The sequence below is a fragment of the Mixophyes fleayi genome, chromosome 5, assembly GCF_038048845.1.
Source record: "Mixophyes fleayi isolate aMixFle1 chromosome 5, aMixFle1.hap1, whole genome shotgun sequence".
NCBI classification, from domain to species: Eukaryota; Metazoa; Chordata; class Amphibia; order Anura; family Limnodynastidae; genus Mixophyes; species Mixophyes fleayi.
Window position 1 is genome coordinate 77224941 of NC_134406.1, and position 61938 is coordinate 77286878.

The 61938-nt window shown below is 40.6% G+C and overlaps 1 protein-coding gene across 1 annotated transcript; it reads right to left on the reverse strand.

Annotated features, from left to right (window-relative positions):
* Positions 1-35932: 35932 nt before the first annotated feature.
* Positions 35933-57098, reverse strand: MTURN (maturin, neural progenitor differentiation regulator homolog). The gene is made up of 3 exons (XM_075212420.1): positions 56622-57098; positions 41235-41357; positions 35933-38780 (listed from the first exon to the last, which is right to left on the reverse strand). The coding sequence occupies exons 1-3, from the start codon at positions 56781-56783 to the stop codon at positions 38670-38672; spliced, it is 396 nt and encodes a 131-aa protein (XP_075068521.1). The 5' UTR covers positions 56784-57098; the 3' UTR covers positions 35933-38669.
* Between the last annotated feature and the right edge of the window lie 4840 nt (positions 57099-61938).

Here is a 61938-nt window from a genome sequence, read left to right on the forward strand (position 1 = left end):
ACACATATAATGCTTATAGCTCTATTTGCAAAATTGCGTTACTGGAGCCAATTTATAAAACGATATCAGGAAGAAATGGGTTTTTCTTACCCTACATGTCCCTACTGAGATGTTAGAAGGTTCTCCATATGAGAACACCAATGCGTACAGTATGCGTACAGTATTTTCCGCTGGCAGTTGTTCGGATGGTCGTTTCCAATGTTGTATGAACGCAGGAAGAGTTGTTTGCAATGTTGTCGCGTATGAACGTGGGAAGAGTTTGAGCCGCAGTGGACTTTGTCAAGGATGCATACCCACTGATTTGGGACTAATTTATACCTTGTTCCTTATTCCATTTATACCTTATTTATTCCAGTTCTCATTGGTTAAATTTTTTTATTTCAATTAAAGTTTTAAAAACATGTATAAAAGTGTTAAAAGTGTATAGTAGGTGTATAGTAGGATTTATGCATCCTGATTCATAATAAATAAATAAAATAGCACTAAAAAGAAGTAGTAAAAATATATTTTAAAAAAATATATTTAAAAAATTAATTATATGGTATATTCATACCTTCAAGAAAGAACCTAAATCAAAATCACTATTGAGACCATGGGGTATCAATGTTTTCATCTGGTATATCCACTTAAGTTTCAATATGTGATATGTTTCTATAAAATCTCCTCCTCACCAGAATTTCTCTATATGTTGGATCCCCAAAAACTTCAATTTATTTGGATTGCACACTTGGTTGTTAATGAAATGGTTGGAAACACTATGTGTTTTCAAACCTTTTCTAATATTTGTTAGATGTTCAGCGATTATGATTTTTAATGGACGCTTGGTTCTTCCAATATATTGGAGGCCACACATGCACTCCAACATGTATATAACCCCTTCAGTGTTGCAACTGATATTATGTTGAATCTCAAATTGTTTTCCAGTGGTGTTTGATTTAAATGTAGTAACTGGTTTGGTTGTATTTAAATTATTGTTCCTACAACCTTTGCAATTGAGGCAATAGTGGAATCCTTTAGTATAAGTAGTTCTTATTTTTATGGGAGAGATATAGCTGTTTGTGAGGATATTGCATATATTTCTAGCTTTTTTGTAGATTATCTTCATTTTTTTGGGAGGAATTTATTTACCTCATTGTCTAGATGTAGTACATGCCAATGTTTTTGGATAATGTTTTCTAGAGCTTCTGTATTGCTGTTGAATTATATAGTAAATGTATGTTTTTGTTTTGATGTTACTGTCTTCAATGTAGATAGTGAGGTCTAGAAAATTGACTTGACTAGAACTGGTTTCTGCAGTGAGTTCTAGGTTAAAAGTATTTTGGTTTATATAGCTCAAAAATTGTTGTAACTCTTCATCATCGCCATCCCAAATAAACAGAACGTCGTCAATATACCTCCTCCAACAATGTAATTTTTCTTTAAATGGATTACTTGTCCAGATATATTCATCTTCCCACTTTGATATGAAAAGATTTGCATAACTGGGGGCGAAACGTGTCCCCATCGTTGTTCCTGTGATTTGTTTATAGTATTCTTCCCCAAACCAAAAGTAATTGTGTTGTAGGATAAATTCTATCCTGCTCATGATGAAATTTATTTCTTAATTTTCCAAATTTGCATCATTACATAAATAAGGATACGTATGTGCGCATCCATCTGCATGTCTAATACATGTATAAAGTGATTTGACATCGCAGGTTCCTAATATGAACGTATCTTTCCATTCTATTTCTTCCAGGATTTTTAGTACTGATGTCAAAAAACACATAAAACACATCTAATATATAAAAAACAGGTTAGAAGGCTACTGGATTAGATCGCAATAGCAAAGTGAATATATTCATCTCAATTAATGTATAATATTATAAAAAAAAACATGGTACACTGCAACCTACCGTGTATGGTGGCTAAAGGATCAATACACAAAACCATAAATGAAGGGGATACAATACCACTACCTTTGTATCAAAAATGGTAAATAAACTAATACTTATAATAAGTAAATACAATATAAACAACAAAGTCAGGTACCATACCAGACTGAGCCAAACGACCAAGCGTGCAACTAAATCTTGTGCAAATATCATACATCCAAATTTATAAAATTATAAGAAAAAAATCTAATCGAAAAAAGAAAAATATCTACAAAAAGCAGTTAAGAGATAAAGCTTTATTAAGACCCATGGGGGATCCTGGATTAAACCTGTGAATCCAGGAGGCTTCCAATATATTGTATCTATCTCCACCTCCTGATGGCGGAGGCATACGATTAATAATCTTATAATGTAAAGTTAACAAATTATGACTTAGTGTCACGGGCACTAGGAGTCTTTACCCAGGGATCACCAGGTGATAGGCTTACCAGAGCAGTATAGGTGGTAATATGGTACTCTGGTAGCAGGGTGATCACGGAACAGGAAATAGCAGATGATGAGATGCTCAGGAAAGTCTATGACTAGCAGCACTGGCAATATGGAGGTAGTAATACACGAGGAACTGTATGGACAAAGGACACGTGAAGGTAGTCAGTGGTCTGCGGTAGCAAGTTGTACCACTGCTATAGTGAGGAGGAATGTCCAACAGAAACGAGGAGGTGATGAGAGTCAGCGGTCTGCGGATAGCAAGTTGTACCGCTGTCTGAGTGAAGGAATGGAATCCAAGTGGAGGTATCCGGGGAGTCAGTGGTCTGCGTTAGCAAGTTGTACCACTGCTATGTGAGAGGATACTGGAACAGGTGAAACTGTAAACAGGAGTCAGTGGTCTGCCACTAGCAAGTTGTACTACTGAATATATATGTGAGGAGGTGCACGGGGAGAGACTGCAACACAATATATACACGGGCACCTTGACTTTGATCCACAGTAATATGCACAATATAAATGTATAAATGACTGAACAACACTGCCAATATAGAAAGTCTCTTGAAGTAATCCGGCATAAGATAACACAGTCAATGATGGCAATAGACTCAGCGGATAGTACACTCCAGAGGAGAACCAACACAGTCCAGCAAGGTATGCAATACACAGCACAGTCAATGGGAAGTATGCATACCGTGGTTCAGGAGAAGGCAGTCAGACAGGAGTGCAGAGATACCTGAAGGGCAGGAGGCCAGCAGGATACAAGTCCCTGGATGGGTGAAGCAAGGGTCTAGCAGGTGCAGCGCACAGGTAGGTAGACCAGCAGGGAACACAGGAAGGCGTGGAGAGCGGATCAGCAGTAGATGGATGAGTAGCGCTGAGAAGTAACAGCAGCGGGTCTCTGCGGGAACACGGAGGTAACCAATAGCAACCAGCAGGTGCAGTAACGATGGGACACCGGAGCAGAGTTGAACTGGAACAGATGATCACGGAGAGTAGCGGGTAGCAATAGTGGCAGCAGACTCAAGGAAACACGGTAGAGTAGACAAGGACTGAAGACTGAAGTGCACGGAGGCAGCGGATAGGAATCAGCTAGCAGTCACGATGATGAAACACAGACGAGTTGCAGGTTGAAGACTGTAGTGCACGGAAGCAGCGGATAGGAATCAGCCAAACAGTCACGATGATGAAACACAGACGAGTTGCAGGTTGAAGCCTGTAGTGCACGGAGGCAGCGGATAGGAATCAGCTGGCAGTCACAATCATGAACAGGTGAGTGGATGTGGTTGAAGCCTGTAATGCACGGAGGCAGCGGATAGGCATCAGCTAACAGTCCCAATGATACATGGTAGAGTTGAAGTGATTAGAAGACTGTAGTGCACGGAGGCAGCGGATAGGAATCAGCTCACAGTCACGATGATACAGTAGATGGTAGAAGTGGTATGGGAACCACAGTAGCAGAAGTGGTTTGGAAACCACAGAGGTAGAAGTGGTTTGGAAACCACAGGAATCAGCAGGGCTGAATAAACAAGGAAACACAGGAACACCTTCAGAGACTCATGGGGAATGAGACTCCAAGATCAGGCAATGTGGTGATGACCACAGGTGCTTAATATAGGGAGGTTGCCTGATCTGCCAATTAAGTTTAAAGGAACATACACTGGAGGTATAGAAAGGGCTGCGCATGCGCAGTCCCTCATGATGGAGGACGGCCACGGTTCCTAAATGTCCGGGAAGAAGCACTCACAGTCCGGTGAGTGACAGTACCCCCCCTTTTAAAGGTGGGCACAGAACGCCTGGAACCGGGCTTGTCCGGATTTTTGGAATAAAACTTCTTCAGAAGGGCAGGAGCATTAAGATCTTCAGCTTTGATCCATGAACGCTCTTCAGGACCAAAGCCCTTCCAATGAACGAGGAAACGGAGGGCTCCTCGCGAAATTTTTGCATCCAATACCTCAGTAATCTCGAAATCCTCCTCCTGATGAACTTGAACTGGCTGCGGTGCTGAGGAAGGAGTCGAGAAACGGTTGATAATGAGAGGTTTGAGCAAGGACACATGGAAGGCATTGGAGATCCGAAGATTCTTAGGAAGAAGAAGTTTAACACATACTGGATTGATAACTTGAATGATCCTATATGGACCAATAAAACGAGGGGCGAATTTCATAGATGGAACCTTCAAACGAATATTTTTGGTAGATAACCAGACACGATCTCCAATTTTTAGTGGTGGAATAGCCCGCCTCTTCTTATCTGCGAAAGACTTATATTTGTTAGATGTCTTCTTTAAACAGGTTTTGACCTGAGACCAGATATTTTTGAAGGTCTGACAAGCAGTCTCCACAGCAGGAACTTGGGTGGGCGGGAGGGCAGGAAATTCCGGAAAGGACGGATGGTGACCGTAGACCACAAAGAATGGAGTTTTAGATGATGACTCATGGTACATGTTGTTATGGGCGAATTCAGCCCAAGGGAGCAATTCTACCCAGTTGTCTTGGTTGGCTGAAGAGAACATCCTAATAAAAGTCTCAAGATCTTGATTGACTCGTTCCGTTTGTCCGTTAGATTGCGGATGGTAAGACGATGAGAGTGCTAATCGTATGCCCAAGGTTTTACAAAGGGCCCGCCAGAATCTGGAAACGAATTGTACTCCTCTATCTGACACAATCTCAGACGGACATCCATGGATGCGGAAGATTTCTTTAATGAAATGTTCAGCCAGAGTAGACGAGGAAGGTAAACCGGACAGAGGGACGAAATGAGCCATCTTCGAAAATCTGTCTACCACTACCCAAATAGTATTGTGATTCTTACTTGGTGGCAAATCAGTAACGAAATCCATACTAATATGGGTCCAAGGTTTGGACGGAATGGGTAGTGGTCGCAGCAACCCTGCTGGAGTTCTGCGGGAGGATTTGAACTGAGAACATAAATCACAGGAAGCAATAAACTCTTTGACGTCTCTCCTCATTGAAGGCCACCAGTAACTACGAGAGAGAATCTCAAAGGTCTTATGTTCACCGGCGTGTCCAGAAAAACGAGAGGCATGGAACCACGAAAGGATTTTCCTCCTCAGAGTAGGAGGCACGAGGGTCTTCCCAAATGGTAGCATTTTGGTGGATGAAGCAGCCAGAGAAATACATTTGGGGTCTAGAATAGCATGGTTGGGAACCTCTTCTACATCAGAGGACGTCACAAAAGCTCGAGATAGAGCGTCAGCTTTCTTGTTCTTAGCAGCTGGTTTGAAGGTTATAATTAATTCAAAACGGGAAAAGAAAAGAGACCATCTTGCTTGACGAGGGTTCAAGCATTGAGCAGATTGCAAATATGACAAGTTCTTATGATCCGTGAAGATCGTCACCGGATGGCGAGCTCCTTCCAACAAGTATCTCCATTCCTCTAATGCAGCTTTGATGGCCAGCAACTCCTTGTCCCCGATAGTATAGTTTTTCTCTGCGGGCAGAAGACCCCGAGAGTAGAAGGCACAAGGATGTAATTTTTGTTGCTCCGAGCGTTGGGAGAGAATAGCTCCTAAGCCCACATTAGAGGCATCTACTTCTAGGAAGAAGGGGAGTGTCACATCAGGCTGTCGCAGAATGGGAGCAGACGAGAAGGACTCTTTGAGGATTTGAAAGGCTTGGAGAGCCTCAGATGACCATTGCTTAGTATTAGCCCCTTTCCGAGTTAAGGCCACAATGGGAGATGCAATGGATGAGAAGTCTTGAATGAAGCGTCTATAGTAATTGGCAAAACCTAAAAAACGCTGGATGGCACGAAGAGTAGTTGGCTGAGGCCAATGTAGTACAGCATTTACTTTGTCTGGATCCATCTTCAGGCCAACTCCGGAAACTATATACCCCAAGAATGGAATCTGGGGTAACTCGAATGAACATTTTTCCAATTTACAGAACAATGAGTTTTTCCGTAGTCTGGAGAGGACCTCTGCCACATGTTGGTGATGAGAAGGCAGGTCCTGTGAGAAGATCAATATGTCGTCCAGGTAGACAACGACACATACATATAATAAGTCCCGAAAGATCTCATTGATGAAACCCTGGAAAACCGCGGGGGCATTACACAGCCCGAAGGGCATTACTAAATATTCGTAATGCCCGTCTCTGGTGTTAAACGCGGTCTTCCATTCGTCACCGGAACGGATTCTAATTAAATTGTAGGCACCACGAAGATCCAACTTAGTAAATATCCGAGCTCCCTTGATGCGATCAAATAGCTCAGTGATCAGCGGAATGGGATACCGATTCTTGATAGTAATGGCGTTGAGTCCACGAAAATCTATACAAGGGCGTAATGATCCATCCTTCTTTTTGACGAAGAAGAACCCAGCTCCAGCGGGAGAGGTGGAAGGTCGAATGAACCCACGCTGGAGATTCTCCTGTATGTACTCAGATGTGGCTTGAGTTTCAGGTAACGAGAGAGGATAGACCCGACCCCTGGGAGGAGTCTTGCCAGGTAGAAGGTCGATCGGACAATCCCAAGAACGATGAGGAGGAAGACGTTCAGACTGAGCTTTATCAAACACATCGGCAAATGAAGCATACTGAGGAGGGAGTCCCGGGGAGGAAGATGAAATGGAAGATTGCTGTACTTTAAGAGGAATAACTTGAGAGAGACAACGATGGTGACATTCAGGCCCCCAAGACGTAACTTGAGGGGTGCGCCAGTCAATCTGGGGAGAATGACATTGAAGCCATGGAAGGCCTAAGACAATCGGACTTGTCGTAACAGGAAGAATTAAAAACGAAATTTCTTCATGGTGTAGTACACCAATCTGAAGGGTTACTGGAGACGTACTCTGGGTGATGAGACCATTGATGAGACGTGATCCATCTATAGCCGTCACAGTAATGGGTGTTTTTAAAGTGATCACTGGTAGGGACCATTGATTCACTAGTGATTTAGAAATGAAATTTCCTGCTGCTCCGGAATCAATCAATGCCTGTGACTCAAAGGATTTGGTAGCAAAGGAAATCGTAACATCGAAAGCGCAGACTTTAGATTTCATAGACAATGGAGAGGACTCCAGGGACCCTAACTTCACCTCTCCAGAACTAGTTAGGGCCTGGCATTTCCCGATTTCTTAGGGCAAGAACTGAGCATATGTGTGGAATCAGCACAATAGATACAGAGTCTATTCTTTACTCTTCGTTTCCTCTCTTCTAAAGATAATTTGGAACGTCCTATCTCCATGGGAATCACAGAAGGTGAAACTGGACGAAATTGAGGGTTTAAACGAAGAGGTGCTTTAGCAGAAGTTGTTTTCTCAGATTCTCTTTCACGAAATCTCATGTCTACACGATGGCAAAGAGAGATCAAATCTTCTAGTGACGAAGGAAGCTCTTGGGTAGTCAGTGTATCTTTAATTTTATCGGCGAGCCCCTGCCAGAAGGCGGCAACTAATGCTTCAGTGTTCCACTGAAGTTCAGAGGCTAAGATCCTAAATTGAATGACATACTGTCCTACTGTATGGGAGCCTTGTCGCAAACGAAGAATGCTGGAAGCAGCGGAGGTCACACGACCTGGTTCATCGAACACACTTCGGAACGTGGAAATGAATTTGGCACTATCTTGTAGAATTGGATCGTTTCTTTCCCACAGAGGGGAGGCCCAAGCCAGGGCTTGTCCAGAAAACAATGAGATAAGATAGGCCACTCTGGAACGATGGGTAGAAAAATTTTGAGGTTGGAGTTCAAAATGGACTGAACATTGGTTAAGGAAACCTCTACAAGTTTTGGGGTCCCCGTCATATTTTGACGGAGTAGGCAGGTGAAGCGTAGGAGCTGTAGACACCTGGGATGGCACTGGGGAAACGGAGGAAAGCACAGGAGCTTCAATACTAGCTGTAACAGTCTGTCCAGATGTTCCTTGGGAGGTTAACGATTGGTAACATTGAAGTAACAGCTGTTGGCGAGCATCCTGTTGCTCCACACGGCTGACCAGATGCTGCAGCATCTCTTTAGCGGTAGGTTCCGTATCTGGGTCTGTCATGGCCTGATCTTACTGTCACGGGCACTAGGAGTCTTTACCCAGGGATCACCAGGTGATAGGCTTACCAGAGCAGTATAGGTGGTAATATGGTACTCTGGTAGCAGGGTGATCACGGAACAGGAAATAGCAGATGATGAGATGCTCAGGAAAGTCTATGACTAGCAGCACTGGCAATATGGAGGTAGTAATACACGAGGAACTGTATGGACAAAGGACACGTGAAGGTAGTCAGTGGTCTGCGGTAGCAAGTTGTACCACTGCTATAGTGAGGAGGAATGTCCAACAGAAACGAGGAGGTGATGAGAGTCAGCGGTCTGCGGATAGCAAGTTGTACCGCTGTCTGAGTGAAGGAATGGAATCCAAGTGGAGGTATCCGGGGAGTCAGTGGTCTGCGTTAGCAAGTTGTACCACTGCTATGTGAGAGGATACTGGAACAGGTGAAACTGTAAACAGGAGTCAGTGGTCTGCCACTAGCAAGTTGTACTACTGAATATATATGTGAGGAGGTGCACGGGGAGAGACTGCAACACAATATATACACGGGCACCTTGACTTTGATCCACAGTAATATGCACAATATAAATGTATAAATGACTGAACAACACTGCCAATATAGAAAGTCTCTTGAAGTAATCCGGCATAAGATAACACAGTCAATGATGGCAATAGACTCAGCGGATAGTACACTCCAGAGGAGAACCAACACAGTCCAGCAAGGTATGCAATACACAGCACAGTCAATGGGAAGTATGCATACCGTGGTTCAGGAGAAGGCAGTCAGACAGGAGTGCAGAGATACCTGAAGGGCAGGAGGCCAGCAGGATACAAGTCCCTGGATGGGTGAAGCAAGGGTCTAGCAGGTGCAGCGCACAGGTAGGTAGACCAGCAGGGAACACAGGAAGGCGTGGAGAGCGGATCAGCAGTAGATGGATGAGTAGCGCTGAGAAGTAACAGCAGCGGGTCTCTGCGGGAACACGGAGGTAACCAATAGCAACCAGCAGGTGCAGTAACGATGGGACACCGGAGCAGAGTTGAACTGGAACAGATGATCACGGAGAGTAGCGGGTAGCAATAGTGGCAGCAGACTCAAGGAAACACGGTAGAGTAGACAAGGACTGAAGACTGAAGTGCACGGAGGCAGCGGATAGGAATCAGCTAGCAGTCACGATGATGAAACACAGACGAGTTGCAGGTTGAAGACTGTAGTGCACGGAAGCAGCGGATAGGAATCAGCCAAACAGTCACGATGATGAAACACAGACGAGTTGCAGGTTGAAGCCTGTAGTGCACGGAGGCAGCGGATAGGAATCAGCTGGCAGTCACAATCATGAACAGGTGAGTGGATGTGGTTGAAGCCTGTAATGCACGGAGGCAGCGGATAGGCATCAGCTAACAGTCCCAATGATACATGGTAGAGTTGAAGTGATTAGAAGACTGTAGTGCACGGAGGCAGCGGATAGGAATCAGCTCACAGTCACGATGATACAGTAGATGGTAGAAGTGGTATGGGAACCACAGTAGCAGAAGTGGTTTGGAAACCACAGAGGTAGAAGTGGTTTGGAAACCACAGGAATCAGCAGGGCTGAATAAACAAGGAAACACAGGAACACCTTCAGAGACTCATGGGGAATGAGACTCCAAGATCAGGCAATGTGGTGATGACCACAGGTGCTTAATATAGGGAGGTTGCCTGATCTGCCAATTAAGTTTAAAGGAACATACACTGGAGGTATAGAAAGGGCTGCGCATGCGCAGTCCCTCATGATGGAGGACGGCCACGGTTCCTAAATGTCCGGGAAGAAGCACTCACAGTCCGGTGAGTGACACTTAGTTTCACAAAATTATGAGACACTGACTGTTCATTGCATTTCCCTTCCAAGGCTTCTCTTATAGCCTATCTTCATAGGCTTCATACGTTTCTTGAATTGTCATATAGGCAAACAATTATATACACTACATACTTGCTGCTGCAAGTTAATGGGAAACGGATACTATACTTCTTCTCAGAGTGTGGGTGGCAAAATGATGTACAAGGCTCCAGATAATGACATGTGACACAATTCGGCATCCAACCTAGCATCCAACCTTAGGTTTACAACCTGATAGGTATTTAAGTTGCTGATTATGTTGAGTCACATCAGTCTTCATGACTATATCTTTAATATTTCTACTCCTTGTATAACTGGGCATGATAATAAGCTTCTGCAAAGAAGGTCATTCATGGGCTGTGAGGGAGAAAGGGGGAGGAGGTGCATGTGGGCAGAGAAGTGAGTTGAAGTTGGCAAATGGGTGACGTGGGTTAGAAGACTGGATATTATAGATTTGAAGTATGTTGGTTTGGCAATTGAAGGGGCAGTGCTGTAAGATTAAAGGTTGAATACCTATGTAGGTAGTGGGTCTGTATGGTGTGCCGTGGATGAGGTGTGGGTTAGAGACTGTATATAGGTAAGTGTCTTGATTTTTTCATTATTTACCTGTCAAAAATATCTCTGTAAACTAAAATGTTGGAACATCAAAGCATCTTCCTCAAGCATGTAATGGTCTACAAAACTCCCTGAGTGCTGCCTCACACCAGGTTTATTATCTACACAAGCCTCCAGGAAGGCAACAGGGTCAGATTATATATATATATATATATATATATATATATATATATATATATATATATATATATATATATATATATATATATATATCTGGAGTATGAAATCTTTTTCAGTCATTATATATATCGATTCTTGAAGTCTCAGTCTGGGGGGAATTCAATTGGCTACGTTACTGTAAAAAGTAACGTGGCCTGCACACTATTACTGTTATTATAGAAATAGTGCACTTAAATACCGTTATTATGGTAGTTTCAACACCGGCTTTTTGCTCGCAGCTCCCTGAGTCAGAGTAGAAAGCTGGGTTCACTTTACCATAATAACGGCAATATATTTATTGCGGCGCTACTTCGGGGGGAATTGAATTCCCTCCTGTCTGTTGTTGGGTCTTTCACATCTGAAGCGTAGCAGAATATGTTTGGCATTTAGTCTATGACTTTATCAGACCTCCCTTTCTCTAGACCTCTTATTTATAGTATGTCACTTACCATTTTGCAAATACTTTCTCTATTAGAGGACTATAACAAAATGGTGGATAAATCTATATATATAAAAAAAGAAGTTTGTTTATCTGTTTGTTTGTTTGTAGTCGAATATCTTCCACACCCCTGCACCGATTTGGATGAAACCAATGCGTGGTGGTCCAGTTGGATCTCGGGCAGATATTAAAGGGTTTAGGGAACCAACCTTCCTTTGGTATACACTGGCCAGAAATTTAATCCGCAGAGCCTGTTCTGAGCCTTCCACTGGATAGATTTGGATGAAAATTTCAAAAGACTTTTAACATTGCATCCCAGAAGACATACTAGAGGGTGTAGGTCTCAGTTGGATCTCCCATTGGTGTATGTTGGCCAGAACTTTGACCTGGGGAGCCTGTTCTGGGCCCTCCACTGAATGGATTTGGTTTCTTTGCATTCGGACACCCCTGCACTGATTCGGATGAAACCAATGCGAGATGGTCTAGTTGGAATCTGGGCAGGTTTAAAGGGGGTTAGGGTCCCGGTCGGACCTCCTGTTGGTGTGCACTGGGCAGAACTTTGACCCAGGAAGCCTGTTCTGAGCCTTCTACTGGATGGATTTGGATATAAATTTCACAGACTGGTAACATTGGATCCCAGAAGACATACTAGGAGGTTAAGGTCCTGGTCAGACCACTCGTTGGTGTACACTGGCCAGAACCTTGACCTGTGGAGCATGTTCTGGACCTTCTACTGGATGGATTTGGTTTGTTTGTCTGTCTGGATATGCATGTGGACTCCCCTGCACCGACTGGGATGAAACAAATGCGAAGTGGTCCAGTTGGAATATGGGCAAGTTTTAAGGGGGCTAGGGTCCCGGTTGGACCTCCCGTTGGTGTATACTGGCCAGAATTTTGACTCGGGAGCCTGTTCTTCACCTTCCACTGAAAGAATTTAGAAAACATCTCTATATATAAAATAAGAAGTTTGTTTATTTCTTTGTTTGTTGGGCAATATATCTGACACCCCTGCACCGTTCTGAGCCTTCCACTGGTTTGATTTGGATGAAACTTTCACAGACTGGTAACATTGGATCCCAGAAGACATACAAGGGTGTTGAAATTCTGTTCAGACCTCCCATTAGTGTACGCAGACCAGAATTTTGACGTGGGGAGCATGTTCTGGGCCTTCCACTGGATGGATTTGGTTTGTTTGTCTGTCCGGTTATACATTCGGAAACTCGTTCACCGATTGAGATGAAACAAATGCAAAGTAGTACAGTTGGATCCTGTCCATGTTTAGGGTGGTTAAGGTCCCGGTAGGACCTCTCGTTGGTGTACGCTGGGAAAAAACTTGACCTTGGGAGCCTTTTCTGAGCCTTCCACTGGATGAATTTGGACCAAAACTTCAAAGACTGGTAACACTGGATTACAGAAGACATACCAGGGAGCTGAGGTCCCGGTTCTACCTCCCGTTGGCCAGAGCTTTGAACTGGGGAGCCTGTTCTGGGCCTTCCACTAGATGGATTTGGTTTGCTTGACTGTCCGGTTATGCATTTGGACACCCTTGTTACGATTGGGATGAAACCAATGCAAAGGTGGTTTATTTGGATTTTATGAGGTTTCGGGTCCATGTCGGACCCCCCATTGGTGTACACTGGGCAGAACTTTAACTCGGGGAGCCTGTTCTAAACATTCCACTATATGGATTTGGATGAAAACTTCACAGATTGGTAACGCTGGACCCCATAAGACCTACTAGGGGGTTGAGGTCCCGGTCGGAACTCCTATTAGTATGCACTGGCCAGAACTTTAACCTGGGGAGCCTGTTCTGGGCCTTCCACTGGATGGATTTGGATAAGCTGCTATCTGGAAAGGTGGTGAGATGAGTAGCTTACGGGTTGCAGGGTTGGATACCTCTGGAAAGGTGGTGAGATGAGTAGCCTGCAGGTTGCAGCGTTAGATACATCTGGAAAGGTGGTGAGATGAGTAGCCTGCAGATTACAGGGTTAGATACCTCTGGAAAGGAGGTGAAATGAGTAGCCTGTGGATTACAGGTTTAGATACCTCTGGAACAGTGGTGAGTTGAGTAGCCTGCGGTTTGCAGGGTTGGATACCCCTGGAACGGTGGTGAGATGAGTAGCCTGCGGGTTGCAGGGTTGAATAACTCTGGAAAGGTGGTGAGATGAGTAGCCTGCGGGTTGCAGGGTTGGATACCTCTTGAAAGGTGGTGAGATGAGTAGCCTGATAATGCTGAAACACTCAAGAGCAGACAACAGGTAAAGGTGGAAGTAAGCTGAACAGGTTACACAAAGAAGCAATGAGCTGCAGAGAACAAAAGCACAGAGATCCACACAGGTGTATAACTCAGGAACTGGATGAATGATGAGTTGTGTCTGCAGCACTGGAATGAAAATCAAAATCACAAGTCGGGTACACAGGTAAGAATAACCAGGAACAGGTGTCAAAGGATTGCTTTCTAGCAGGTAGAGTGACCTGATGATCTGGCCCAGATTGCTTGGCGAGGCTGTCTATTAAGGAGTAGTGGCAGGTGTAAATCATGCTGAGAAACGGACCTTAGCTCAGCAGGAAGGGAAACAGTTCAAGTGCCACAGTGGCCCCTTTGGTGGCATGATGGTACTGCAGGCTATATATATATTCAGAAAGACCAACGTAGCTCCTGGCAAGCAGGAGCTGCATGAGGCAGATCGTGACAGTTAGTAGTTTTTAGTATATATATGATTCAAATCTAATTATACTTATTATTATTAATGTTAATAGAAACAGTGAGAGCTCTCTTTGCACTAAGAGATTTTTAGAGTTTCGGCTTGGAATAGATTCTTAGTTAGAGTTAGTTAGGGTTTGAATTTAAATATAAACATAGTATTCTATTAATAACTTTTGACCACAGATTGTAAGCTTGCGAGCAGGGCCTTCTTACCTCTGTGTTTGTCTGGATTACCCAGTATTATTTTATTACTTGGTTTGTTCCCAATTGTAAAGCGCTATGAAATTTGCTGGTGCTATATAAATAAATGTTGTTGATGAAGATGATGATGATTCAGAAGAATGGAAGGATTCCTAAGGTTGAGTACACACTAAAGAAAATTTCACCCTATACGATATAGTCCCGACCATGCCGATTCATGCGTACATACTAAACACGTTTTACAAGATTTACCTTCAGATCTGTGCTCTTCCTCTGTCATAACCATCGGCTGAAAAGATAGTGACTTTGTACACTCCACAAGATTTATGGACACTGCAGGGCCTGAGTACATAAAGACTGTAGAATTGGAATGACATAAATCCATCCGTGAACGAGACTTTTAGTTCAGTTTAATAATCAAATCAAACGATTCAATGTGCTTTGGAATGATAATTGTTCGTCGTTGGAGCGTACACACTGATACGATGTCAGGCTGAACGGTAATTTATTGTGTGATTTGCCCAATAATCGGCTGAAAAACCTGTAGTGTGTATACAGCCTAAAGCAACAACACGCAGAGAGTCTCTCCTCTCAGAAACAAGGGACATCTTCTCTTCCTTCAACACTTAGTCACTGAGATGGAAGTCCCTTTTATCCTGAATCCAATACTACAGGATAAAAGGGACCCGCTACTAATGTAATGTTTGCTCATTCATTACAATGGCCCTGCCTAGACCATATAAAGGCATTGGTGAAAAACACAGAAGGAAACTAAAAAAATAAAGGAATGCAGTTAGTAAACGGGATATGTACAATGCAAAATTTTATATTGTCCATAGATGGAAACCTTGATTGACAATTAGCTCAATTATTATAATTTCAAAAATCTTGTTTAATTTATCTATGTTGCAGATTTTAGTTGACACCAGGGCCGGACTGGCCATCTGGCACTTCTGGCATTTGCCAGAAGGGCCGATGGCTGTGTGGGCCGGTCCCCTGTGCAGCGATCATCGCATCCAGGACAGTCAGTGTCAGTGCACGCACCAACACTGACAGCCTGTCAGTCAGAGGCTTTCTCGTGGCTGGCTCCTCCCCAGGAACCAGCCACCAGATGACATGTGCCGCGCGCAGCGCTGCACATGTCCTGGCTGGGTCGGGTCCTGCAAGCTGTCAAAAGAGCGGACAGCAGAAGAAAGCAGAAGACAAGCAGAAACAAGTAGAGAAATTAGAAGGTAAGTACACTAAAACAGGGAAGTGGGGGAGAAAGAAAGCCACACAAGGGGGGGAGAAGTGAAAAGATGTCACACAAGGGGGGGCGGCAGAAGTGCAGGATGCCACACAAGGGGGGGGGGGCAGAAGTGAAAGGATGCCACACAAGGGGGGCAGAAGTGAAAGGATGCCACACAGGGGGGTGAGGCAGAAATGAAAGGATGCCACACAGGAGGAGGAGCAGAAGTGGAAGGATGCCACACAGGGGGAGGGGCAGAAGTGGAAGGATGCCACACAGGGGGGGTGGGCAGATTTGAAAGGATGCCACATGGGTGGGGGGGGGCAGAAGTGAAAGGATGCCACACGGGTGGGGGGGCAGAAGTGAAAGGATGCCACATGGGTGGGGGGGGCAGAAGTGAAAGGATGCCGCACGGGTGGGGGGGCAGAAGTGAAAGGATGCTACACTGCTGTATGGCATAATATGATTGGGATACTACTGTATGTCATAATATGATTGGGGGCACTACTGTATGGCATAATATGATTGGGGGCACTACTGTATGGCATAATATGATTGGGGCACTACTGTATGGCATAATATCATTGGGGCACTACTGCATGGCATAATATGATTGGGGGCACTACTGTATGGCATAATATGATTGGGGGCACTACTGTATGGCATAATATGATTGGGGGGAACACTGTATGGCATAATATGATTTTGGGACACTATTGTGGCGTAATATCAACTGGGGGCAGTATTGTGGTATAATATGATTTGTAGGCTCTATGGTGGCTTAATATCAATTGGGGGCACGTACTCGGACATTGGGGAAGGGAGAGAGTGTTAATATAATGTGGGAGATAGGCTATTAATTTAATGGTGGAGTTTAGGAGGGGGCTAATTATTTAATTGGGGCTATTTTATTTGTGGGGTGATGTAGGTCACTTTAATTTAATATTGGGGCTTAGCAATTTAAGAAAGGATGATTGGACCTTTAATTTAATGTTGGGGTGGTTTGGGGGCTATTAATTGAAAGTGGGCTCTGGGGAAAAAAATAAATCTATTTATTAAATGTGAATATGAATTATTTAATGGTAGTGATGGTTGCGGGAAATAGATATATTTCTTAAACGTAAATGCTATTTAATTTATTGCTGGGGTTGTTTTGAAGGAGGGAAATAGATTTATTTATTAAATGTGAATAATAGTATTTTAATGTTGAGGCTGGAGGAGGCCTAATTATAAAACATTGGGTTGTATTGATTAAACACCAGGGCTGGTTGGAGTTTTTTAAATTACATATACCCATTTTTCCCCCAAATAGGGCCTCCAGCATTCCAGGATCCAGACAAGCAGAAACTAAAGACACCAGCAGCCACAGGTGGTGATAGGCACAAGAACAGGTAGGAGAGAGCAGGACTGTCTGCCAACTGTCCTGAATTTTGGTGACTGTCTCCTTTAGTGAGATTTGGTCTGACTACAAGGACAGTTGGGAGGTATGTCCCACTTCACACTGTACTACTTGTGAAGGCAGAGCTGCGTGCAACTAACAGTAGAGTACACAGTATTGCCTCTGTATTTGTCTAACATTTGTCTAAAATGATAACCATGTTACATAATAGGGGATCCCTGTCTTAAATTTCCCAGGCCCTCCGAGCGTTAATCAAGCTCTGGTGACCAGGAGTGAGCTGATAGCTGCTCTCAGTCCCTGGACAGGACACAGCCTGCAGAGCAAGCCGAGGACCTCTAAGTCTCACAAGATTTGGTAATCTCGTGAGACTAAGAGCTTCCCTGCTCACTCTACAGGAAGTTTCCACCCTAATGGATGTCAGCAGCACCAGAAGCATAGATAAATATAGTGGGCTGGGGGTGTCATAATGTGTTTGGGGGCATGGGGTGATATGAATGGGAGGGCGTGATAAAGGTAATGTTTTATTATAATGTATGTAACAATGCCCCATGTTGGCCACACCCACAGCACAGTGTGGCCACGCAATTTTCGGCGCCGCTGCTGCGCGGCGGGACACAGTTTCTTTCCTTCGGGAACTGAGGTGGGCCTGTGTACTTTAAATGCCAGGACTGATTTTTAGTCCCAGTCCGGCCCTGGTTGACACTAACCTGTTTGTCAGACCAATCTTGGGTACGAATCTTGAGATCCTGTAGAATTAACAAACAAGCTTGTTTGGACCCAGATTGTAATAAAGTATAAGAATAGCAAAGCTACAATCATAGTAATGCAAGCAGACAATCTGTGATTGAAGGAAGCAGGCCGTATGAACTGATTCGGATGACACCGACATGCTTTGGATTATGGCTAAAAGGAATAATATACTGAAAATGCTATTGTTGTATAACCAACACCAGAGCACCCATTTGCTGTTATTGTGAGCACATTATGTCACTACATTTAAGAACTACTTTATAATGTAGCTATTTAAGCTTAAAATAAGCTTAAAATAAGCTAGAATATGTTCAAACCAGCTCAATCGTAGAATCTGTTCACCTTGATCAATTGTAGCTTAAATTTTGTAATCAATCCAGGGGCGAATGCAGGATTTAGAAGGGGGGGGTCTGCTTTGTACACGTGAAACTAGAGTGGGGTCTGCTTTGTACTCTTGCCATCAGAATGGGGTTCACAATAAATACTGGTCACCAGAATTTCATTTGAATGGCTCTGTATTTTTCCAATTCTGTTCTACGTATATAATATCAATTCTCTTCTACTGTGTTTTGGGTGTATTTGTCAGTATGTTTTCGTACTGCTTACATGGGAGTGGCTTTCCTTATGTACAGTTCAAACAATAGGGAACACAAGGATAATTCCATTCCTGGGAGGTTCTGGGATCATTTATGTAGAATATGATTACAGAGGGTGCCCCTCACTTGACGTGTCGTTCATACCACCCACCTCCTAGATGTCCTGCTCTTCCATAGAAACAATGTCAAAAAACAATGTCACAAAGTAACATACCATTTTGCGCTTTTAAGATCAATTTTACTAGATCCCATGCTTTCCCAATAATAGTACTTTGGTGATGGACCCTTCTGTATTACTCACACCCTATTCCCCCATCTGCTGTATTTTTCTGTAGGATTTGCTGCAGGGTCCCTGTACTTACAAATAGCAAGGACCATACTTAGATGTAGCAAGAAACTCTGACAACCACCTTTAGTGCCCTGTCCATAGCAGGGGAGAGCCAACACAGTAGATTTAAGGCTTTTAGTTAGTACTGTTGTGTCAGATCTGTCTTGCTACAGAGAGCTAAGCAGTGCTGAAAGGTGATCAGCAGAAGCACGATTATTGTTTAAATGTTAAAGCCCTGCTAATTACACAGACTGGGAACCTATCAAAGTATTTAAAGCGGAGGGAATTAAAAGTGTAATACCCCTCAAACTGCATCTATTAAAGTCATCATACCATTACAGAAGTGCCTGCTTCTCACAGAGATGTTTTAAAGCGTAGTTGGTCATAATGGAAGTATTATTCCATAAATACATGTCAGGAGTGAGATTTACTTGTTTTTTGAATTTATGCCTCTTTTTAAAAATATACTGCAGTTGTTGTTTCTGAGCCATTAGTAAAACTATACTACAGCTATCTCTGTTATATACCTACTAGCAAGGCATACCTTCCTCTTAGACACTGTATATACACCATACTTGCCAACTCTCCCGCATTGTCCGGGAGACTCCCGCATTTTGCGAGAGTCTCCCGGACGAGTGTGGCAATCTCCCTGATAGGAAGGGAGAAAAATTTAGTTTAAACGCCGCGATTCACCCGGAATCGCGGCGTTTAGCCCCGCCCCCACTGTAAAATGACGCGATTTGCGTCATTCCGTCACGGGGGCGGGGCCAAAATGACGTGATTTCGCAGCCCCGCCCCCTGCACGCCCACGTCCCAGCCGGCATCTCCCGGAAAAAAAAAAAAAATGTTGGCAAGTATGATATACACAGTAATAAACTGATTGTGGCAGTGTTGCAATTTTAACCTTGCTTTGTTCTTTGTTAATTGTCATATATCCCCAGTAGTGGCAAATAATCTTGCTGGTTCTGTTCCTGAGACAGCAGATTAATTGTAGGTAACTGGCTTTATGTAGAGACGTGCAGGAAAGCAGCTGTAAGGATATCAAGAGCAGGTAAGCAGTGAAGGTTACTCTGTCTCATCTGACAGTGTTCAGCGCTTTGTTTCTGCAGGAGGTACGCAAACAGTCTGGGATCGGATCCAAGTTGTGAGATTTAGGAATTGGCTTATAGCACAGGAACAGGTGAAGCATAATCAGTTGTCTAGAGAAAAGCTGCACTACAGGGCTTCATGAACCACAAATGTGCATAGAATGTATTTTGATTTTAAGCATAACTGGTAATCTATTGCAATTCTATTGACTGCTTAAAAAATAATTTGTTTTAATGAAAATAAATAAATAATTCAGTATATGAGAATCATGTTCTATAGTACATTTAACACTTTTTCTGCTAGTATGAAAGTTAAACGCCACAAACTAGTGCCATCTAAGGTATGCCTCCCAACATAGATCCAGGCAAAATAAGGACAAAAACTCTTCCCCAAAGCTCACAAACCATGCCCTATATCAGTGATGGACAAACTACGGCCCGCGGGCAAGATCCGGCCCACTTAGAGGTTCTATCCGGCCAGCCAATATTTTAAAAAATTTCATTAAAATATGCATAAAATTATTAGGGCCGACCCTGTGTGTCAGAACCTTCATTTTGATGCCTTCCAACCTATTTCCTCCATTACACTTCATCCTCCTTCCTAAAAGGACACTTCGTATGTCAATCACTCAAACATCTGCCCGTCCCTAATGGCTGAAAGTCATGTGAGAAGAGATGGGCTGGGCCATATACTAAGGCGGATTTCGATTGGCTGCTGTGTTGTCAGTTAGTGGCTCACCAGAAAGACGGATCTGCAACAACCTGCTGAAATAAGTGCTGTGTCTGTACGATCGCTGCACTTATAGAGGTAACACTGCTATATAACACCCTCCCGTCCCATTCAAAAAATCTGTATTATATATTTCGATATTTGAGTTTTTAAATAAATTATATTGACCCGCCTAGTTTTTCTTTTTTATTTGGCCCGCTCCTGAAAAAGTTTGCCCATCACTGCCCTAGATGCTCATGAACCATGTCCCTCAAATAACACAAGCCCCGCCCTATTCTGACTAACATGCTCATTTTCCTACAAACCACTCCCACTTTTTGGCAAAGCCCCAGCCACTTCCCATAAGTCTCCATTCCGTGAATCAGGCAGTTGGGAGGTATGATCTAAAACATGGATCTGACTTTTCATTTAGGTTATCAGAGAATCCCTTGGAGGACCACAAAGACCATTTAAGTAATTTTAGCATGCTTGACACAAGAAATAATGCAAAAAGTTAATTAATTTTCTCCGTAGGCATATGTGTATTTATGTAAGTTATTGTGGGCCTAATTCCTTAAGGTGTGCAAAATGAACATATTGTGCATTTTTATAAAAACTAACGTAATTCGGGCGTATACACATACATAGGCAACTAGAAGCAGAAGTATGTACGCTCTGCATATACCGCACTTGCCGTATTAAGACAGACATATTGCAGGATACATAAAATACATATGTGCAATATAAAGTCCAAGCAGAACACACCGAAAAAAAAGACTTCAATTATTATCACCTCTTAATAATATAGTCATTAATGGGAAAAAAGGGGGGGCTTATTTTATTGCCCCCATGAAATACATTCATCAGATTTTATTAATATCTACTCATGTACATAAAATGCATTTTTACAGTTGCTCTTGATTGCAAGCACATGACCTACCAATAAAGTAGAGATAAAAAGGATGTATATTGGGGCACTCCAATGAGGGGATGTTTAAAAAATATAGCTTTTAATGATATACATTAAAAATGGGGGTAGAGAAGAGAGCGAAATATTTAAAATAACATATAACAAATAGTGATACATACACTTTAAAAATGCAAACTAAGTTGCAAGAGCTCCTACTGTCACGTAAAACAACAGTTATATGTGCACAGACTTCAATAAGTCATAGGGCAGAAATGGTCACAATAAACCTAGATGAGAAGCTGTTGTTAATACTGCCTATTGATATTCCATATATATGCGCGCCAGACCTCAAAAAGTATCATCTATATTAGATGCCAACACTGAGCGTTTACCAGAGTGTCTCTATAGTAATAATAAGAGACTATCTTATGGTATATAAAAAACACCACAAGTGAGGTAAGGTCAGCAGTAATTCCCCCCTGATCGCGGGATTTTGTGATAAGTTCCCTGCCTATAATAACTGGGGAGCGATCAGGAAGATAACAGGTCCAAATTGACACAAGGCAGAAAAAGAAAGCAGGAGCCCTGAAACGCCAACGCGCGTTTCGCTCGGCTGCTTTTTCAAGGCCTTGGAACTTATCACAAAATCCCGCGATCAGGGGGGAATTACTGCTGACCTTACCTCACTTGTGGTGTTTTTTATATACCATAAGATAGTCTCTTATTATTACTATAGAGACACTCTGGTAAACGCTCAGTGTTGGCATCTAATATAGATGATACTTTTTGAGGTCTGGCGCGCATATATATGGAATATCAATAGGCAGTATTAACAACAGCTTCTCATCTAGGTTTATTGTGACCATTTCTGCCCTATGACTTATTGAAGTCTGTGCACATATAACTGTTGTTTTACGTGACAGTAGGAGCTCTTGCAACTTAGTTTGCATTTTTAAAGTGTATGTATCACTGTTTGTTATATGTTATTTTAAATATTTCGCTCTCTTCTCTACCCCCATTTTTAATGTATATCATTAAAAGCTATATTTTTTAAACATCCCCTCATTGGAGTGCCCCAATATACATCCTTTTTATCTCTACTTTATTGGTACAATTTATATCATGTAGGGTGCACCCCCTGGTTGGTATATCGCTTTATGTACCCCAGGTTTGTTATACAACATTTATATATTTTTGAAGGAGACCAATTTATATTACATGCTATCTGGTGCGGTGGTATACCTCCCTTGTTTGCCTACTTTTCAAAGCACATGACCTAGCCTGCATACGCGACCATCATCACTATCACTCGGCACTTACACCTGCCCTGTAGCTGGTGCAAATGATACAACTACAATACACATACCTTAGAGATCCCTAAAGCTTGAACCGGACACTGTTGCATGCGGCCGTCCTTGGCACACCTGTACTGTACACTGACTATGTGCATATGCCCCCTCCCTCCTGCATTCCGCCCCTGAAATCATAGGCTGACGGAAGTGTCGTTTGCGTTCGAAGATGAACTGCATACTCTTGTGCTCACTGCCGTACAGTCTGTGCAGTGCAATTTAGCAGAAACGACGGCGCATGTCAACATTTACGTTACCTGCATCTAACACTTGCTCCCCATTACGCCTAGTGTAGCGGAACAGGATAGAGAATCAGAGGTCTTGGTAGACCAAGTACAGCTAGAGCGTGTTCATGCCAGTGCAGCCAGATGCAAAAATGTAGAAACACGCAGCTACACCTGTCAGTAGGCCTATTTTATTCTGTTATGGGTGACTGGGTGCATAAGAACACATGCACACTGTCAGTGCATGCGCAGAGCAATTTCACACAAGATACGGTACGCAAACTGGCATACATCCAAGGCCTTATTATCCAATAGGCTGACTAGGCTGCAGCCTAGGGGCGAGGCTTTTGGGGGTGCAAAATTGTATAAAACTAAAATTAATTTTAAAATTTAAGAGAATAGCAGTTCTCCAAAGTAAAAAGAATACATTAAATGTACTATGGTTTTAATCTTGGCGTATTCCCATGGTAAAGGCTAAATACAATGAGTTATACTTGGGTGGGTACTTGTGAGTATAAGCGAGAAGGAGACAAGGTAGCGACAAGCGCAGGTGCGACAACCCCTTCACATCTTCACCCTCAGTAGCTCTTGTTCCTGCCTCCATTCTGCTATACAGTTCTGATTTTAATGAAATGTAAATGAATGCCAAAGATTGCTGTGACCCTTTTAAAAAGCCATTTGGAGCTGAGTTTCAAAAACATAGGAACATAAACATGGGGAAGAGGGGGTAAAGCAAGCTGGATTTTAAATTAAGGACAAATTTGTTTTTACCTACCGTGTATAGCCTAGCATTGAAGGTGAATGTTTCACTAATTTCTAGTGGAAATTATTTTTATTTTTCTATGTAAATTCACTTTATAAAGTTTGGCTCATTCCTGCATTAAACAGATAGCGACCAGCAGCATTGCAAGCATATTTCAACAAGCAGAAATATATGTTACTTAGATCTGAAAACCATTGTATTAATTGTAATATATGAATTATATGAATTAAATAAAAAATGGGCATCCGCTGTCCCAGTCAGTGCCGGATTAAGGGAATGGAGGCCCCTGGGTTAAGGGCCCCCCCCCCCGTGATCCGAGCTGCCCGCACCCCCCGGCACTTACCTCCTTCTCCAGCTGTACGCTCTTTACTGAGGAGATCTCGTGAGAGTGAGACTCAGGAGATCTCCTCAGTAAGGAGAATACAGCGCACCGGGCAAGTACTGCAGTGAAAGTGTTAAGCAGCACTGATCGGGCTGGGGGCGCCCCCGACCGATCAATACTGCTGCTGAGCACTTTCAAGGGCCCCCTGGATGCCATAGTTAGCCCTATGGTTAATCCGGCCCTGGTCCCAGTAGCAACTACCTTAAATTATAAAGTAAAAATGACCCAGCTTGCTCTCTGCACTGCACCCATTTGTAAAACAAAGGAACACCTGCAAATGTGCTTTATAATGTCAATTTTAATCACATGACGGATATCATCATCATCATTTATTTATATAGCACTAGCACATTTCATAGCACTTTATAATTGGGAACAAACACAGTAACAAAACAATACTGGGTTATACAGACAGAGAGTTACACAGGCTTACAATCTATGGGATAGACACAAACACTATTTCAAAGCACAAGTTTGCAAACTAAAGAGTGATGTGCAACAGTTATAGTAATGCACATCTGAAAACCTATCTTTCTACCAATTTCCTAAATTGTCGTGTTTTTAAGGGACAAATCAGCAATTGTGCACCAGTGATCTTGTATGTGCTTAGTACTGATCTAACTGTTAGAATTTAAATAAGTCTAGTTCCAAAGTAACAATTAGCATGGATTAAGTAACTTATTTTCAGAAATACCTAGTCAGAGCATTTATAGTACATTTCTAAAAAGGCACAATGATCTATTTAAAAAACAACGTTTGTGATTTATATAGTAGCGACCTCTACAGGAGAACTTGTGAAAGTGAAATAAAATTATATATTTCTAATTCCTAGTACTTTCCAGTTTGACACACAGTTTTAGACTTTGACCCCTTTTTTGTCTTATTACATGTGTCAAGTATATAATTGCTCACCATATTGTTCAGCTTTATTATCTCCTTTTTGCTGCAGCACATTATTCTAAGCACAGTGTGCTAATATACATTTTTTGTAGCACTCAGCACTAATTTAACCTTTATTGTTCATAGTGGAAATAATGAATTTCTTTTCCCTTTCAGTAAAGGCTACTTTCCCAGTCCATGCACTTAGCCGATGTTGATTCATGTACATCCTTCAAACTGTTATGCAGTAATCTGTGTTCTTCATGGTATGGTTCCTACATGGGGTAATGACAGTTGAACTGTCATAACTGTCCTGGGCGTATATCTCACAGTTAATGATTTGTGTGGGCTAATTAGTATAAAGAGTTATCTGTCTTTAAAACAAAATTCAATACATGATTTTTCTTAGCTACTTTCTGAAAATTTGTTGATTTAGCAAAATATAACCATGATTGTATTCTGAAACTTCTAAGCATTAGGGATACCAAATATGTGTATTTTATTTGAGGTTTAAATATGTGGAGAATAATAAATGTACATGAAAAGTATATTTTTAAAACTTTTTTAACTATGTTTAACATTTTTTATTGACTTATTTTTATACTTACCTTTTACTTTTAAAGGCTACATTAGGTCATTAACATCGAAATATATATGTATACTATATAACACTAGGGGGTAAATGTATTAATGTCCAGATTCTTCAACTCCGGCGTGTTCGGCGATTAAATTTAAAGCGGCGCTGCATTGTAAAGGGAAGTTTCCCTTTACAATGCAGCGCCGCTTTAAATTTAATCGCCGAAGACGCTGAACACGCCGGAGTTTGAAGAATCCGGACATTAATACATTTACCCCTAGGTTGTTTTGATAGAATTGATATGGGGATTGCAGATGTCCAGATAGGCGCTCAACTGCTTCCAATATATAAACCAGATTTGCCACAGAAAAATAAAGTTCTTAGCTGCAGCTGTTAGTCACTGTGAGCAATACAATGCTGTGGGTGCCTCTGTTGGGTTTACAGTGATAGCAACATAAGTGTCGAACAGCCATCACTTTAGATTTTATAGCGGTGGCACTCACTGTTTTAAAGCATCCATGTTTCCTTATAAACCGATGAAGACAGAATATTTTTGACACCCAGTTTCACTACGTTAGCAGTGGACAGATATAGTTACAGGGTATCTGTTTTTCAAAGATGTTTTGGACTAGGTTTAGAACATTTTAATGCATTCTTTCTTCATCTCCTGCTCATCTAGAATGTCTCCAACTTATTAGCCAGTCGGATCTTTGGGAAGTTCACAGCAGCAGGAGATTAGTGTTTGACTGTTAGGACTGTTTTGCCCCTGAACTTTATACCTTGCCTGTAGGAGTTAATCTCCTTACCTGATTAGTACTGCACCTGTCTCACAGCTTCATGTACCTGCCTCAATCTGTGTTCTGTGCAGTTCATCATTTATACCTGGTTGCTGCTTGTCTCTTGTTTATCACTGTTCCAATTCTGCTCTACTGCTGCTCCCGTTGTGATCCTCTGCCTGAATACCGGACCCTACTTGTTTGCCTGCTGCCTTGACCTCTGACTAATTACCGAAATATGCTTGTTCGCTTGTGACCCTGACCTCTGCCTGGCTGCTGGATTCTGCTTGAACTCTGGTTGCCCTGATCTCTGACTGGTTGCTGGACTCAGCTAGTTTGCTTCCCTGGACTGCGTCGTGCCTCTAGCAATCTGGAATCCTGATCCCTGCCTCCTTAGTCTGGAGCCTCGTGCCTACTGGCAATTGGATAACTTAATACACTTGTTCCTGCATTTAAACTGTATTTGTTATTGCTTGGAACCTGTTGCTTCTGTGGACTATTCCTGCCATTCATCACACCTGTTCATATTCAATACACTTGTGCCTGCATTTAAACTGTATTTGTCATTGCTCGGAACCTGTTGCTTCTGTGGACTATTCCTGCCATTCATCACACCTGTTCATATTTGTGTATTGGAGTATACCTGTTTATTCTGCTACCTGAAATCTGCATATTCCACAAACTCAATCCTTCTTCACATATTTTGCCTAAATAAAGACACTTGGTTCTTATACTTTTGTTGCCTCTTCCTGAATTCGCTAGGAATCATAACATTGACTGCGCATGAGGCAATGACCTGTTCACTTATGTTTTTATCAGGGTTGATGCAAGCCTTGGGGCCCCACAGAACACCCACCCCCGCTGCCTCTTACCTTGACTATCAGTGTGGTGCTTGCTGTGACATCATAGCCAAGCACCACAAACCCAGTGTAACACTGACATAGAGGAGCAGCAGACAACAGCCTTACATGTAAGAAACTGCTGGCTGCTTCTCTTACATGTCAGTGATCAGCACTCTGAGTAGGTGTGTTGCTGGGGCATTTTGTCACTCATTCAGTGTTTTAGGTGCCTCCTAACTATTTGCACCCTACGCAACCACCTAGGTTTGTCTAATGGTAGCGCTGGCCCTGGTTATTATGGTAGTGGAGTAAGGCTGCATGTGACTAGACCGGTGTAATGTTGTGAAGAGGCGAATGAATACAAACTGGTTACAGACTACAGAGGTTCCTGTAAAGCTGATGTTTGAAGATAGTCAAATGAACCTCTATATGAAATAAAGTTCATACATCCAAGCCGGCTTCTAAAAAATATATTTTCAACAATCAGTCATTTGATTATTAATGATAGAAACTAGCTGTCATTTGTTATTAAGCATTCTTCCCTGGAAGCAGTCCTAGAGGCTGAGTTTGTAAATTCCACTGGCCCCAGCATCAGTAGTACACTTAGATTTTCTACATAGGAAATAATGGTTTATGCCTGGTCTGAATATAAATATGTATATTTGCTAATGTATATTTCCAGGTATATATGGAGCAAGGTTAAACTCAGCATCCTCCCTATTAGAGGCTCCTGGGCTTCTCAATCTCTCTGCCCCAGGCAAAGGCAGGTCTGTTTGCTGAAACACATATGTTCCTGTCACATATTAACTGTCTAACTCTAAATTATGTGACAAAATGTGCAATCTTATGAAGGAAATAAAAAAAGCAAAAGACTTATCTTTGTCCTGTTGATTCTAGACTCCACGTTTAGACGTAATAAAGAAATAAAATTGCATTTCAATGGCACATACATAGGTGTACATGGCTGGCACCAGAAATTGCGGGGCCCAGTACAAATGTAACAGGCAGGGCCCCAATCCTTACTTCTCTCGCCCATCCCTATTTTTAATTTATCCTCTACCCTACATTTTCCACCACCCCCCTTCATTCTCTTCAGTAATCCCCTTTCTATCTAACCCCTGCGGTACTTTATTTACCTCTCTGCTTCTACTTGCTGTCTCCTTTCGGCTCCTCAACATTGACAGCATTGAGATGTTATTAATTACATGTTGTCAGCAATGCTGCAGGGGGGTTGGGTACCTATCAGCGGTGATCAAAAATTCGACAGGATTTATTCCGGAAAAAAAATTATTTGAGAAGAACGAATAGAAAATAAAGAGACTAACCTGGAAACTGAAGGACCACATCTCTGATGGAAGCGTCATGCGGACAGGCAGTGATTCCGAAGACACAGGACTCCTGCACTTCACCTTGACGTCAGCGCGACTTAGATAAAGGTTAATTTAAAACGGCAATGTCTGGACCCTGCAGACTAAGGACTAGATTTACTAAGCTGCGGGTTTGAAAAAGTGGGGATGTTGCCTATAGCAACTAATCAGATTCTAGCTATCATTTTTTAGAAGGTACTAAATAAATGAAAGCTAGAATCTGATTGGCTGCTATAGGCAACATCCCCACTTTTTCAAACCCGCAGCTTAGTAAATCTAGCCCTAAGTGTTTAAACACGTTTCGTTTTTTATTTTTTTGCAGGAATAAACCCTGTCGGATTTTTGAGCATCGGTGATAGGATTACTACCGCTGCAGGGAGCCTCACTGCCTTGTCATGGATCTCTGTTCAGAAGCCAGGCACCTGAGAGGCTGGGACTGGAGCAAATAGCAGCAACCATGGGGCCCTGACATCTTGTGAAATCGACCTATAAGGGGGCGTGCTGATGCATCCGTAATTCAGCGGGGAGGCCTCTCCCTACCCCTCACATCTCAGGAGCATATGCTGCCTAGAAATGAAGCCTGCTACCTTTCTTAATTCACTGCGGAGCCCCCCCATAATACATTTTTTGGGCATAGGGCTTGCTGGACCCCATGCTGCTGTACTCCCTATACCCCTCTGGGTGTAACTACCATTGTAAGTGCTGCCAAGAGGCCCAGAAGCTGTAATATACAATTAAAGTGTTTCAATTAATCTTAAAATAAATAGAACCATACAAATAATAAAGAGTGCTAAATAACTACTATTAAAGATATATTTTAATTCAACACAAAAAAACACCAATCAACAAAAGTTTATCTTGTACTAAAAAAAATTTGACAATACTCCTCAAAATAAATATGCCTGTCTCTGAGAGGTCCCATGGTTGGTTAGTACATTTTCATTATGAAGATCAGAGAACAATCAAAGCAACTCCACAAAAAGGTAATTGAAAAGCACAATTCAGAGGATTGATTTAAGTAGATAGCAAATACTTTTAAGATCATCCAGATCATTGTCAAGTCCATCATAAAAAAATGCACTCTATGACACACGGTCGGTGCTGGGATGTTTGGCGCTTAATATGACATTTGTGCACAAAGATAAAACATCACATCAAGTCTTAACTCCTACCACTTTAAATATCTAGCATCTAGGGGCACATCGCAAATACAAGAAGTGGGCCCAGCTACCCCAATGTGATTCTTTTATTTTTCCAGAAAGATTTTATAATATTTCCATGAGAGAGCAATTACAAATAAAATAATATCTATATCAAATATATGGAAAACCAGGGGAGGGAAGGAGGACAGTGAATTTGGAAGTTAAAGTATTTATTAACAACAGGAATTGGATGTAGAAGGAGAAACAAATATGGTTTAAGACAGGGCCGGACTGGGACTAAAAATCAGCCCTGGCATTTAAAGCACACAGGCCCACCTGTTGTGGACTCCATGCATTATATTGTTGCACACTGATGCTGGCGCAGTGTGCGTTGCTGGTGCAGTACAACATTATGTAGTATGAGTGTGGGGGGGTATTTATTTCTCCTAATGACCTTCAACATTACATTGCTAGCACCACAATTACATCAATAAATACCATCACAATACATTATTAGTACCCAAATAACAGCAATAAATAACCCCCCACACACACTCATACTACATCAATACCCACCCACATTCCAGCAACCAGCATCCTCCCCCACATTACAGCTTCCAGCGTCACCCCAACATTACAACGTCCAGCGTCACCCCAACATTACAACGTCCAGCATCACCCCCACACTACAGCGTCCAGCATCACCCCCACATTACAGCGTCCAGCATCACCCCGCAACATTACAGCGTCCAGCATCACCCCGCAACATTACAGCGTCCAGCATCACCCCGCAACATTACAGCGTCCAGCATCACTCCCACATTACAGCAACCAGCATCACCCCCACATTACAGCGTCCAGCATCACCCCGCAACATTACAGCGTCCAGCATCACTCCCACATTACAGCAACCCGCTTCATCCCCCACATTACAGCAACCGGCATCACCCCCCGCATTACAGCAACCGGCATCACCCCCCACATTACAGCAACCGGCATCACCCCCCACATTACAGCAACCGGCATCACCCCCCACATTACAGCAACCGGCATCACCCCCCACATTACAGCAACCGGCATCACCCCCCACATTACAGCAACCGGCATCACCCCCCACATTACAGCAACCGGCATCACCCCCCCACATTACAGCAACCGGCATCACCCCCCCACATTACAGCAACCGGCATCACCCCCCCACAGTACAGCAACCGGCATCACCCCCCCACAGTACAGCAATACCCTCTTCTATTTATTAGCATTACTAAGCCCCAAACACACTACAACATTGCCACCACCACGCCACCCCATACTACAGCAATACCACCAATTATATAGGCGCCACTGTAGGAAACCAATGTATTGCTTTTTTCAAATCTCCCACAAAATATCAACAACAGAATACTTAACACACATATAGTTAACAGGTACCCTTTCCCCTCAATTAAATAGAAATGCAGAATTTTCATGAATCATTCCACATGAAATGAAACTAACAAATACTATCACCCGCAATTTGCTGCGATTTTAGCACACTGAAAAAAAATCAGACCTTGATACATTTACCCCCAAGGACTCCAAGCATAGCTAGTACAGTGAAGTTGGAGCAGAACAATAGGTATAGAAACAGGAGGGAAGAGGGCCTTGCTCGTAAGAGCTTACATCCTAAAGAGAGGGCAAACAGGCAGTAGGCACAAAGGGGAGTCAATGGAGGGGATCTAGTGCAACAGGAGCGAGAAATGGACAGGGGAGGAGAGGGGTGAGGAGATCAAACATGGAGAGATGGTTTGGTGTATGGCTGGTAGGCTTTGAGGAACAGATGACATTTTAAGTGCACAGTTTAGGGGACAATTGGATAGAGCGTGAGAGGTTTTTCCAGTGGAGGGGGCAGTCCAGGAGAAATCTTGAATTCTGGAGTGGTATGATGTGATCAGAGTGGAGCAGAGGAGACGGTCATTTGCCGATCACAGGGAACTGGAGGGAGTTTCAATGAAGAGGAGGTTGGAGATATATGGGGCAGTGGAGTGGAAGAGTGCCTTGTAGGTGAGGGTGAGGAGTTTGAAAATGATTCTGTAGGGAAGGAAGCCAGTGTAAGGCAAGGCAGAGAGGGGAGGCAGAAGAAGAGAAGCGTGAAAGAAAGACAAGTCTCGCAGCCGAGTTGAGTACAGAACGAAGGGGGGCGAGATGGAAGCGGGGAGGCCAGTGAGAAGGTAATTACAGTAATCAGGATGGGAAATGAGGAGTGCATGGATAATGGATTTGGCAGCATCATGAGATAGGAAGGGCCGGATGCAGGCAATGTTGCAAAGTTGGAGGCGACAGGATTAGGCAAGAGATGTGGGGGGCAAAAAAGATTCCTGGCAGAAGGAAAATTTGGATTGTTCCACAAACATGAGGTATTGGTGAGATTAACTTAAAGATTTCACTTTATCCCAATTTTTACTGGAAAAAGCCATAGTAGGATTAACGAATAGGGGTCTAAGGGGTCTCCGAAGCCAAAAACAGATAGTACTCGATACCATCTGTAACAGTTCCGCTTCAAAACCAACCCATAATTTGTTGTTCAAGGGAGCATTTGAATGCATTGTGAGGTATGTGATGCTAGATAAAATATCTTAAAGTCTGGGAGGCCCAATCCACCATCCCCACTATGCCAGAGTAAAGGTTTCATTTTAACTGGAGGAAGTTTTCCACTCCATATAAATGTTTAAGTTAATTGTTAATTTCTTTAAAGTAGAAAATAAAGGACTCTGATAGGAAGGGCTTGAAACAAATACAATTTCAGAGGAACATTCATCTTAACAAAAGCTACTCTGCTCAACCAAAAGATTAATAAAGGTTGCCATCTTGTAAAGTCTTATTTATTTTTATCTAGGAGTAAAATTGGCATAAAATCATTTGTCAAGAGTGTCATCTTCATATATAGCTATTTTAGATTTTTTTTAACCAAGATGTACACCCAAAATATTATTTTCTCTTTCATTCTATCTGGGGGACACTGCTACCATGGGGTTGTGTGAGGGGAGGGGAGTTTGGCACTTAAATAGTTAACTTGTTAATGTATCATACTGACAAACCCCTGTGCTCTGCAAGTCACCTGCAGCCTTTTCAGTTTTACTTGAGTGCCCAAGGGAATTGGGCTTACTTATGCTAGGTAGTTATTTCTTTAGTTTAAAATTATTTTATTTAACCTATTTTTTCTTTTTATTTGACTCCTCAAAATGAGGATGGCAGGCCTCCAAGCAATCAATTGTTATATGGCTTACGACGACTATTAAGCAGGTTTATATCAATGCTAACGACCTGTGCCAGATCGTATTGTTGCCCATGCTACCCGTTCGGTGGGGACATCTTGGGCTGTGCAAAATGGGGCCTCAGCGGACCAGTTATGCAGAGCAGCCTCTTGGTCCTCGGTCCATACTTTTATGAAATTTTATCAATTCAATTTGTGTTGGCAGACGCCAGTTTTTACCGTAGTGCTCTACATGTCGGGCTGTCAGAGCGGTCCCTCCCTTAAGGGTGCTACTTTAGAACGTCCCCATGGTAGCAGTGTCCCCCAGACAGGATGAAAGAGAAAAGGCAATTTTTATACTTACAAAATCCGTTTCTCTGATTCCATCTGGGGGACACTGCGTTCCCTCCCTTCTGCTCTTGGTCTCTGGTTCTTGGATTCCCCTTCAACAAAAGAGGCTACAGGGGGGCTGCAGAGGGGAGGGGTTTGTCAGCATGATACATTAACAAGTTAACTAGTTAAGTGCCAAACTCCACTCCCCTCACACAATGCCATGGTAGCAGTGTCCCCCAGAGGGAATCAGAGAAACTGATTTATTGTAAGTATAAAAATCATTTTTTTCTTATTTTAGAAACTAAAGGTTCCATGATACGGGGGGAGGGGGGGGGGGAAAATCGAAGGCGGTAGTGAACAGCCCTGTCTAGTGCCATGTGTTAATTGAAATGCAATAGATAGAAAACCATTAATAAAGAGATAAGCTGAACGGTAAGAATATAACAATAAAATTTCCATAAGGAAGTTACCTTCAATTCCGATCCGAGAGTCAAATTCATGAAGTTCCAGCTAACTATCAAACACCTCTGCATCCAAGGCTATGACCAAAGAAAACATTTTAGCACTTTGCATGAGATTAACTATACTATAATAGTTCTACTAGTATTGTCAGATGCTTGACAGCCTGGGAAAAATCCCACCCGATCCAGATGAATTAGGTATGGGATCACATTGCACAATCTGCTAACATTTTAGTAAATAATTTTAAATCCACATTAAGATATAGAATGATAATTTTACCTTAATGTGATTCTTATCTATTCCAATTAGTGCATATAAACATCTACTCTTTCCCTTTAAGGTTCCAATGCTTTATTTCACTGACATTGTAATTTAGTCAATAAAGATCCATTTTACAGCATTCCGATTGCTAACCTGACTGCATGTGTATTTGTGTACACTTCAAAGAGAAAACATATGTTTAAGCAGCTGTAAATAGAGTTGAGGTTATTTATGTGTGGATGGGTGTAAACCAAGCCCGCATCTAACCCACCATGTGATAGTCTTCACGTGTACAAACCCGCAGTGTAAAAGTTACTTTGCCGACTTTTCCAATCTGCAAACACCACTGACGTCACACACCAAGCTTTAAGTTGAGTTGGCCACAAATTGGGCATAATTTATGCTCAAAAAAGTTGCCCGTGCAAATACTGTGTTTTGCACCTGTAGCATATATGCCAGGTTTAAATTAAGCATATACACACACCCATATACACATAAATACAACCAGTTATTGTGTTGCTTGTCGGTAAGACTTAAAGGCTTTTACAGTGAATGTGCTTAGCTGCTTGCTAGTATTCTGCAACTTCAGTCCATCTCCTGTCACTATTTCTCTAACTGTGATGTCCCTGCTGCCCTACCTAGAGGACCATTCATCACTCACCCAAACCAGATGATGAGTGAACCCATCTGACCTATAGGTTTTGGGTCATTCCATACACCACTAGCGAGGACATCAGCGACTTAACTTAAAACATTTTTTAAAAGAAATAAACATGCCACATTGTCTCAGAGTGTAGATGATTTATTAACCAAGACCCCAGTCCACAGATAGAAGCAAACATCTTTAACATGCAATGCCACCACAAACCTTTGTCTACATGAAATACAAAGCATTTTTGTTGTTTTACATACAGCTTGGTAACTTACACAAAAGATTAAGTTGTTTAAAGCAACTTCTGAAACAATGCAAATCTGAATATGGAGTTGAGCTATGAATACAATAGGCTTGTAAAGGAAAAATTACACCAAAACTGTATGTTAGGTTTAATTATCTATAAATTATATGCAGTTTCTTCTACTAAGTTGCCATCTTATGATATTCACAATATAATATCTAGACTGCACATTTGTTTCAGTGTCCATGCCATTAAATAAATATAGAAAGAATCCAACTCTGCAATACAAGATTAAGTCAGGAAAACTTAAAAAAAGTTATTTTATTGTAACAAATCCCAACATATTGTAAGGTGTAATTATCCTTTAATTGTAAAATGAATATGAACCTGTTCAATTTTGGAGAGGCACTACAAATCTGAGCCATTTAAATGAGCATGTACACAGTTTATTTATGCATCATAAAAAGAATATTTAAAAATAAATAAAAGGTCCTCTCAGATTTTACACACAGAACAGTGCTAATCCCACCCAACAGTTTATTTAAAAAGACTTAAAATAAACATCTTATTTTAGAGAGTGTTTACCATTTCGGCCAATCCTAGACTCATGGGGTCAGCCACACTGAATAATGAAAACAAGATGGAAGATCGTCCGAGTAGATATTAGTATTTGTCAGATACTAAGTGTCAGTCAGTACGTTGATAGGAGAAAGCAAATGTGTTCTGCCACTCAGTGCGAGACTGACCCTGTTAAACTATGGCTTCTTTAGTACAGCAGACGCGCCAGACAAAGAAATTATCAGAAAGTTAATGACTTAATATTAATGTTGCTGGAATGGAAAATAATGGAATTTTTAATAACATATGACCCACAGATCACTTATACGCTGACTTTGCATATATCTTTCCAAGAGCCCAATTAAGATTCAGTCTGGCTTAAACGCACTGGTCAGTTGGAGGATATATAGATATAGATATCTATATCTATATCTATATCTAGATATCTAGATATCTAGATATAGATATAGATATCTATATATATATATCTATATATATATATATATATATATATATATATATATATATATATATATATATATCTATCTATATATATTTATTTATATTATTTTTTTCTTCTAATAGAGTCACTGCAGCGCCTTGAATTAAACAGCGCTCTTCTCTCTCCACCTTTACGTTAGCAATATTTGTGAGCAAAGAGGCATGTGCACAGTAAATGCTTCCGTACAGGATGGAGACGGTCATAGCGCGCGCAGAGAGTCCAGTTCAATGTTGTTGTTTTTTTAATAAACAAAGACAGAACAATATAAATGTCTAGGGTTTATTGATGATATGAATGCATTGAGTTTTTTTTTATTTATTTTTTAACCTTTTTAGACACAATACTTTATGTATGTGTCAATCCCATTATTCTACAAACTATACTACACTCAGCATTATTAATGCCTGTAAATATTGTGATTCCATTAAAATCCATTAATATCCAAGTTCACTTATTTCAGAGCCGCATAATAAGAAGCAAATTTTGATAAACACCTGCAACATTCCTATTACCAATGAATAATATATTGATGGTGCAGGGCAAGTCTTACCCAATGTAAGAGAGATTAACAACGTAAAATATATATTTATATATGTATATATATATTACAGTGGGAAAGATGGATTACATGCAATATTGTGACGATCCCCCACATCATTGTAGAAGTATGTTATGTGGTGTCAGCCCCACTAGCAATAAAGCAGGAATAAACAGGAGTTTGGAATGCAAGATATCTATGCATGCTATACTAACATGGCAAACTTGGACGTTGCCATCACAAAGTCCTTGTCAAGAGAATGTGTCCTGATACAATACAATGAGAGGTTAAGTGAGTGTAATCTGCTAAATATATAAACGTATACATTTCCTGCTCTGTGTAGTGTATTCCAGTTTAACCATAACAGTGCAAATTATGCAGCCCAATAGAGGGCACCAGCATCTATATCTTGTATTTATATGCTATAGAACCTAGGGCCACTGGCAGAAAACCAGCGATAGGTACAACAGAAAGAGACATTTGTATTTAATCTGCTTTATCATTATCAATCTCTTCTGCTGCAATGTAGATGCATTAAAGCTAATGTTTATATAGTGTCCCACTAGTAACAAATATGTCATGGAGGGAATAGACATTACTTACTCACAGGAAGCCATTGTGTGTACATAAACCAAAAATTACATTGGTAATCTAATTTAATTATATTGCCATGTAACGTGATGTCTAGTCAATGAGAAAGCCAAGAGTTGTGAGGGTTTAAAAATAAATAAAAAAAATAAATGTATGCAGCATCCCAGTGCAGTATGACAAAAATCATATAAAACTGCTTATAGTGTAAATACTGTAAACAAGATAAAAAAACAAAAAACGGCCCAATCAATATCCATCATTTGACAATTTAACTATTTATGGATATTGTACTTCTGCAGTGGCTTTTGCATCTACAAATATTTTTTATATTCATGTCTTTTCATTGTTGTGAATTTTAGCACTAAATATCAATAATATATCAACCACATAATATTTGGAATATAGAATATAACTCAATAATATAAACAGTGGCTGTAGTGATGTATGGCACCTAGGTAAGCAGTGATCACATCACCTTAATATTTGTAAAAGGGTTAATTATAATGAACAGGGTCCACTCTTCAGCTTTTTGCCCTCACAATCACAAATCAATATGCACCCGTTTTACCATTTGTTCACACTTAATGTTTGGGGTGTATTGCTGTCTACTTAAATCAGTGTCAAAAATGTATCCTACTTCTGAAAGAAAAAAAAATATTTTTTAGGGACTAATGTAGCCCACATATTTACCATGTGGAAAATACTGGCATTTGTCGCCTAAAAAAAAAAAAAAAAAAGAACAAGCAATAAAAAAAAAAAAAAAAAAAAAAAAAAAGAGAGAAAAAAGTAAAAATAAACAAACACAAAAAACAAAACGCAGAAAAATGCAAGACCAAAAAAATTCCTGTACAGTGAACTTTCCCTTGCCCTGTCAGAAAGCTATGTAATGTTGAACATAACCCATTAAGCCCTTGAGGCTATATTTTAAGTACTTTGTACACCTGTGATTTTATACTTCAGCTTGAAGTCCCCAGACTACAGTAAAAAAAAACATCATAATTACCAAGCATGATGCATACGAATGTTTCATTAGGGCACAGTAGGATATAAGAAACACTACAAGAATGCTATTCATATCAAGAGTCTAAAGTAGGTGTCAATACTTTAATAATAGTAAAAAAAAAAAAAAAAATAGAAGGAAAGAAAGAAAAAAGTGACTTATTAAAGCTGTGAAACTACACACAAAAGAAAACAAATACTATATTTAGGGATTTCTGACAGTTAACAATATTTTATTTTTCCTTATAGAAAAAAAAAAATATTCAGTGCACACTTATTTTGCTAAGATACATGTTCATTAGCAATACTATGTTTGGGGTTTTCTCTGGAATTACAACCAATGACTTAATTCCTTATTTAGGTCACAATTATGGGGCCCCCATTCACTGTCACACAATCAGTAACCAACACTTTAAATTCAGAATAGATAGATTAATTTCAAACCAAGCCCAACAGCATCAAAACAATTAAATTCTATAATAAAAAATGATGGAAAGCAACAGAACTCCCATGTAAACGCTGCCGTCGGCAAGCGTGATGCCCAGCTTGCTGTTTTTTCTGCATTTTTGTCAAATGTGTTTACTATTACATTATGTTGGTTTTGTTTTCCTTTTTATAGAGAATATCCTGGGTATTTTACTGCTGGCTGACCCCCATCTGCTGGTGATCTGCCTCTGGTTCCTCCTCCTCTACATCTGCATTATATTCCTCAAAAGTGTCATCATCCACATCTGGGAGACCTAGAAGCTGTAGGAAATAAAGTAATGAAACAATTAGAGATCAAGTTTCATCAGGGAAAAACAAAATCTCAGTAAATTTTTAAAAAGAGTGTGCGAGGTAAACCAGGTTACCAAATATAAAATAACTGTACTGCGCTGCATTACAAGCAGTAATAATTGGCTTAATGCATACTTGCCCATTCTCCCGGAATTTCCAGGAGGCCCCTGAATTCCGGGTAGGTCTACTGGACTCCTGGGAGAGAGGGGCCATATATATATATATATATATATATATATATATATATATATATATATATATATATATTATATATATAAATAATATATCTCTTGATCAGTTAGGTTCCGGGGCCGTGTATGTAGACTCCTTCAAAGCACTAGATTTAGCTGCTGCCAAACCAGAGATGTTAGCATAAAAGCCTATCTGCTGACAAAGATTTTTGGAATAAAAATAAACATTTGATTGGCTTATCTGCTGCCAAGCTTTACATAATATATTTAATTTACAAACCATAATGAATCAGGAATGTAGAAGTGGTATACTATTAACTTTCAACTGGTTATGGATGGAAAGAATGATAGGAATCCTGAGGCATGGTTAGATTTTGGCCAGTAGAGAACTTTGAACATACAACTGGAGAAGAGCTAAAGGCTATTTTCTCTTTCGAAAGAGCAAATAAGCTCTTATTATTTTTTAGGGTGGAAAAAAAGAAAAAGCGATTTTGATACTTCTGCCATGTGAAATATTCCAATATAACACACAAGTTACATGTTTAACTGGATAAACTACTGCAATTTCCATCCCCATGTGTGCTCTACTGCGGTCATATATAAATAAACCCAAAATCCATGCAACTGATAGACGCAAATACTGTGAGTGCAAATGAATTATAGAACATTCAAACACTAAACAGGTTAACCTTTTAGTGTAACGCGACACACTATGTCCTGCATGGCTAACAATAGTGCACTAACAAAATTGATCAAATGCAAATAACGGGTACTGCATCCTAATCTCTATTTATAGTAGCTCAATACTGAAACCTCTTTCCAAGCTTCTCAGCCTAAACTAATTATGTTAAACTTACTAATTATGCAACCAAAAATACTATGCATAATTGAAAATAGACACACACGTTAATTAGTATGATCCATCAAAGCCAAAAAAATGTAAGCACCCCTTAGACCAATGATGGACATCTTTTCATACTGCAAGGACCATGGCCTTCCAACCTTCACATTACCTTTAATTTAAAGACTTAAAAATAACCTAGGGAAGCACCATATAACATCCCCAAATGTTCCTCACTTACTCCAACATTTCAACACATACCACACACAAGTACGCAGACCTCCACTTACTATAAAATGCCCCCCACATGCCCTCAGATCCTAGATGTACTCAAAAACGCCCTCACTAGCTACTCCAGTGAACTTTAAGGGAAATACCTTCAGCCAGGAACCTGCAGAGGAAAGCAGGAGAGCAAGTGGTGCAGAATACACTGCACCATCTCCGCCTGGATGTGCTGCGTGTGTGCAGAGGATGTCAAGTGACGTGGAGGCCGGCTACTCCCGTTCAGTCTTATTCTTTGGCTCATAAGAAAGCAGGGAGTGAGCCAGTGCGGGACACAGAGCTGGGGGCTGCAAGCAAAGTCTGGCGGGGCCACCTTAGACAGTAATAGCAATAAAATGTTCTCTTAGTTTTAAGTAAAGTGCATTCTACTTGGTCTAATATTTTCTATATCAGGGCTACCTGCTTGGGAATTCCAGAAAGCTGTTAATTATTTTAAATTTCACACAAAATAAATGCATGTAAACTCTCCCTTAAACCTGACCACGTATCATAGTCGCATGCCACCATCCTGCTTTTACAGGAGAATATCTCCCTGCTTCTCCTTTCCTTGAACCCCTTCAACAGATGTGGTGGTAACAAGTTGGGTGTAACATGTACACCCTAGCCCTGTTTGAGATGCCGGGACATCTACTTAATGATTAGATCTTACCGGCTCTTCCATTCACTGAAACTTGTCATTTCATTTAATAGATTTGATTTTATTCATTCGATAGATTGGACCATATATGAAACGACAAATATCAAGGTAAAATAGGAGCAGGGAGGTATTCTGCTGTAATAACTAAGCACTCATAGGTATTGCTGAAAACAACACGGTAGCACCAACCCCAATTAAATCACACCCAATAGTTAGCATAGTCACAGATAGGGTTTCTATTACCTGCAATGCTCACCTTTGTGACTGGTATAGCCATGGCACTTTTTCTTTTTAAGATACAGCAACAGGCAGCATCCTTAAACACTAACCTTCATCTCAGGTCTGACACAGCAGTCAAACAGTAAGGGTGTATTTATGAATACACATATGCAGAGAAAGCTTATTCTCCTGTCACATAAACTGTACTACCTTGAAATTGATCATTTGTAAGAATGGATGTGTATTGCACTTACTGGCCTAAAAGACTTGAAGACTTTCTCCAGGATTTCATGAAGAGTCTTCTTCCCACAGGAGGAAATGTAATCCTGAGCGAGCTGCAGGAAAGGCAAGCAGTCTTCACTTTCACTCCAAACATGCTGGCAGGAGAGAAGGAAATAAAAACAGTGAATTATTTTACTGCAGCAACAACACACATTATATAACACAATCCAGATGAACAACACAACATTGTATTGAGAGGTCAGTGGTCATCAGCTGCTTCTCTCTAGTTACTGCAGCTAAATCATGCTTTTTAATAACACATCAGAGGATGTTTATTTTTACACCCATAGGACTGTCAGCACTTCTGCCTACATATGCACTAAATACAAACATTGCCCCATTGTGGTCCATAATTATGACTGGATAATCACACCAAGGAAGCAAAGCTCAAACAATGACATTTTTGTTTTGTCTTTGATTATAGTCTTTTCCGAGCTGCTAACAGAGATAATCATCTTGTGTGTCTACAGGCTTTTATTAGTCAAACTAATAAGAGAGTTCATCATCTGAAGTTGTACCGAATGAGATCAAGCACTGGCACAGCTGTTTTCCTCAAGGAGACATAACCTGTACCATTTCCACGTAGATATCTGCCAATTCAATACTGCTAGTCAGAAGCACCGAAATTAGTGTGATATTATTACAAATTACCATCAACAGTTATTTATATAGCGCCACTAATTCTGCAGCGCTGTACAGAGAACTCACTCACATCAGTCCCTGCCCCATTGGAGCTTACAGTCTAAATTCCCTAATATAGACACACAGATACCAGGGTCACTTATTGAATACTGCATTCAAGCGCTGTAAATAATTACATAAAGAAACACTTATGCATTTTCTTGTATGATAGAATAGTGTTCTGTAGTCAATAAGACAAAATAACAGCAAATGTTTGTTTCTCAGTTTAAAGATTGAAATCAGTGTGTATGACCTGAGAAAGCCCATCATGTGCAAAGGTGATGCCTGTCTGAAAATTGTTTTGGCTACAGTGAGAACTGCCATTGCCTACATAGATAAATTATAGACTTAAATGTTGGTCAACATTAAAATAAAATTAAGAATTTCAAAGAAGTTAAAAAGGACACTGTGGCAACACTGTATCTCACATACTGAAGTATTCTCAATACATGATTGCCTTAAGACATTTCTGTTTTTTGCATGTAAAGGGATCAGACTCATAGGCAAACCGAGGGGGGGGGGGGGGGGGGTTTCCTAGTGCCTGGAAACCCCCTCCAAGACTGGGGCACTCTATAATTGAGGTGGCTGGAACCTGCTCCCGCTTCACACAGCTCTGCTTGAAAAGGGAGAGCTGTGTGCACCTAACAGTAACAGTGCATGCAGCATTGCCCATGTATATTATGTGGATAGGACTTGCCTGTGTATATGATGGGGATAAGAAGAGATGGAGAGCAGCCCAGCACTGTCTAAAATTATAGTCCCGCCCCCATGCATGCTGGTCACGCCCACTGGCGGCGTGGTGTAGAAACCCCCCCTCTTCAAATCCTGCGTTTGCCTTCGAGACTGTACCCTGCTGTTTCAAGCATACCCATGCCACAAGCTCTTTTTGAAAAATAAACTGGAATGAACATCCAGAAAGACATGCAAAGACCAAAACAGAGGTAGTGCAGGACACGGAGGGAAGTATTTAAGTAGAAGGCAAAATAAGAATGAACATGCAATATTGCTGATACTGATGTAAATGGAAAACATCAGCAGTACATGCTCATTAAGAGGCAAGCTGCTACTTCATCAGATGCAGTGCTCAGTCCTTATCAGGAAACTGACAGGTCTCAGGGATTTCTGCAGGATAATGAATGTATCCAATTTTAATGTCTGATTTTAGAAGCAGAATATATACACCCAATAAAATCTAATCAAGCAGGAGCTGCAGACATTACAATCCCTTCAACTCAATCCTCAAATGACGAAGGAAGCTAATAAAGCGGGGGAAGTTGTCATCCAGAAAAGAGATGATTACATAAATGAGGAGGTGAGGATAGGACATGACCCTGAATATCACCAAAAGCTTCAGACACACTTAATATAAAACATCTTATTTTGTCTGCATATTCTGACAATGTTCTGTCAAACTACTAACATGAAATGACCGTTTTCAGTACTGAAACATAGTTACCTTTTTCAACCATTTATTTAAAATAAATAAAACCTTATAAAACTTGGGTGTATATTAATTTTGGGAATAACCTCATATCTCACAGTTTGTAGATACCAACCAACAAAATGAGTTATCAACTGAACATTGCACCTCTATGATACAGATCACCTGATTAGCTTGGTGCTAGATCTCAAATGGTGTCCAGATCGTATTTGATTTAACATGGATCTCTCTTTTCTAGACCAATCTCTCACACACTAGGACTTTTTTTTATTATACAACCTGTATTAAAACCCCCAAACAATTGGATTTCATTGCACAAACTACTTTTATTTTGACCCATATTCTTTTTTACTTTCTAGAATAACTATTTCCTGCAAAGGAAGAAAACTGCAATGTGTAGCTGTTTTACATCTCGTTACTCAAACCTCTTTATGGGATTTTCAAAGAACTACATAGATAAAAGAACCCTTGCGTTCAAATATCTTATATAAAAAGACATTTTAAAGATCTGGGGCCTGATTCATTAAGGATCTTAACTTGAGAAACTTCTTATTTAAGACTCTTGGACAAAACCATGTTACAATGCAAATGCAAATTAGCATTCTGTTTTGCACATAGGTTAAATACTGACTGTTTTTTTCATGTAGCACACAAATATCAACTTTAAATTTCAGTGTACAAAAACAGTCAGTATTTAACCTATGTGCAAAACAGAATACTAATTTGCACCCCTTGCATTGTAACATGGTTTTTGTCCAGGAGTCTTAAATAAGAAGTTTCTCAAGTTAAGATCCTTAATGAATCAGGCCCCTGATGCACATCTGAAAATGATAACTAACATCTCGTTGCCTTCCCTAGCAATGAATGGATCATCACGTCCAAAGTAAATTGTCTAGAAACGGACATCTTAAAACACAATAAGGACAATTCAGTCATTTAGCCTACTTTAAAATTATTGATGCAAACAGATATCTGCGTTTCAAATGTGTTATCCACTTTAGGACAACTACTTCTCAAATAAAAGTTCTTGCTTTTAATTGAGAAGCCATACTGCAGAAAATGCTGCTCTTTTTGCCTGCAGTCCAATAGTAGCACTATCAATGGAATTAGTCCTCTAGTGTCTAGAGCAGCACAAACTTTCTCAGTTCGAGGCACCCTTAGGGGCGCCATAATTTTTTCAAGACGCTCCTAAGTCAAAATAATTACCAAGTAGTCCCCCACCTTGCTTACCTCCGGCCGGGACTGCGGCACCCCTGAGAGATTGTGCACAGTTTGGGAACCACAGGTCTAGAGTCTATTTGCTGTACAGAGGGGTCTCGATTTTAGGGAGAAGAGAAGTTACAAAAATAAAATAAATAATGGCTAAATGACTACTACTTTCCTTATAGACAATTCCACCACATATGCTGGAACTGCACATTGAATGAGCAATTTAAAAAAAAAAAAAACAAGCAACCACTTTAAATATAAGAATACACACTTTTAAACCCATGCAAGATTAATTACATAGACAGAAATGTTAGAACAACAGATCTCATAAATCGAAAAGTGGCACAAGGTGTGGAAGCTATGTTTGTCCCAGATAGTCAGTCTTCGCTTGCATCCTAAAGTAAAACAACTTGTGTACTTAAGTATATTGTGTTTGAAACAGAATCAGGTGAGTTAGAATACATAACCAGGTACACAAATATTGCTGCTACCATAAACATCTGATACAATATTAGTGCAGTGCAGTGGATATATTAATGCTTTTGTTTTGCAGGAGACATTCTGGAAACTCAGATACTGTCCAATTTGTAATCATTTTTCATTGTTGTGGGAGGAGATAGCTAAACTGCAGGCTGGAATATGTAGAATGTCTGTATCATTGCGGCCATCGCTGTCTCAGAGAGCCCCCGGAAGACATTCTGCCTGGATTACTGTTCACACAGGGCTGAAGATCGAACTCCTTGCACCAGAAACTTCATTGTGTGGCTAAGGAAGTGGTGTAATGAGTAGAGATTTTGATTAATAGCCCATAGTCATGCCATCTGGCAAGATAGGGGCTTATACCAGGGGAACCAGAAAAGTTAGTGAGCAGTTTGGAAACTTCATCAGGAACTATTTAAACTTGCAGAGGGGGGGCGGGGGGGGGGGGGGGGGGGGCGCAGGCTAATAAATAGGAATAAAGCAATCTGCACCCCCAACAAAGAAGTCTTGTTTCTGCAGGCTAATGGAGGAGGAAACATATCCACAGCAACAGAAGACAATGCAGATCAAAACAAAATAAACAGACAGAGAGATGAATATAGCTAGGAATAGGAGATGCACAAACAAAACTCTTAGAGCTTTGTTTGCAAATGATAGGAGCTTAGGAAATAAAATCCCAGAACTAAATGTGATCATGACAAGGGATGATATCGATACTGTGGCTATTACAGAGTCATGGTGCTATGAAAATCACAACTGGGACATAGACATAGCTATACTTTATTTAGGAAGGACAGAGTGGGAAGAAGCAGAGGAGGGGTAGCAATATATGTAAAAAAATAAATAAAAAAAAAGCATAAATACTACTTTAATACAAAGTTTTGAAGAAAAAAAAAAAATGAGGCCATTTGGGTGACCATAGAAAGAGTGGACAAGGCTATTCTTCGTACTGGGGTGCTCTTTAAACCACCAGGTCAGGAAGAGGAACTGGACAGGAACTAATTGTAGGACATCACTAAAATGGCATTAAAAATGAGAGGTAATAATTATGGGAAACTTTAATCTACCTGATGTGAACTGGGAGAGGTCTTCTGCAAGTTCCACTAGAAGTAGGGACAGTCTGAATTCCTTGCAGGGAGCATCCCTCAAGCAAATAGTGAGGAAGCCCACTCGCAAAGACGCAATATTAGACTTAATTCTTACAAATGGTGCCAGAATATCGGATGTAAATGTGGGTGAGAACCTAGGACCCAGTGATCATCAAGCAGTACGGTTTAGTATAAGGACAGAGACCGACTCACACCACACAAAAACAAAGATGTTAGATGTTGTATTAAAATACCTTAACAAATAAACCAATTTGTGAATTATCCACAGTACACGTTCTTTTGTGGTTCGGAGTGCATTGCTCCAAACTTTGTGCCTCAGATTTTAGGAAGGCTGACTTTGTAGAGATGGGAAATTGTGTAAGGGACTCTTTGGCAGAGAAGAGGAACTTGAAAAGAATGCAAGAGAGGTGGGAAAAATTAAAAAGTGCAATATTAAATGCAACAGACCTTTGCATCAAAATGGTTAAGAAAAGCATAAGGAAAAGTAAACCAGTGTGGTTTGCAAAAGAAGTGGTAAGTATTGTGAAAGCAAAAAAGAGATGGCCTTTAGGAAATATAAGCAGTTCAGAATAATGAAGACAAAACGGTGTATCTTGTTAGACAGAAGGAAATTAAGAAGGCTATCAGATGTGCAAAGGCACAAGCTGAGAAGGAAATGCCCCATTCAGTAGGTAAAGTGGGCAACACTTTTTTTTTTTTTAAAGTATGTAAGTGAAAGGAGAAAAACAAAAAGGAGTAATAAGACTAAAGACAGAGAGTAAGAGACTTTGTGAGGTTGACAAGTTAATAGCAGATCATCTTAAAAATCAATGCTCAGTGTTCACTACATAAAGAGCAGGGAAGGGGCCACAGTTAAGTTGCAAGTATACTCATAAAAATGAGTTGGATACAAATACATTTACAGAGGAGAAGGTCCTAATAGAGCTCTCAAAACTGAAAGTGGATAAGTCAATGGGGCCAGATGGGATACATCCAAGGATACTAAAAGTGCTTAAAGGGGTGCTGGTAACACCATTAATAGAATTATTAAACCAGTCACTAGCTACAAGAGTAATTCAAAAGGACTGGAAAAGAATGTAGTCCCACTGCACAAAAATGTAAGCAAGGAAGAGGCTGAGCAACTACAGACCAGTGAGCCTTACTTCAGTAGCAGGAAAATTGATGGAACACTATTAAAAGAAAGAGTTGTGGAATATCTAAAATCAAAAAAATATCTTAAAAAAATATCTAAACTTACAGGATACGAAGCAGTATGGATTTAATGGGGGAGACCATGTCAAACAAATCTTACAGACTTTTTTTTGCCTGGGTGACTAAAGTAATAGATCAAGGGGGGAGGGGGTGGTAGATATAGCTTTTGACACTATACCACATCGCAGATTGTTAAATAAACTTGAATGCTTGAGATTGGATTCAAATATGGTTGAATGGATAAGATCTTGGTTGCAGGATAGAAAACAGAGATTTATAGTAAATGGAGTGCATTCACAGTAGGGAAAGTTTACCAGTGGAGTACCCCAGGGATCCGTACTTGGACCAGTGCTTTTTGATATTTTTATTGGTGACATTGCAGATGGTATTGAAAGGAAAATGTGCCTATTTGCAGACAAGACAAATATATGAAACAGGGTAGACACACCAGGAGGGGTAAATTAAATAATTGATGATCTAGGTAGACTAGAGGAATGGTCAAGAGTGTGGCAACTACAGTTTAATGCAAAAAAAAATGCAAAATCATGCACTTAAGTCTCAAGAAATAGGCTAAATATAGTAATGGCACTATAATGGAAACTACTGAGGAGGAAAGGGAGTCATTTTTTCAGGTGACTTATAGGCAGGTAAGCAATGTAACGAGACAGGCAAGTCAGATGGTTGCATAGGGAGAGGAATCAGTAGCAGAAAGAAGTAATAATGTCACTGTATAGGTCATTGATGATCTAGAATACTGTGTCTAGTTCTGGAGGCCATATCTCCAGAAGGATATAAATACATTAGAGACTGTGCAAAGAATGGCAACTAAAATGGTGCATGGCCTACAGCGCAAAACTTACCCAAAATGACCCAAAGATCTTAATATGAATAGTTTTGAGTAAAGAAGGGAAAGAGGAGACATGATAGAAACTTTCAAATATATCACGGGTTTAAACAAGGTACAGAAGGGAAATGATCTTCAAAGGAAGAGAATTGTTAGAACATGAGGACATGCACTGAAATGGGAGGTAGGTTCAGAGGAAATTTGAGGGGAAAAAAAAAAATCACAGAAAAGGTAAGTGGAATAGCTTCGCATCAGAGGTGGTAAAGGCTAATATAGTAGAGCAATTTATACATGCTTGGAATAAACATAAGGCTATCCTTACAAAAAAACTAAGAATCAAATAGGGTTTGATGTTACCATAGGTTAAAAAAATGGGCAGACTAGAAGGGGCAAGTGGTTCTTATCTGCTGTCAAATTCTATGTTTCTATGAACATCACCATTTAGCCTTTAAAACTAGTTATCATTAAATTACACAGCTTACTTGAAAAGGTTCTGAATAAACATTGGCTCATCAGTTTTTATAAACAAACCCCTTTCTTGGGAAAATTCCACCTAAACCGACCTAACACACTGTTGCTGTCATTTTAGCTAATAATGTTCAAAAATTCAATGAACGATTTCAGACAGAAGTCCTGAAAAGTCCTAGACGTTATTCTAGTATGATGAGGTAACCAGCATAATGCTTCATGTCATATCTCATGGTGGCTTAGTGGTCAACATTTCTGCCTCACGGCACTGAGGTCATGAGTTTGATTCCTGACCATGGACTTTGTTTGTATGTTCTCTCCGTGTTTGCGTGGGTTTCCTCCAAGTGCTCCGGTTTCCTCCCACACTCCAAAAACATACTGGTAGGTTAATTGGCTGCTATTAAATTGACCTTAGTCTCTCTTGGTTTGTGTATATGAGGAAATTTAGACTGTAAGCTCCAATGGGGCAGGGACTAATGTGAGTGAGTTCTCTGTACAGCGCTGCAGAATTAGTGGCGCTATATAAATAGCCAATGATGAGGATATCTAATTGAGTGTCCTTCTGAACAGCAATACATCAAACAGACTCTACAAATACAATGTCAATATTATGCTCACCAAATTTCTGCATTAAAACAACATTTTGATAGTTTTGTTATGAAACTAGTGGGTACATTCCATGAAATATGACTGCTACTTTTGTCTTATGAATATGGAATCAAACTAGTTTTTCAGACTTCAAACACTTGTCTCCTATGCCATTACTAAATATATAGACAGTATGGAATGATATTACATGCACATAATTATATATACACACACACACACACAACTTTCAAATACCAAAAAAAGTTTTATTTGTAATTTATCACTGGAACAAGTACTAGTACTGATTATTATTTAATTCAAAAAGATAGGACTTGCCGTTTGCTAGGCCACAGTAGGTCTAGAACAAGCACAAGGAGAGGAACATTTATTAAAACCATCAGCGCCATCTTTCCCATTCATTTCCGCTGCTCTATATTTGCTCAGTATTTCTGTACAATAGATTTTTTATAAATTTACCCAATTGTATTTCAATATTATGAATGGATGTCCACTTTGTAAATTTTAATATGAACTTTATTACTATGTGCAATGTTTTTATTAATGTTGCATACTGTTTATGTACAAGCTTGCGTTTTTTGGTTGCGTTTTATTTGCCGTTTTACTCTTTACCTTCAACCATGGCATGCTGACCATTTAAAATCTTCAATGTAAAAAATCATTTAAGAAGTAATGCTGACTAAGCGATTTAGTGCTATGAAATGCACGGATGGCTTTGTTTATAAACTACATTTAAATTTCTTTGTTTAATTGTGCAATAAATTCATTACTTATCCATTATTCATCATCGCTTAATTCATTCGTTATCAGTCTATGAAGCCTGTCAGATCCCTTCTAAGAGCAGAGCATAGAGTAGAGCAGAGTTTACCGCTGGATTAGCACTCACTGCAGATATTCTTGGCGCACGTTGGCATTAGTCACATTGCAAGTCAATTCTTATTTTTCCTTTTAGTTAGATGTGTCGGCTTAACTGAACATGCCCCTAAAAATGCATATAATGTTAACTTATGTTTAAATCTATCCTTCAGAAGTGTATAATCCTTGATATTTATGTGGAAAAAAATATAGCACAAAAAGTCTCTTAATTTTTATTGTAATCAATAGTTTGTCTGACATTTCCCACAGTGCTACACACAATAGATTTTTAGCAGTATCAGTAATTAGCAGATGGTGTGGTCTATAAACTAGGTAGCTTTAGTCAGGCTACATCAGTGAATGGAGTTTTAGGCTAGGTACACACTGTTAAAACTTTCGACCAATTTGTTTACACTAACGATTTTACAAAACGACTGAAGTTCCAATCAGTCTGCCGATTCATCTGAGCACACTATACAAGATTTACCTTCAGATCTGTGCTCTTCACCTGGTCCCAGATAATTCCTGTCACACTGATTATAACACACAAAATAAACTTACACTTTTCTACGTCATTATAAATTTCGTTAGCTTCTGTGACTCTGAAACAAAATATTCAGTCTCAGAATGAACAGACGAATGAATCCACCTACATTTAACAACAAAGACACAGTGACACGTTCCTACTCTCTCTGGGCAGACAGTTGTGCGAGTGCATACACACCGCAAGATCGGAATCCGGTTGGAACGAGATTTTTAAACAGGACGAGCAATCAAATGAAACAACGATCGGTACTTTGAAACGACTCTCAATTATCGTGCAAGTATACACACTAATGCGATATGTGGCCAAACAGTCATTTATCAGGTGTTTGGCCTGATAATTGGCTGAAAAACCTGGAGTATGTACCTAGCCTTAGTGGCCATAAAGTAAAACCTAGTTGTTGGGCAAGTGTTGTGTTGAAATACAGTGTATTTGAACACAACTTCACTTTTCAATGTTGTAACATCTATAAAACAATTTTATATACTGTTTTCATAATCAAATAAAAAATATCTAACGGTCATGTTTTTATTTCTTTGTTTCATTGATATGGGTCACTGTGTACAGATCCTCTACTTTTAACCCAGTTACCAAACACTTTTCGACTACAAAAAATAAAAAAAGAACTTATAGGGGGGTATTCAATTGTCCGCGGGTTCGAGCGCGGAAAAACTAATACCGTTAATACGGTAATCTCTCGCTGGATTTCAGCTCGCAGCTCCCTGAAATCCAGCGAGTAAATTACCGTATTAACGTTTTTTCCGTGCAGGATTACCGTAAATAACGGTAATCCTGCGCAGACCGCGGGATTTTCGGCAATCCCGCGGACAATTGAATATGCCCCATAGAATTTTAAATAATTTGCAGGGGAGTGATCCAGTGAACTAGTGCCCTACTCATTGGCATATGCTCCCCTCTTTCCTTTGCCTACCACCTATAAATTGAGCTCAGTAGGCTGCATTTAAAGTTCCAGGTGTGTACTTATTCCCCCAATCTGTGCTAGTAACTCATCAGACTACACCCTGGGAACTCTATGCAGCAGTCAATGGCAGTACTTATTGGAACAGAGCTTTTATGTGTTCCTAGGCAATTGTACACAGTTCAGACTTGTTCTATAGACCAGGGCACCACTTGAATAAATTCCCACGAGAGAAAGGTCCAAGAGGGGTCAGAAACAGAGCAGGGTTCGTCAGTATGAAGGACTGTAATTTTGCCTTAAAACCTGGATTGCAAAAGTGATGTTAACCCCAGTTCCCATCAGCTTAGTGTGCGTAAAGGTCTATTGAGTAGTCCTCTGGTTAGGTAACCTCTGCAAAAAAATGGTGTTGTCCCCTTCCACTTCACCTTTAGCATTAGCATTAGCCAAATCTCCCTTGTGTGTAATGTTTGCTACACACTCTGGCTTGATAACGTTGCATGTATTTCCCCAAAACAGGCTCAACACTAAATAATAATTCTATTGATCTTGAAAGAATCATAACCAGGCATACTGGTAAATGTGGTCGGAAAATGGTCTCTGTCAGTCTGCTGTGGTCACTTTCTGATTGTGCCAACAGACTCCAGTGTTTAAAAAAAAAAAAGTTGGTGATACAGCCACTTGGACTAAGGGCTAGATTTACTAAGCTGCGGGTTTGAAAAAGTGGGGATGTTGCCTATAGCAACCAATCAGATTCTAGCTTTGATTTATTTAGTACCTTCTACAAAATGATAGCTAGAATCTGATTGGTTGCTATAGGCAACATCCCCACTTTTTCAAACCCGCAGCTTAGTAAATCTAGCCATAAGTGTTGAAAGGCTGGATTTTGCCCAATTTGGCCCCTCATGTGGGTAGCCAAATTGGACAGCGATTTTGACATTTGCAGCTTTGGTAGAGCAACAGGATCAGTTGGTGTGGGTCGAGCTTAGGTAGTGTAGTAATACAATAGGCTAACTCCAACACCAATTCAGTACCTTGGAGCAATTCTTTACCTGAAACGGGAAGTAGTTAGTACATCTGTTAAGATTAGAACCCCATTAAAATTGGTTCATGCCTGTTATTGTAAGTGCTCCCCAATTCTCACAAGTATATCAGAAAATAAAGAATCAGGACTAAAACACTTGGGCGAGTAGATATGTCAAAAATGTCAGAGATTTTTTGCTTGCATCAATAAAATGTGCATTCAATTAGAAAAGCACCAGGGCACAATGCTCCTCAAAGGGCAAATAACCTGTATAGATAAGCCATCTAATAATTTAGGTTAGGATGAAACTCAAGACAAGCATAATTGAATCAGTTCGCTTTGACACTTGTTAGCATAACTGCTCTATGTAATCCTAGAAATAATGTTTAACGTTTTAGGAATATGTTCAAAATAAATCAGAAAAGAAAGAATCACCAGAGCTAGAATTCTGGCTTTAGTAAGCCACCCTCAGTCAGAGAACTTACTGAGAGCATCCTCTTACCTAATAACATTTATCTTAAAAAAATAAATAAATAAAAAATTTTTTAAAGTAGCTACTACTGGAATAGAGACTTACATATGTTATAGAGTTGGAAAGCAAAACTGGCGTAACAACTAGCTGTCTAGGGAGCAGATTAGCTTCTGTATGGTTGATGCCCAAATTTATCTGGGGAAGAGATTCAAGGTTGGGACCACCACCACACTGGAATTGGGGTTGGCAAGTACCTTGTCAACAAAAAGTAAGCTAAAAGTTATAAAAAGAAAATGTAATTGTCCAGGGAGTGAGGTTAGTAGCGCCAGGATGTATCAAAGAGAAGACAGCAAAGGGGGAAGGAAGAGGCACAGCAACTACAGTTGTTCCGTAGGTTCAAGTGGAAGTAGCGCCAGTATAATTAACAAGTACCCAACTTTGTAATAAAAAGTCTATAAAAACAATGTAATATTCCTTTAGCAGCACAAAATAAAATAATTTGGTGCAGCAACTTTTGGTAGAATCTAAAATATTTTTAATTATATCAGTTTCAGTTATCAAAGTTGCACTTAACTTGCCAGCAATGTCCCCAAGGTACTGTTACATTTGGCACTGAATAAAAATTGCCAGAGATGTTGAAACTGAAATTCAGTTTTAAAATAAACAAAATGACATTATGGCAATAATATTATTTGTACAGTACAGACATAATTTAACAGCATTGTGAAAGGATTGAAAAACTCACTCTAGTACTACTGAGTGGAACGTTTAATAGTCCAAAAACACTACCATTAATATTTGTGTTCCAATTAGCATTCCTTTCCTCCCCTCCACTTATAAAATATTTACTGCACTCCTTTGTGGAGTATACATTCGCAAAAGAATGCACAGAAAAAAAACCTATTGAATTAATGTTACCTGTAAATAATATAAGCATTAATGACAATACAGTTAAAAACATAAAAAATGTTTTTTATATTTTAGTCTTTCCATGAAATCAGTTAAGTAGGATGATCTTAATGTCTACTGAACATAAAATACATTTTTACAGTTGCTGCTGATTGCAAACACATGTTATAGCATGCATACAATATCGCCATTACTAGTACTTAGACTTACCCTGTAGATTGAGCAACAGGTACGGCAGAAAAACAAGTATCTTTGAGGTGCCCAAAGCTCGATTCGGCCATTTCTGCATGCGCTCAAGTTTGCACGTCCTTACTGTACATTGACTACGAGCGAACACCTCTTCCCCACCCACTCCAGGAAATTGTAGGCTGTAGTAAGTCCTTTGCGTACGTAGATGCAGCGAACATTGCTATGTTTAGTTGCATATAGCCTGGATCTGGGAATGCGCAGAGTGATTTTGCGTGCAATACGCACAAATTCGGCAGATATGTGCCTTTATTAATCAGGCCCAATGTGTTAATTAGAGAGAATAGTGACAAATAAAGCTCATTGCTCAGAGTGCCAAATTAATTTACCCCCACCTCTCTGCACCATAGATGCCAGTTATAAACTAGCCAAAAATTCACAAGCACGCATCAGTTTATTACAATATATTGCCGGATTATGGGCCAGATAACCAGGGCAGTCGCCTCAGTGCCCCACACATCAGGAGGCCCTCACAAATACACACTGGTAATCTGCTAAGAGCTCAGAAAGCTAAATGGATGCAGTGACACCAGATGAATAATCATTAATTGTTACACAAACACTGTCTCCCTGGCACCTTTGCCCACTGACGTCTAACATCTCTCAGTCTCAAGGTCCAGTGATCAACAAATACCAACTGTAAAGTTAGAGCCTACCCCACCAAACTTTATGGTTGTGGTGTGCCATCTATTATTCAAATACGTTACGTCCAGGTTATCAGTCAGATGGCACAAGCCCCACCCTCTTCACTGCCTTATATGGCTTACAGCGGTCTATTCTTAAAGGGGAATGCAACACACCTTCTTTTCATCAGTTGCATTTGGAACTCAATACTGTATGTATTACCCAGTATTGTTTTATTACTGTTTGTAAAGTGCTATGGAATCTGCTGGTGCTATATAAATAAATGATGATGATGATGATGATCTGCTGGCACATTAGATTCCTGTACGATCTCCCAGATCTTCACCACGTTTAACAAACTACCCTACAAAATTGGTAAACAGCACAGCAATTTATGTGTCCCCTTGCTAGACTTGGTAGAGTGCAATTTAGCTATGCATGGCAATACAGCTCCCAAACATTATTAGCTAGCTAACTGAAGGACCTAAGCACAGTACAGAGACCACCATTTTTTGTATGCAGGCTCCATAAATTAGAGTATAGAATAGGTTTTACCCGCTGTTGCAGGCCTAGGCATTATGCAGTGCGCTTTGATCATTGTGGGACTACAAGTTGCAGCATGCACCGATAGCCTTTGGATTGCTGGAACTTGCAACGAGAGAGCCACAAATTGGTAGCCTCTCTATTGTGATTACGCCGATATGCAAATTACGCATTTTAATGAACTATTACCTCTTAGCCAAGGATTTAATAAGTATATTTTCTTAAAGGTAAAAAAGCATACACAATGAATCTGAAATTGGTGCAAGAGGTGAGACTTCAGGCTGTGTGCACATCCTGACTTTATGATGTATAATGATTCATTTGCTGTGACTAAGACCAAAGCAGGCAATTTAATTGGCAGATACCCAAAAGTTAGTTGTCCACAAACCTTAATCCAGCCCTGACACAAAAAAATAATATATATACAATTTCAAATTAGTTTTGTAGTACACAATGAATAATTGTCCTTGCTATAAAGCAGTAACCTGACTCACTCCATAGTTGTACGGATACTGCGTTCAAAGCACAAGTAGGGCATATAAAAAAGCTCCTCAACCTCGTCAATACAGCATAGAAACAACAGGAGTGGACAATTTAAGCTGCACAGGGTAGTGGCCAGAGTGGGTTTCCTGCCAAAGGGGGCAGCAGCTGTCGAATCTAGGGGTGGAGGCAAGACAAAATAATGCAACTGCTTCCATGTAGGATAAAATGCAAATGTCTTCCCTGTGACGCCTAAATATTGTGACAATTACATATACAATAACTCCATCGTCCTAAATGTAATACTGTAATCCAATAACAAAGCAACTAGGCAAGGCGTGGTGATAAAGCAGCAACAAAAAATTCGACTGACATGGTCAGTAATAGGCCTCCATGTCTGCTACACCACAACTGGTTACATATTTTTGCAGCCTCTGTCAGTGTCTCTAGCGTATATACAAGGCCTATGAATATGTAATACCCATTACCTCTCTTATCCTACAGCTGGTCATCATTGTCACATACCTGATACCAATATCCCTGGAGAATAGACATCATGCATGTGTAATGCCACATCCCCTTGCACCAGACATTGTATATAGAGCGGATACCAGGGCACCAGGACGGGGCCCTTGTATGCCCGCTGGTACCGGACAATGTAACAATAATGAGCCTGCACACCCACAGCACAGATCCCACACACCCCATTCCACTCACAAAATTGTCCCCGCAGCCGTTGTCCGGGCACAGCACGTAGAAGGAGACCCCGGGGTCGGCGTAGAAATCCATCCTCCGCTCCGTCTCCTCGGTGGCGATCAGGTCGAAGGGGGTGTTTGAACACCATTTATCCGCGACGTCTGACAGCTGCTGGAAATCCATCCTTACCCGTGCCCACCCTGCGATCTCCTGAGATCACCCGCTCCGCAGCGCCCGCTTCCAGGTGTCTGCTTATGTATGCATTGTTTACATGCTGCTCATGGAGGGTGTGGAGAGAATGGGGGCAGGGAAGGCCACGACTATGCAACGGATGCTCGGTTATTGTTTGCCTCCCTGGCCGCCCCCAAATACAGCTGCGGGATGGGCTGCTGCCGTGTGACGCAGTCAATGCAGCTTAGTGACGTCACAGCAAGCCCTGCCTTGCGAAGTTGCGAACAGTGGGGTTGTCAGTCCCCGTGACGTCACAAAGGCGGTGCCCAACCAGGTTCTTCGCTGACAGGACGGAACCCTGGGAAAGACTCGATTTACTCCCTGTTCAGCATCCTCTGGGTTGTAACCTGGCAATGGATGTTAGGTTTCTGCAGACTACACCTACATTTGTTTAGATGACCTAGAAACAGGACAAGATATCAATATTCATAGATATCAGCTTGCTTCACTTTGGCACACAGGCCGAACTGAATAAGAGCTGGTGTGGAACATATTAAGAAGGAGATTCTTGACACTTTTGTTAATATAGACAATTCTTACAAGTAGACAGGCAAATCTAGAGACATATGCTCAACACCATGGGAGCCATACAAGGTTATGTCTAGCAGATCCTAGATAGCATATTTAGCACTATTTTGATGTCATCAACCCTCCCTTTCATCGTGTCCCTTCAATCTCCCCCATATGTTGCACCCAATATCCCCCATATCATCATATAGTGCATCAATCCCCCACTCCCTTACCCCCTTCCCAAGTTCATTTTATGCGACACAGTATTGCCAGTGGAGGGCTGGCAAATTTTACCCCGGGGGGCAAGATATGACTCAGGAGCCTATTGGGAACATTTTAATGGAAACAATTGCAGATGACCCAGCCCAAGATAGGCCAATATGGGATGAGCCAAGGGGGCAGATGCCCCCCTGTTCCTGAATAGTGCCCACAATTTATATTATGCCACATAGTATTGTGCCCACCCCACCTCCGTTCATATTATGCCATACAGTAGTGCTCCCAATTCATATGTTGAATAAAAATGGCCCCAGTTCATATTATGTCACACAGTAGTGCTCCCAATTCATATTACGTTAAATAAAAGTGTCCCCAGTTCATATTATGTCACACAGTAGTGCACCTCGTTCATAATATGTGATGTGTCCGTTTTATTGCTATAAGATTTTGTAATGCAATTGCTTGTGGTTCCAAAGCACGAGAATGTTTATTCGCCAAATAAGACTGTGGACAATTTTACCTTTGTCCGTTCAGGTTCACTTCAGCACCTTTTTTAGGCTCAAAGGGGCGAATGCGCACTATTACCATTATTACGATAATTGTGCGCTTAAATACCGTTATTACGGTAGCTTCAATGCCGTCTACCTGAGCTGCGAGCAGAAAGCTGGGTTAAATTTACTGTAATAACGTAATAGAGTTATCGCGGCGCTACTTCAGGGGGAGTTGAAATCCCCCCAAAGCAGGAATTCAGTTTGTCAATACAAGATGAAAATAAAAGTTTATGTAACACCCCCTCTGGTATTGTTGTTGATGCCTCCCAGTGGCTGAGTGTGTGGCGCAGCACTGGGACCCAGATAAGACACAACAGGAGGGTTGCTTAGCAACAAGGCTGGTATGGGAGGATCAGAACCTGTGTGGGGAGGGAGTGTGACAGTTGGGAGTTGGAGGGAGACATCTTGAAAGCCAGGACCCAGGAGGTAGAATGGAGGTCCCAGGTCCTTGGCTAGTGAAGGGGTTGTGCAGCTCATGCCTCGAGGGCACAATTATTTATGTCAGTCCTTAGGGACATGTCCATAGGAGGATCCCCACCACCAGGGGGTACCCCACTGAAACTAACAGAGATAAAGTGCGACAGCTGCCAGGAAGCACAGCATATTGGAAGAGGGGTAGGACCCCCATACTAGAGAGAGAAGAGACAGGAGAGTGAGAGGCTGGTTAGATCAGGGAGGAGAGAGAGACATGAAACTAGAGACAAGGAAAGTGACCAGGGTCTAATGAAGAAAACAGCCTGTGAGGGAAGGGACAGTTGGAGTTGTGAGGAGAGTAATGGTGGTCAGAGGCAGTTGAGAAGATCCATGTAAGAGTTATGCACTGTGCAGAAAGAGACAGGAGATGTATATAGGAACTGTACATATTTACTTGTCACTGCAACAGTTTAAGAATGTGCTTGACTGAAGAGGTGTGTAAATAATTTTGCAATATAGAGATAGTCTGGCGCTCAAATTATTGAAGCATCTGATTGCACTGCACCACAATGGTACATGACCTGTGTCCCAACATCTTCAAAGAGACTTTGTAACAAAATAACCTGCATGTACGGGACCCCCTGGTAATTTACACCCATGCCCATGAGCTAGCCATGGCTGAGAAGGAGGTGCAGTGTAACCTGTGCAACTCACACTGCACACCGGGACTGGGGGTTATATATAGAACGATTTCTGTTCTTTCGTTATATGACGCCTCCTCCACCCCTTGTTGAGAAACCGAAATCTGCAGCTCTGAAGTCCAGAGTAGTGTGAAGTCGACTCCCGATTCCACAGCTGATATGTCTGATTTCTTAGCGCTATAAAAGATTTTCCAATGTGATCACTTGTTCCACAGCACAAGGATGTTTATTCGTCTAATAGATTGAAAAACAAAAAGTATCGCCTGCATCCGCTTGCGTGGTCGATACCGACATTAAGCTTCTAAAAGAACACTGGTTTCCAAAGCCAGAGGTGAACAATTTATAGTTTACAGTGAAAAGAAGCAGTGACATCACACAGATAAAACACACAAAGATAATTAGGCGCTAATAAGTATAATAAGGTGCTAAATTTAATTGCTGTCTAGCAGCTGTTTATTTAAGGTGCTTCACTTAACCGCTGCTTTATAATGACAGATACTGTATCTGTTATGTGATCGAAACAAAAACTAACAAATTAATGAGTGTTAATTATGTGGTATTTATGCTAAACCTTCAATTAAAAACATTTAAAATCACATATAATATAGCATAAAAACGCTAAGTGTGGCCAGCTCAGATCAGAATCCCAAGTATGGAATCTGTTGCTCAAAAATAGTGCCTTATAGACAACATATTTTATAATATATATATATATATATATATATATATATATATATATATATATATATATATATATATATATATATATAAAATCTCCTTTAACTATGATCGCCCCGGAAGATAATTATGCACTCCAATAGGCTATAAGGCTTTGAGGTTCCTGGTTTATGTATCCTTGAAAAAGCAGAGATTGTATTGTTTCACAGGATTGATACACTCATATATGATCAATTTTCTACTGCAGGGAGAAGCAAAAAATGGGACATTCTTCAATATCAGACTGACTATCCAAAAGTGAACAAATTCTTAGAGTTTCATGACAGTTTTAAAACTAGTGCAGGGCCCACAGCCCCCCTTCCTTTGATGTCAGAACTATACAGTCTGTGTAAATTCAAATTATTACTCCAGTCAGTTTTTTTTTATTCTGTCCTAACTTCTGACCAGAATGGCTTCCAAACTTGATTTTTACCTCCACACAAGAGGTCGTAAGTTTCCCTTTATCTGCATACTACACATGTCTCCTGTAAGTATGATATTGGAGAAAATATGATGTTCGTACTGTGTATGTACATAAGGAAATGGAACTGATCTGTGAATATTAGTCATTTTGTCATGAGAAATAGTCATCATTTCAGGGACTAGGCTTCCTAGAAAACATGCTCCTTTATAGCGCGGAGTTAACCATTTATAAGCTCTTTGCCCACAAATATAATATACATCATCTGGACAAATATAAGACACAAAATTGCACATTATTGTGTTACACAGTGTCCTAGAAGGTTACCAATGCCTAGCATTTCCAACTGTACAAAGCAAGTCTTCACTTGAATAATGTTTAAACAGTAACCCAGAGGAAATCTTCCAGCCAACAACTTCTTAGGTCTGTTCACAAATCCTTGTTTTTGATACCCCTCAGTCCTTTTGGTTAAATGTACTTTAACAATGTCAATGAACCTTTCATCACACCTTTTGGGCCGTGTTATTTTCTGATCGTTCAGCTTTGCAATACTCAAATTTCTTAACGTGAGTAAAATTTAAGCACAATAGAGGCGTGTCTATCGAGTATTGGCAAAGTTTTAAGCAATGGGTGTGACGATTATGTAGTATATCTAATGACTGATTGTTATTTTCTGTTGAATTCATGTATGACAATGTATATTGTATGTAACCTTGTAATGTAATCTCAACGTGTGCTTTGCTAGATGACATGAGTTTGAATTTATGCAAGTGTCATTGATCTGTTAAAAATAGTCAGACAAGGGAGAGATAGGATCTTGGAGAAGTTTGAAGCCCCAAAGTTGTAAACCATCTAGCAAGCAAAATGAGCAAAGATGGGAAATCAGGTCCTGTGAACATTCCAGAGCTCAGGACATCCCTAGCTCACTTCGAAAGCCTTGCGACATTTGGGATATCAATCTGTCCTTATTGACAGCTAAACTCCAAAGGTGGGGGGTGAGAGCTATGTGGAAAAAAGGTTTAAAATCTTCTGCCTTAGACAATAATGTGTGCATTTTCATGGGGGGGGTAATTGTCCTATTTCCTCAATTGTGTTCCCTCGCACACCAGGGGCTAGATTTACTAAGCTGCGGTTTTGAAAAAGTGGGGATGTTGCCTATAGCAACCAATCAAATTCTAGCTTTCAATTATTTAGTACCTTCTACAAAATGACAGCTAGAATCTGATTGGTTGCTATAGGCAACAGCTCCACTTTTTCAAACCCGCAGCTTAGTAAATCTAGCCCCAGGTCTTAACTAGTAAGTAGTGACTCTGATTTTATTTATTTTATTTTCTGAAACTTATTTGTGCAGACATATTGTATGTATTGTATTAATTTTTGCAACGAAGCCTTGGAACCATTTTTCAGATTAAATAAATTTAATCTAGAGTGTTCTCCATGATTGTTTATGAATTTACGAAGCCTAGGGAGGCTCATACTACATGTGTATATGATTTAAGTGTGAGACATTAATAAGTGGTTCTGGTGAACGTAAGGACACCATAATAAATCCTTCTTGGTGGCAGAAAAGGTGA

Bases quoted from the DNA above. Each gene is read 5' to 3' on its own strand.
- MTURN (XM_075212420.1), bottom strand. From the start codon at position 56,783: ATGGATTTCCAGCAGCTGTCAGACGTCGCGGATAAATGGTGTTCAAAC. The intron at 41,358-56,621 runs GTGAGTGGAATG...CTCTCCTGCCAG, and splicing joins ACGGCTGCGGGGACAATTTT to CATGTTTGGAGTGAAAGTGA. The intron at 38,781-41,234 runs GTAAGTGCAATA...TATTTCCTACAG, and splicing joins TCTTCAAGTCTTTTAGGCCA to CTTCTAGGTCTCCCAGATGT.